This window comes from Saccostrea echinata, unplaced genomic scaffold (assembly GCF_033153115.1).
Source record: "Saccostrea echinata isolate AGI-Se365-2 ecotype Australia unplaced genomic scaffold, CSIRO_AGI_Sech_v1 ptg000002l, whole genome shotgun sequence".
NCBI lineage: Eukaryota > Metazoa > Mollusca > Bivalvia > Ostreida > Ostreidae > Saccostrea > Saccostrea echinata.
The window spans coordinates 7,639,806-7,711,894 of NW_026889751.1; the positions used below are offsets into that span (position 1 = coordinate 7,639,806).

The 72,089-nt window shown below is 32.9% G+C and overlaps 3 protein-coding genes across 7 annotated transcripts in view; all 3 read right to left on the reverse strand.

Annotated features, from left to right (window-relative positions):
• Positions 1–16,656, reverse strand: part of LOC133206388 (protein pangolin, isoforms A/H/I/S-like) — a 71,970-nt gene extending 55,314 nt beyond the window's left edge. For 3 of the 5 annotated variants that reach the window (XM_061342359.1, XM_061342341.1, XM_061342402.1), the window contains exons 1-2: positions 16,410–16,655; positions 16,213–16,279 (exon numbers count right to left, since the gene is read on the reverse strand). In XM_061342359.1, the coding sequence (XP_061198343.1) occupies positions 16,213–16,279; positions 16,410–16,559 (217 nt within the window). In that variant the 5' untranslated portion in view covers positions 16,560–16,655. Of the gene's footprint in view, positions 1–16,212; positions 16,280–16,409 lie in introns of all 5 variants that reach the window. The other 2 variants (XM_061342352.1, XM_061342394.1) reach the window with 2 other exon arrangements.
• A 17,121-nt stretch (positions 16,657–33,777) lies between these two features.
• On the reverse strand, positions 33,778–57,975 carry LOC133203923 (uncharacterized). Its single transcript, XM_061339722.1, has 15 exons — positions 57,823–57,975; positions 57,559–57,631; positions 56,679–56,780; positions 55,664–55,883; positions 55,273–55,542; positions 53,355–53,515; positions 53,009–53,211; positions 50,326–50,502; positions 45,526–45,712; positions 45,052–45,200; positions 40,432–43,862; positions 37,046–37,243; positions 35,261–35,445; positions 34,700–34,935; positions 33,778–34,005 (listed from the first exon to the last, which is right to left on the reverse strand). Exons 1-15 carry the CDS (start codon positions 57,973–57,975, stop codon positions 33,778–33,780), a joined length of 5,973 nt encoding a protein of 1,990 aa, XP_061195706.1.
• Positions 57,976–71,842: 13,867 nt separating this feature from the next.
• Positions 71,843–72,089, reverse strand: part of LOC133206427 (NACHT domain- and WD repeat-containing protein 1-like) — a 16,861-nt gene continuing 16,614 nt past the window's right edge. Inside the window, exon 9 of the mRNA XM_061342413.1 lies at positions 71,843–72,089. This exon is cut by the window's right edge and continues 1,053 nt beyond it. The gene's annotated coding sequence lies outside the window, so the exon portion shown is untranslated.

A 72,089-nucleotide genomic window follows, 5' to 3' on the forward strand; every position in this document is an offset into this window, starting at 1 on the left:
ATCACTGAATTATAATGTTTTCTACACCAATTGATCTAACTCTGAGGTTTAAGTTTTCTTTCTTAGAAATAACTACTTGTGGTTTGGGCCACTTCTTGCAGAGGAGAGTCTACTCTACTGAACTAATAGTCGTGTATGTTCATTTATAAGACAACTCATGCAAATATTAAAAATTCAACTTTTTTAAGCCCCAAAGCTTTGGAACATACGATCATAATAAAAATTTATGATTGATTGAAAAATTTTTTGCAGTTTTACATCTTTTACAAGAATATTTCACACCAGATAACGGCGAGGGTCTTTACTTGGCACTAAGGGTCAATAACCATTGAGGGTTCTTGCCAATGCCCACTATGACACCACTACTCAACCAGAAGACCCACAACTTTCACTAAAATATGCTGAGTGCTTGGTAAAGGAATAGTCACTACTAGGGATGTAATGATATAGCTAAAGCATATTATGATATATATACACAGGGACTGTATCATAATACATTTCATGATATTTCACCTTTCACAATTAAAGTGCTAAGCATAGCTGCTGCATTTTTTTTTTTTTTGGACACAGGATTTCTGCTCACATCATGTGGATAACTGCCACCTATTGGCCTTATTATGAATATGTTTACCAAGTCATTCTTAATTTAGTCTTTATATAATGCAGCATATCTTACTCTGATTGTCTGATATTGCAAGAACAATTATAACAGCAATGCAATATATATTTTATGGTGAAGAAAATGGAGATGAATATAATATTGAATGATAACTGGTCACTTGAAAATCTTCGTACTGCTGAATGAGCCTGACTTACAGTACTATTAGTACTTTGATTGACTTAAAAAAAGATAATACTTCCCTAACAGAGACCATCCTAGCTTATTGCTTTTCAGTACTTTAGGGTTTTTTTTAACAATTTGTTTGTCAGATTGTGCATCCCAGTGTCCAGTTCATTTTGTGATTGGCATACTTGTCAAAACCCTCGGTCCTCTCGACAAGGCCAGTAAAAATTTGTCTGAACTGATAACTTTCAAGTCCAAATGACCGTTTGAAAAAATCTCGAGTGACGCAAATTTTAAAAAGATCAGGATCGGGATGCACAGGTAAAGGTCACAAAAAAACAGAAGAGATGGCTGCATGGTGATGATGGCTGATTAAATTTGTTACAGCAAAGACATAAAACATGTCACTTATGACTAATTAAAGACTCGATCTATCTGAAGAAAAGAAACTTGTGAGATTGAAGGCTATTGAAAATAATAAAGGGCATTTTGGTGCAGTTATTTATTTTCTTTCCTCAGCATCAAAATAAAGTACATGTATTTGGCCTGACAAACCTTCGTCTGATCTGACAGAGCATTCAACTTTGTCAGACCAAATGTCTCACAGTGCATGATTCCAAAATTATGACAAGTCTGGTTAGACAAGTCAACCTCCAGACACACTTGTCTGATTGGACAAGTTCTTTTTTTTTCATTACAGAATACTATATATATGAAAACCAAATCCCAACTTGTGTGATACTGTATTTTATATCCTAAATCAAACTTTTCAAGTTAATATTCTTTATAACTACTTCATTCTTGAATTCCCCCCCCCCCCCCCCAAAAAAAAAGTCTTAAAATTTGTTTAAAGTCGGACAAGTAAAAAAGGACTTCAAATAAAATTTGTTGGCAACCGATGAACAAGTGGGTACTTTAGTTAAAATTGAGCCCCGAGTGTACTGGAATAAGCAGTTTATTGCTTAAAATTTTCAAAATATAAGTGTAGAGAATTTCTTCAGTGTTTAGTCTGTTAAGGACATTGATTCTAAAATTTACAATTTTTTGGTTAGAACAATATTGTTCATTTAACAAAAAGAAAAGTATTTCAATTAAATTGATGCCAACTATTTTCTGATGAGCAACACAACTGTATTATTATTTATGTACAAGTTATGCACATGCAGGTGAGAGTCTGTATTAAACCAGTGATCCTAAATCAGTTCCGATCTAATTTTGTTGCCTGTTGTTGTTAATTTATGCTTAATTAGCTCCAATCACATTTAACTGGATAAGAAAATATTATATGCAAAGTTATCAATATTTTTATAATTTTGAAGTCAGACTTTCTCACACTTAATTATCAGAGTATATAAATTCTTGAGAATAAAACAATATTATTTATAATGATAGAGAAATTTGCAATCATTTCCAATCATTTAAATGATACCATATATATAGTCACACATAAGTCAGTTCAATGTATTTTATCAGCTTACTTTGGAAGATTTTGAGATTGACTCCCTTGAAAGTCAGTTGCATTTTTTGCCACAAACTGTTGTCAATTTCAGATAAATGCACCCATGTTTCAAAATCAGTTTTGGGGATAAGACATCAATATTTGAGATTTTAATAACAACATATTACATTTTAACAAAATATCTATAAAGTTAAAGGAAAGGTCAAAGGAAAGGTTAACGTCAAACTTGAAATATGTCCATAGGACATGAATGCCCCACTAAGGGTATATTACTAATGCAACATAAAAATCTGTATTAAGTGTATGAAGTTCAATGAGAATATCTTTAGTAGTTTCTTTAAAATTGAAATTGAAACCTAAAAAATTGGATATAGATGATAAATTCTCACCAAATTATGTATAAGTGCATAAGCTTACATAAAAATATCTTAAATGGTTTCTTTAAAACTAAGCAAAATGCAAATTTAAGAAAAGGTGAGGACAAGGTCAAAAGTTTTACACAGTTGAATAGCTCTCACTAATACATATCAGCATATGAAGTTTGATAAAAATATCTTGAATAGTTTATTTATAACTGAACTAAACACTAATTTCAGAAAAGGTGAGGTCAAGGTCAAAGGAAAAGTCAAGGTCAAAAAACGTTGATGCAGTTGAAAAGCTTACATTAGCATTAGCATATGAAGTTTCATAAAAATATCATGAATGGGTTCTTTTAAACTGAGCTAAACATAAATTTTAAAAAAAAAAGTGAGGTCAAGGTCAAATGAAAGGTCGAGTTCAAAAAATGTTGATGCAGTTGAATAGCTCTTATCAGTATGTATCAGCATACAAAGTTTGAATACACTATCTTAAATAGTGTATAATAGTGTATAATACCAGCACATGAAGTTTGATACCACTATCTTAAATGGTTTCTTTAAAACGGGGCTTAACACTTAGAAAAGTGAGGTCAAGGAGAAAGAAAAGGTCAAAGTCAAAAAAATGTTAATGCAATTGAATAGCTCTCATCAATATGTATCAGCTTACGAAATTTGATAAAAATGTCTTGAATAGTTTTTTGAACTGAGCTTTGAACTAAACTAAATGCAAAGCAGGCTGGAAGGACAAAGGGAAGGACAGAAGATGGACATGACAAACTCTATATGCCCCAGCCACATGAGAGGGCATAAAATACAACCAACTTATAAGCAAACCAACTAATAGGCTAGTATATGTGGTATATTAATACACCCAGAACAATACCAATATTTCTAGGACTTGCTTTTAATTCAGATACAGAGTTCAGGACAAAAATTAAATTCCCAAAAATCTGATTTAGAAGCAAGACACCAGGTACGTACGTACAATAATCATAATAGTAATATTGCCAACCCCAAGAATACCATAAAATAGGTCACTTCTGTTGCTCATTTATTTGAACTAGATCCTCTAAAGATTGCATGTGGCCACTCATTATGTCTTATACATTTTTTTTTCAATTCAATATTTTCTAAGCTATGACAAAAGTACATGACTAGGATGTTTAGTGATTGGTTGTTGATGTAACTATCTTCATGGAATGGCAAAGCCTGTGAAAATTTGTTCAACTTCAGAAATTCCATCTTATTACACACTTGAACCTCCATTGAATCATATTACTATTGAATTACAAGAATAGTTCTGACTGCCCAAGAAATGCACCAAAAATAAACAGCCAAGTTTACGGTTTCATCTGGTGTTTACCACTATATCACGAAAACACCCAATTCCATGCACATTGATATAATAACAATATAGAATCAAAGTACTGAAAGTACTGAAAGCCGGGCTTTAGTATTGTCTAATCCTAAATTAGTACATATTTGAAAATCTTTCTTTCTGACCATTGATATTTAACAGGTAGAGTTTGTGTGATTATGATTAACAATAACCCATCTACCAATAATTAAAATTTACGGCCCAGAACCCAACGTTAAGACCCCAGGATAGGACTTGGTGATATTTTTAATGAAAATACCTTTATACCTTTCTAAACATTAAGCTCACAATGGTTATGCATGGTAACAGTGCACTTTGAGTGGTTTTGCTGATTCATACAGGCACATATATAGTATCGGAGGAGCTAGGGGTGTCACCATTTTTCAAACATAAACTTTTACAATGGACAATGTACATTGAAAGGTTGATGACTCTTCGCAATCAAATTTAAATTGGAACTTTCATCTCACTCTTCGTAATATAAACCAGGTATTTATCACGAGCGACGAACAGATTTACTAAAAGCAAAATGGATAGTCTAATTTTAATTAATTTTATTGTAGGCATATTAAAAGTACAGTAATTTGGTAATGAATTAATGAAATTCGAAATGTGAAAGTAAGTTGTAGCCCACCCCTACTCCTTCTCCAACGGAAAAGGATTTTCGGGTTTGGACAATTCTCCTTTTTTCTGATAATGGTACTACATGCCTGTATTAATCAGAAAAGAAATATTCTTTATTTTTGGTCCTCTAGGAAACCAGCTGCACGAAAATTATAATTATCTAATCTTTATGACATGAATATGAGTCTAGTTCTAGTTCCAGGTTCGGCCATAATGGTCATTGCCTGAGAAAATCATGATGTATTCAGGTCTTTATGGCTTGTACATAGATGGCTCTTCATTCTGAACAGGAAGTTTTGAAGCAAAGACTAACCAACTTTTTCTGAAAAAATATAATGTGTTGTACTTAGATAAAGACTAATGAACATTTTTATATGTTGTTTTCTTTTAATTATATATTAACATAAACGATTTTTATTTCCCAGCACCCTTGAGAGCTTGCATGTGTTAAGACCTTTTTTTTTTGGAATGCGCGCGCACGCTCAATATACTGTAAAGCGCTTTGGGAGCACATGCGAGATGAATCCAAGGTGAGAAGTCTCGAACAAAATTTTCACATTCAAAACATACCATTGACTTTTCACTAAAAATTTGATCTGAATTTGTAAGCATAAAAATTTTCAACGCTAAATTGATTGTTAAATGGGTATAAATAATTTATAAATTATACATAAACATATTCACATGAAATTTCTATCTTAAAGTTTACATTTTTATTTATTTATATTCCATGCTTCACAGAATATAAATCTTTATCCCAGTCATTTAAATTAATACTATTAAATTAAAATATTAACCAAATGGAATCGCATTGTTTATTTCATATTATGAAAGAAAACAAATAGTTTTGAACTTCATTTACATCACCTTTACACAAGATCTTAGTCGCTCGCGTGGCGCAGTGGTAAGAGCGTCTGCTCTAGAGTGGCGAAGTAAGGAGTTAATCCTTACGTCGCGGGTTCGAATCCCACTGTGGGACGTGGAGACCGGTCCTTCCGTTGAGACCGTATAAACCGAGGTCCCGTGTCGCAATAGGTGCTTGCACGAAAAAGATCCCTCACTGCTCAATGGCCGTAAGTGCCGAGTATAGGACAAAATTTGGAGCTCTCCACCGGCAAGTGGTAGTGTCCCCATATGAGTGAAAAAATTCTCGAGAGGGACATTAAACAACATACAAACAAACAAACACAAGATCTTAACCATCATAAGGATTTTTGTTCGAAATTATTTATTAGAAAGGAGAAAGTTATTTTAATTGCATTCAGGGTTAACGAAGTAATACCGTATTTTCAAACCCTTTTCTTTAAACGCATTCAAATTTTAACTTTTTTATTTGAGTAGTAATATATTGAAAACATTACAGCATTACCAGTATTACCACTGTAAGATTAATCTTGAAGTTCATGAATATTTAAATACATACATCATTAGGCTAAAAAAAAATTGTTTGTTTCCGGTTATACCCGACTGATCTCCTACACATTTTTTTTCCCAGAAAATTACGAGTATCCGTAACTGTCTCTTTGTTTTACGAATTCGTAATGGCGGCGCACTTGTTTGCTGCAAGTAGTCGGTGTTCGCTGTTATTTTATGCCGGCGTTAATATAATCATAAAATCATCATCTTTTTGCAATTATTTTGAAAGGAAAAATTTAATAAATTGTCTCCTGTTAAGCCGTTTTCACAAGATCAACCCTGAAAATATCAGCAGGAATTAACACGGTATCGTACCAAATTACATCTGATAAACATGATAAATGACCACCGATGTTTTTAAAATTCATTATTACATTAAATTTCTTGCCATTCAAGACACCTTAATGCTATACTGATCTTAAAAAAACAATTACAGATATCACGACATTGTCAGTGAGCTTACTGTTTATACATGCATCACGGACGTAAATTCAGACTAATTATGCTATAATATCAGTAAACGAACAAAAAATGTCATACAATTTTTTTTAATTCTACCAATAACATATGGCTAGTGAGGAGAATATATAAGTCATTTGTTTTATTTAATGTCACTAATTTAAACATTTAAGGTCACTAATTTAAACTTTTAAGAAAACAATTAATTTTTTACAAAAAATGTTTGTCTGTCAATTGCCAAACTTTTTTTTAAAAAGAATGTTGAACCATATGGTTTGCTGATTTTTCTTTAGATATATTTGAATTAGAATTTAATTTTTTAAAAAAATTATATTCATATTGGTTTAATAATTTATGTAATTCATAGTTAAAGAAATGCACATATTTTTAGAGATATTCCGGCTTAAAGTTTCAAACAAACAGTACTTTTATCGCCGACTAGATACACCAAATACACCATGTACAATTGTCAGGCGACCTAATTCAGGCATAACGCACATTAATTAATTCTTTAAACTCCAATTTACTTATCTATTTCTTTGCTGAAAGACAAAACAGAGAATACAAGAAAACATTGATGTAACCATCAATTGTCGCCCGGGAAATAAATAAAGTAAACAATGGAAATGAGTCTTGATCATCAAACCGCTTCGATATGTGTGAAAAAGGCATGCGTCTAAATGATGGAGACGATAGTCGAGAATATTTTGAAAACTTATAGTCGGATGAAAATCGAACAAAAACGATACCCTTTTAAACTTTATCAATTCCTCAAGTAAATGTTGGCTGCATAAAGTATAATTTGAAACCAGACACATGCATCACCTATTTTTCAAAAATGTCTTTCACTTAAAGAATATAAAACACGAACTGTGTGTAAAGTACTTTTTTACGTTTTTATGCGATAAGTAAAATTCGATGTTCTAAAAAAAGGGACCTGTCGTATTTTCGATAGTAAATGATAAGCAACTTTATATATTAAATATGAAAAACATATATATTTTTACAGATTCACTTTATGGAAGTAAATATATTGTGTATCTCGTAATTTATAAAGGGAAAGAACATTCTGATTAACAATCTTTTTAATGTTTAGAAAACCTTTAATTCTGAATAACTTCTCCCACCTCAATCCCCATATACCAACACTTAAACTTATATGTATAGAGCAGCCCGGTCCTCGGGCTGCAATAACCACTCACATAACATCGACGAAAACGAAATGAAATATAGGCAACCTGTCGAAAAGCCCGCGCTTATTGAAAATAGTTCGCTTACAATATGCATTCAATAGCGTATGTGCACAAATTGTTATATCACGATTAACCTAATAAAGTAAATATTTAATTTCTCTTTCAATTTAATTCTCAAACAAAAATATTGATCAATTAACAATTCCGTAGATTGAGATGTAAAAAATATTTGTTTAAGTATCGTCTTTCAATGTGACTATTTTGTTTATCGGAAGCGTCTGCTTTGACGCTGTTAGGCTTTTTGTTTACTTTTCTGAACATGTGCTATTTATAGTAAGGCAGTCGATCACGATGCCTACAGCCAGGGCTTTGCTTTCAGCAAAGCCCGGCTAAAAATACAAATATGAAATAAAATGCAGGTATGGTATTCTGATAACCCTTTTATGTACCTAAACAATTGCAATTGCACCTATTAACACCATGCATTGCCTATGCCCACTCCTTCTCTAAGGCTGGGAGTATTGGTGATCAAAGAACAGCACTGCACCATAAACAGAAAAACAAAGCAAAAAATTTGGAATCAAGATATTTCCAAAGTCATTATCCAACTTATTTTATAAAATTCTTTGCAATGAACTAAGTTGCTTGTTATTTAAGAACCATAATAAATTTAGAGTGTGACTCAGTGTTCGAAATTAGCGTCGGCCCGTCGGTCCTGCGCCGACGTACAAACTGAAGGTCTCACGAATAGTATGACTAAATGGGTCCTTAAAATAATTTTGGGCCGACGATGATTTGCCGGGATATAAGTTAAAAGTCAATCACATCTTCTCAGACCTTTCCGGCGAGCTTGGAAAAATACACCGTTGTTTTTCTTTACCCCTTGTTGGAGATTTTTAAGAAGTTGCGATTAGAGTTAAGGTATATTGGTTTATGTATTTACATTAAATTTTATATCTTTCCTGCATTTTAACGTTTAATTGTATATATTAAACAAATTAACCAATGAGCGTCTAATGGATCTTTAAACCAAATTGGACTTATGATGGGTAAAACTTGTTATTTTTATCAAGTTCGTATAAATTCTTCTTTTCATGTGTATCTTAAATAAATACTGAAGATTTGATTTTTTCTGTATGGAATAAAGTTACGTTATATGTATGCTGTTACATTTTATCAACATATTGTGGCAATCTATGAAACCTGCATAATTTTTTACCCACTGATTTTAAAACAGAAATTATAATTCTGAGGAAAAGTATGTTTACAGTAATATAAACACGTTAAACTCATTGTTATATATGACCAAGTAAGACAGTGTGACAATTAATATCTTACCATTTCAAATTGTTAATACTTGCGAATTGTAGATACCCTTTATTAATTTGACATATTTCATATGAAGCGATAAACTTACCAAGATCATTGATACGTAAAAGTTTATTTTCCCAAAATATTTAATGGTATTATTTTTGGGCCTACGCTGCCCTGAAAGGACTCATGTAGTCCCTTTATCTGTGGGTCCTTTGGACCCATAGAAAATAATCCTGAATTTAGAACACTGGTGTGACTTACTGATGGTATTCATTCAGTTACAACTACATTAACCCACTCTTCTAACAATCTTGTCAGAAATTTAATAAACTGTCTTAAAAAATTTGTACCAAAATTTTAAACTTTTGGCCTAGGTCTAAATACAGGACAAAACAACATTGCCAAGGTGCTAGGGGTGTGCAATATTATCGGTATATCAGTATATTGCAATATTAAACCGAATGATAATATATCGCAATATTTTTTTTCTTCAAAATTGGTATTTACGATATGTTAATCGGAAGTATTACATGAACGCTAAATAAATATGGACATAATAAATAAATATAGACATTGCTACAGTGTTCAAAAATATAGAATGGAATCAGAAGGATTAATATATATTAACAGGATAACATTGTAAATTTAGAATGGAATCAGAAGGATTAATATATATTAACAGGATAACATTGTAAATTTAATTCAACAACAGTTTTATTATATTTTTTCTACAATACTTACTCTAAACAATTTACGATTTTGTACTTTTGTTTATCAAAATGGAAAACGAAAAACATTGTGAATGATCTTTTTGATTGTGATGCTTTAATTCTGAGTCCTAGTCTGAGTATACACATGTACGTTAAAAAAATAAAAGAAAAGCTGAGATATGCAAGTGAAATAATCTGGCAGTATCTCAAATTTTTACACAGATATCATATTGTAAGTAAGAAACTGTCAATTGTCTTTGCAAAAATTGCATGTAAACACGTTGATCTCCGACAAAAATGACTATGACTACCAATTTGCAGGGAACTATGTAACCAATGGACAGCAAACATTCTCTAACGTTAAATGAGCAGAACCAAGAGAGAGTATTTTGGTTAATTGGACTGAATAAAATGCACATCTATTATAAAAGGTTCACTTCAAACTTTTAGAAAAATAGAGAGCAATGCAATATATCATATTACCGGTATTTATCTCAATTTGCCATTAAATATTGCAATATATTGCAATATAATTTTTCTGGCAATACCCACACGTACAAGGTGCTTACAGTACTCTAATTCCACTGATATTAAAAAAACTTCCATCATCTTAACTTCTTATTGGAGAAAAAAACAAAAAAATTGATATGAATATAAAATTATGTTTTAAAAAAATACCAGCATATATATCGGTAAAGACTTGTTCACCATTTCAATGTCTGTATTTCCTTCTATCTGAAGATGACAGACGGTCTTAATTACTTCACACCTTCACTAAGTGTAAAAATTTATTGCATATGACATTCTTGCTTACCTCCAGCACCATATAATGTACATAAAACAATTCCTGTACATGCTAATTGCATCTATTTGAAAAATTAAATGCCACAAAATTCATGATGTAAGGGAAAGGCATTCACATTTTATTTAAATGCACACAATTTTTTTGAAAGTTTTTTTTTTCTCCCAACTCCTCAGTACCAGTATATTTTGAATCTCCACAAAATCCATCAAAAATGAAAACAAAATATAGACAGCTATAACAGGAAATTGGAATGACTTTTTCCCATCTTAAACATTACTTGCCTATACTTTACAGGATCTGTTGTTTCAAAGTGATTGTGAAAGTCTACACTGTAAATATATATTCAATTTTGGAACCAATATTGACCTTGCATTAGGCACTCTTTTCTTTCAGAGAATTTATTTATATCATCAAGACTAAACTCAGCAACCAAGAAAGACTCTGGAATCTCGATCGAGCCACTTTTTTTAACCAAAGACAATTAAGATAATTCAATCTGTGAAAAAATTCCTGATCAATCTCTTTATTTGTGCGCAATATTTTGTGGAATGTGTCAGATTATGTACATGTATACCCTAGTCTCAAGACTGTGCTTGGATTCTTGAATCTCATATATATACCAATGATAGTCAAGTACTTAAGTAGTAACTAGTAACATGTCAAATAAAAAGTAATTCCATACATGTTATACTTTCATGTAAATAACTTGAATTTGGTTCATTGATTGGAGAACATTTGTTAAAAAACACTTTTACTCTCTGAATGATGAAAGCACACCCTCCTGTACGATAGAACTTAGCAACAGTCATAATTGCTTGACAACTCATGATATTCAAAAAAATATTGATGGTGCGGAATCTAGCATGTGTTTTACCCTTAAATTGTATTTGTATAAAACATTCAGTATTATTAAATATTGCATGTGGTTGAGTGTAAAATTGAAAATTTTCACCCCAAGAAAACCATTGTCAACAGAGGTGCAGCCGAGGTTGACAATGGTTTTCGAGGGGTGAAAATTTTCAATGTTACACTCAACTACATGCAATATTTATTATATTATACTGAATGTTTTATGCTAATACATATAACAGTGAACCTTGCACGCATAAATTCTGCGCAGTCACTATTTTTTGGAATATCACCCGTCATAAAGCAATGTTGACTATTGCTACGCTGCAGAGTGTGGCTTCATCAATCAGCAGGCAATAGCGTTTTTTAACAAATATTTCTTGACAAATCAGATTCAACTAATTTACATGAAAGTATAATATAATATAATAAATACTGCATGTAGTTGAGGGTAATATTGAAAATTTTTGCCCCAAGAAAACTATGGCATTGTCAACCGACTCAAACCGAGGTGCAATTTTACCCTAAACTACATGCAGTATTTATAAATATAATATTTGATGATTTCATTCTTATGGTAGACAGGGTCTGTTTAACAAATTGATGATTCCTTCTTGGTATATGTTTCCGTCAACTCAAGTCAAGAATATTTAACTTCTGACCATCCACACATCCTGTGATTCAATCAGTGTGTGCAGCCTTCTAGAAAACTTTCATCTAGGAGGTTTCTGATCACAATTTGACATGGCATTCTTTTGATAAGGAAAACAATGTCACAAACATGTGCATGAAGATTGGAATCTACATCATACACTTTACACTGAGACCATTTCATTCTGCATTTTCCCCATACTTTTCATTTCTCATTTTTCGAATTTTCATTTGAAATCAAAAATTTTCTATTGTCATTGAATAATCAGATTATTAAATTATGGCTGCATATTTGAATACCACTACAGCAATCACAATTAAGGATATTAAGGATACTCAATAAATTTTGTTACAGAAATTTGTAAAACATTAATATCACCTTTATTAATGCTAAAACACATTTATCTCCAAATTTTCCCATCAAACAAACCTTATTTTTTTTCATTCTCCTTGATACTTATCATGTCTATGCTGAAATTCATTGCAAAAATATGAAATCCCCCAAATATAAAATTAAGCTTAGTTTTACCCTATTTTACCATGTCACAAATTAATTTGAATGTAAAAACAAAAGAATTTCAACAACCTATGATAAGTATCTCACTTTCTCTGGATTTTGGGTATCCTATGTCCAAATCATGAGTAAGGACATTTAATAGATTTTTCATCTACCTCTTGCCTTTATAAAGCATGTTCATATAATCCTGTACCTCCACTGGGTTTCCATTTGAATTTTTTGCCTTGATATTACCAAAAGTCAATTTTTCATGAGCAATCTTTCCAGTATTAGACCCCTCTGATAATAACAACACCCACAACTTGCATGATGAGACACCATTGTTTTTCCTGTCAAATATTTTATTGTTATCTCTTGAACAGCAACTTTCAGTACACATGACCTTGAAAGCAAAATACCATATGATAGACAATATTTTTTACACACAGTTTGTGACAATTCACATGCATACACAGTGATTCATGTGCATATGCCAGTACATCGTTATTTATTTATTTTATTTTACAAAATAAAATTAAATATAAATAAAGAATTTATATTTACTATTAACACTGTAGTATTTGCAAGATTTTACATACAAAGGTCCTCGCTAAGCCTATACACCATCTCATTGCAATATTAGCAATCAAAGAGTTGATGTCTATGCCTATCGTCCAAACACCTTATTTTGAAAAGAAAAAAAATATGCATAATTCAACAATTTAAAAGAAAATACTTGAACTTTATTAGCATGATTTTATTATGACTTTAATCTGATAAAAGAGTTTCAAATGTAGATATAATACATGGGTAGTTAAAATGTGTGAACTTTCCTTTCCTGTCCAAGACTTTTTTTATAAACAAAATTCTTGCAAATTTGGCTATCACATTTCCAAAACCATACTAATCCCATTAAAATAGGTATACGTACTTTCACAGTGGTGAGAACTGATGTATCCTGAAATGTGTACCTCAATATTTTTATGAATGATATATATGCCAATATAATAAATGGAGCATGCATAGAGCTAACAGAGGTGTCGATATTTACATTTTTTTCCATTATTGGAAATGAAAAAGTTTCCAGTAAATTGTAAGAACAATACAATATCATTGCTGCATTATATATTTTCACTTTTTGTCAGAAAAAAATGTGACGAACTTTCATTGAAAAACATAAAACTCGCAAACATGTAAATACTATGTAATTAGATATTTCTGAGAATGGAACCTTCTCTAAATGAAACAAGATAAAACTTAATTTGTAATGCAACCTTGTTCCAGAACTAGGTGAAACATTACAGAAATGAAAGTGCTAGTTGATGAAGCTCAGAGCATTCTTTGTATCTGATCAGCTACCGGCAACAGGAAGGTTCCTTTTTTTAAACTGTCGAGGCATTAATACAAAGTGTGACTGTTTTATTCAATATTTTAAAAAAAACTGTATTCATATGTCTTTTTAACAACCTCTTTCTTCTGTGCCCATCCTAAAATGTGTTTCCAAGAATTTTTTTTATACCCCCTTCAATATAAGTAAAGGTTTAATATCTAGGAGAGAATACTCAAACATAAAATTTTAATAATAAGTTGTGTACTAAATTACAAAGGAATTTCTTTAAAATATCAACAGTATTCTAAATTTGTTTACATGTTGTTTAAGTATATTAAACAAAAATATGTGTATTACATTAGAGTTATTTGATTAATTTCTCTTATCAGTATTATTTAACTTCATCTACCTTATACCTTTAAAATTGGATACATAGTATAAATTAAAATTTAACATGATTTTTTTTTATTTTGTTCTACTTTGTATCTTTCCATGTTCATTTTTTTTTAAAAGGCCCAGAAGAAAATAATACAAAAAAAAAAGAATATTTCTTGACTGTCTTGTCTTTTCTGTCAGTATTAACAAATAAAAACAAATAAAAGTTTTTCAAGTTCTTTTAAATTATTGCAGCAACTTCACGCAACATAAAGATTATTAATCAGATGATTCATTCTCGCTGGAAAGTTTGTCAGGTTATATCAAGGGAAGAGAAAACAATCTATTTAGACCCCATACTTTTTGTTCCAGGCCTTGTGTGGAACATGTCACCATGATTTCAATTAGAATATACTGCTTGATGTCAATGATATTAAATCTGATTCAGGCATGATTTACGATTCTACAGGTGTCTAATTATAATTTCCATTTTTCATACAGGTACGACTATCACTTATGGCTCCTAAAAAATTTCTGTCAATCTTTTATGCCCTATCATTCTGTGATCTTATCTTTCACAATACAATCGCCTCAATTTCTTCTTTTTATAATGAGATGCTGCTTTGACATCCTACCCTGCAACAAGTTGATCATGTGCCTTTGTTATGATTAATCCTCTTATTAAATGAAATTTTATGAAGATCAGATGAAATAGACATTCCACAAGAGTTTCAAATTTTAGTGAACAATATTTTGGGGCACTTGTTTACACTTTAAAGGTGAAAAAAATATATATTGAGAAAGAAAATACAAGTTTAATCCTTCTCCTGACCCAAACAAAAACAAACTATGCTTAATATTATTATATTCATTTATACAAAAAAAAACATGAGAAAGGATGTCCACATGATTTGCTCTGCCATGTGGAACTAATTCATAAGCCACAGAAAAAAAACATTCTACAATTCAGCATCCGGAGAACACATGTCCAAGCCTCTATCATGTAAAAACAATAAAGATATTAAACCGAATATGTCTTCTTTAAAAGCTTGTCATATTCTAATTAATTATATGACTAACTGTGTCTAATACTCTTCTAGGCTCTTTGTTCTTTCTTATTTTACTTTCTTTTCTTTTTTTGACATGAAAACTTACTGTACAAAAAACTATTTTTCGAACTCAATTCCAATAATCTTGTATCTTGATTTATGGGTATCCTGTCTTTGTTCCATACTCAGGTTTATTTTCAGTATATTATTGATTCAAGGATTTTATTAAGCTTCCTCTGCATTTTTCCCCACTAATAGCTTTGCAATATGATTCAGTTTGCTGGAGAACTTCCCTCCGAACATTTTCCCTAAGGCATAAATTATTTTCCAATTCCATTTTCTGTGTTCTTTGCATTATTATCTTTGATAGTTTAATAGAATAGCTCTTAATACATTTCTGTAATTAACAATTTTCTTGTCAATTAAAAATTGTAATGGCCATTATGCATGTCATGTGTGCAGTTTATTTTTGTGCTGTTTTCCATTTGTTCACTTCATATTGGTTAGTGTTCCTCAATTAGCCTGACCAAAGGTCATTTTTCATTGGTCAGTAGAACCTTATGTTCAAACTTCAAAAGATAAGCAGGTCAACTCTCACATCCACAAACCAATCCAAATATCTATTTACACCTCTTCCATTTCATATAAACTGGTATTAAAATGATTTACAATTCATCGAGTGGTGTCAAGTTGTGCAAAATCATTTCACCATGAAATATATAAAAAGCAGTGTATATTTACAACAAAAGAATGTCGAACAAAAGGTTAAAATTCTGGTAGTGTAAACGGGGATAATGTTTCTGTAGTGAGTTATGTATGTGCAGTAACAGAAAGGTTTACTTTTCCTGAATGAAAACCCTGTGTCTCTATATAATTATGGAAGATTTATCTGAGTTTGTAAGACGCCATGGTCAAGCGCTTTTGAAACGGACAGGCCCTCGACACAAACAAAAAAACCTACCGTCGTCTCTCGGTCCATCTGATTTTTCATTTCCACTAAACGACCCTCCTAATCCATTCGTTTTCCCCTGAAAATATATAAACAATGCATTTTGCAGCCCTTCAGAGCCGATTCGAAGCGAAATCCATCTTGAAAACGCACTATAAATAAATTCCCTTTGATGTTGAAAGGCGAACAAATATCAAAGGATAGGTTACCTCTTCCGTCTCGGTCACCAATCCAAGTTTATCCTCGGACAAATTTTCAGACGATCGCTGCTCCTCTTCGCCTTCATCTTTATACACTTTCACTTCATCGTTTGAAAAGAAGTCCTCGGAGCCGCCTGAATTGACATGCGGCATTGTCATTAAATTAAAAACAATCCAAAATCGGGGTTTTAGAGGCACAGTTCATAACACGTTTTGATTCCGCCATGAATATAGTCTGTAAAGATATTTCTTACGGGAAGCGCCCAATTGGCAGTCAGCACATATAACTGCGACCAATCAGAATAGCGCTTACAACTGCCGTTCGGAACCTACTAGGTTCACCTTAGGGCACCTGTTTTTAATTAATACGCTTTAATTCGATTTATTTACTTAGATAGACACAAAGGACTAACATTGTCGAGGTTTATCTAATATATACATTTTTTATCACTTACAAATTAAATAATATTCCAATCATATAGCAACGTGATCGTGTAAAATCCGTTGTTTGCAATCTCTATTTACATTCCATTGACCGGGAAAATATCACAGGACTAAACCCTTAGGAACCCCTCCTTTGATGTTAAAAAACAACATCTGAAGGAGTTAAATGCGTGCAGTTGAACGGTAGAGGGGATGTGGTCATATTACATTTTTCGTAATTTGATAAGATTAAAAATAATGTTTATCATTTTGAAAACAGCTATTATAAAGCAGAAAAGTTCGAGATGAACGGCCGAGTAAGATATCATTGCAGGCGATAATTAAGAGAAAAGGGAAGAGAAATGCAATACACTGTTAATCGATTTTTCAATACAAAAACGATGAATAATGAATCTTTTTTTTTCATTAAATATGAAATACGTTTATTAAGGAATTTCTTTACTCCTCTTCGCTGAATATTATAAAATGAACTGAGAAGTCTCAAGAGTTTGAATGTTCACTCTAAATTGCTTTTGATCTTTTTCCTATCTTCAAAAAAATCTAAGCGATGCGAAATTCAACACCAAACAAGGGGTTAATTATCGGTTGGCACGACTGTGGTAGAAAACATATTTAATCTTTTTCTTTCATTTTACTATTGACATCATTTTCCGACATCGTCTAACATGTTAGAGAGGGAAAACATAGTTATTTTCACTATCTATACTCCTTGCTCTGATTTCAGATATATATATACAATATAGAAAGTGCATTTCAAGCCTGTGTATTCCAGGTGGATTTCAATCTTCTTTGAACTATGTCGGCAAGCCTTTGTGTTAATGCATACAGGTAGACCCGAATGTCTGTTTGATATTCGCTTTGTTTACACTCTATTTCCTTTGTGTATTACTCCTCGAGGGATTGCGACCTCACATTTTCAAGGGTCTCACTACTTTGGGTCTGCTTTGGACAGGAAACCATTACCTGACAATAAATATTTGTAGATTATCTTATTTTCTGTAATGTGGCCCTTTTATCACAGCAGTTTCACAAATTTATGTGAGCACATATTTTCTATAAACAAGCCCAATTATGTTGCATCGCATATGTTAAATAGTATAGAGTGATATCATAAAGGTTAAAACTATGATTGAATTAATGACACATGTATTCTCAAAATACACATTAAAAAACTGAGAAAAGCGATTAATAACTATTGATATCATCGCTATATAAAGTTTTTTTAATTATTTATTTATTGCTTACGACATACATTTTATATCAATTTGAACAACATTAGACAGAGAGAAACAGACTTCGCATCATCTATATATCTTTATTGTTTTCCTATGTTGTATTTAGTATAGATAAAAATCGTACAATATATCAGATAGATTAAGTGCATGGTTATGATAAGCGAGAGAGAGAAAATATATCTTACTAAAAATTAAAATGGATTATATTTATCAAATTAGTTTTAAGTCTTATTGATTTATGCAGCTTATTAGTATCTGTGTTCTGTTTTATATATCATTAACTTTACAAATTTCAGCAAGTCAGAAACCCCTTCCACATATTGATATAATTTCGCGTCAGGATATATCATTTCATATCTTGTTTATTTTGTTTTTAACATATTTTATCGTATAGTTAATACAAAAAGATTGGTTACAAGTCCCTACAACTTAGTAAAACCTTCCCCTGTAATATATACAATTATTATAATGACCGTCGAACGAAATAATGTACAGTATTTTGCTTCTTACTTTTATTTAATATGTAGTATTTCATAAAAGCAAATTAGAAAAAATAAATTGTACATATTGAAATGGGTATTTTATATAGATACTTTCATAGAAATATTTATATATATTAAAAAAAATTAATTTCAATTTTAAACAACAAACCATGGAATTTATATCAGTGAGAGACTAATTATTATAGCACATATGTGAGTTCACATTATGAGTGTTCAATGCTTCGAGGTTACATAGCAGGTTTTGTATGTATATTGTATTATTATAATATTATCTTGCTGACGCATGAATGCTTTGACTGTCCTTTACGAAAATAAGACATAAAAGTCATAAATGTGTTTGTTCTTCCATGCAACATATGGAGAATATCATGTAAATTGTAACAATTAAAAGTAATTTATTTGTTTTGTTATTAATGAAGGCTGGGTGAAATTTGTCAACGCATCCAGATTAATTTATTCTCTGGTATTTCAGTTTATTTTACAAACCTTTCTTTTCATGTAATTAAAAAATATAAGAATGTTATACCTTCGTTATTATTGTTTTTTACCATATAATTAACCGTTACTCATTTAACAAATTTAAATGCAATACTGCTAATAAACAAGAATTTCAAAAAATACACTTTTTTCATAATTGTTCTTTTTTTTTTTAATTTTTATTTATTTTATTCTTTTTATTTCATATTGGAAATAATATTTCAAATTGACCCAATTATTCCCAAATAATCATGCTTCTTTTTTATGAAACAGAAGAAAGTTAACACAAATGGGTCTTTCTTTTATGTAAATAAATATTGTTTCATGAAATTTAACATTTTTGCGTTGGGGGATTAATTCAATTTAAAGCTAGATCCATGACGACCTCAATATGCGTCGCTTTTCTAGTCCACGTGTTATAATTTCACCGCGGGACAAAAGGTATATAAGTCAAATCTGACCAAGCCAACAACGAATATAAATAAAAGTTATGTTTTCATCAGTTGTTTTCCATTTACGAGATAGATAGCCTGGAGTGTAAAACAGCTTTGGTGTATGGACAACTTTTCGCGCGAAAACCAAGTCGTTTTTGATAAAAACTGCCGACGGTCCTGTGTCTGTTCTGCTTCCGTAGGTTTCAATGCACTCCTATCGTTAGGATTGACAATTCATTAGGTAGACTCTAATGATGAAGAGGCTCCCAAGAAAATAGGAACATAACATTAAAAAGAAACATGGTGACCTGTTTTGAATAGAAAATACATGCATACATAAAAGTGTGTTTTTTAGTACAATTAACATAAAAAAGAAATGCATTAATCGTGTTTGAGATCTATTATGTAACTAATAATAGAAGACAATTGTATAATTATATTTATGCGCCTTTTTTGATTATACATTCTTTCCTATTTCAAAATTTATTTTCAATTATTACATTTTTGACATTTCAATGGATACATATACACCATCTGTTTCTTGATCATTAAAAGAAAAAAAAGAAGAAAATACCAAATTAATGATTTTTAAATTGGACACAGCCGAAGGGGACATTTTGTCCATGGGCGCAAATCGAACAATTCTTTTTGATATCAAACTCCCAAATCAAATAGTACGAAATCGAAAGCTTTGTGACAAAGATCATTATGATTGTTAATTGTTCACTTAATTAAATATGGGGTTTGTCCGTTCTTTCGTCGTTATATAATATAAAGACGTTGAGACTTTGCATATGATGGGGGACTCGATAAATCGCGTCCCGTCAATTTGGCACCTTCAAATTACTAAATCAAACGATGCTGTTAATAAAATACAGAGTTAAAAGAAACACAAAACGTAAATCAAAAGAAATTTGGGCTACATTGCTCTTGATTTTGCATATGCTTTTATTAATGATAACGTCTAACGACTTCTTATCATGAGATTTTTCAATCCGGTTTTGATCTTTTTTTACCGAGATTTTAACATACATGTTACTTTCCGGATGTATAGTAATATAGCATAGAAAGGAGAGAGAGAAGGAGAGAGGAGAGAGAGATTCGTTTTTTAAAAAGGAATTTACGTCATTCAGTTTTTTTGCTACTTCTCTGTGTCTTTGATACGAGAACTAACTAAATATTTCTCGTAATGAAATTATGGATTAGCACCCCTTTCTCTATTAATTAACTCCTCAAAGGATAGACATCTTTGAGAAATGAGTGTTATTTCAGTAAATTTTATGTGCAGCATCATTCCCAAGACATTGTTTCGAAAAGAGCCAGCGATGATGAAACTAAAATTCTTTTGAAGTGTGCATTATGTTAAAAATAATGAAGCATTATATTGCGAAAAGACATGAATTTCTTAAAGAAAGGGTTATGATTTGGGAAAGATTGGCATGTATGAGAGAAATGAAGTTAAAAGAAACAGCGGTATTTTGTGAAATTTACAAAGTTACAGCAAAATATGCCAATTTATATTTCCCCATATCATATATAAGTCGGACATCAATTCATAAAATTTTAAAACACGTATTTATTCCTTTAAAATATTCATTTGGGATTTTTAAGTGCCAAAAAGACAAATAAGTTATGAATTAAAAGTTTTTACAAACAGGTACACCCCCCCCCCCCCCAAAAAAAAATAAATACAAATAATAAAATAACCATGCAATTTCAGAATTTAAAACGTCTCCTCTGAAATACTGGTGTTTAGGCGACAGAACATTTTTTAAACATGAAGCACAAATCAAATTATTCACATAGGATAAAGTATTGAGATTAATACACAAAAATGCATTTTATTTACTGTTTGAAAACTTACTTTCCTGGTTTTAATTTCTTATTAAAATTTGGAATTTCAGCTGACAGGCAAAAGCAGATTTTGAATTTTCAAATTCTGCAGTCGTAAAGGTCAATTGTTAAAATTACCATTAACACAAGATACGGAAAAAAGAGAGAAAAGGAAAAAAAAACCACTTAGCCTCCTGTGTCTTACATTCGCTGTTCACACTTGTATATGTTGAAAATCCCCTTGATACATGTATTTTTTTAAATGCTGCATGAAGTTTTTTCTTAAATCTTAATCTATTTTTGCTCATTTTCGACTGAATCAGGAGATAGAGGTAATGGAGATGCACCAAAATCCTTGTATTAATTATTGCCTCATTTAGCATCTTTAATATATCTACTTGATTATCTGTAAGCACTTGCAACTTATTTGTCAACGAGTTTCAATGATTACCACGAGCATGCTATTGAGACTGAAGTATGGTAAAAGTGGTTCCGCTCTTCCCAATTTGAAAATGCACTCGCCTCTTGAAGTACTATAGCACATGCACAACCCACACAAAATCGTAATAGATCACGTACGAATTTCTCTGGTTAGTATATCAATGAAAAAGACTAACACATCCGTTTATGGAAGTACTCACAGAATTCAAATGTATTATCAAAAGGCCATGGATTCGTTTTATCCACTTTTATCTGTATTTCGTCCCTTTATGCGTGTTGGATATAGCATGTAGAGTTTGACACTTCTCACTGAACACAAAAACAAATAACAATTTCATTGTTTGTTAGTCGTAGTACTTTAACCTCTGGTGAACTTTTCGTAATCTTTTTTTATAATTAAAGATGGAGAATTTGTATTTGAGCCAAAAAAAAAAAAAAAAAAAAAAAAAAAGTTGACAACTTTTTTAACATTGGAGCATGAATGTTTAAGATCGCCTTGTGATATTTCAAACTATAGTCATCAAAGTCGTACAAAATTTACCATACGGTACATTCTTTCAATTTAAATCTTTTATATTTTAATCTGATCGAATAAAATTACATTTTACGGCACTTGATCAAAACATGACTCTTTTGTTTATTTATATATGTCTTTTGTAGGATAAATAAATAAATTTAAGATTCGCTTCTTTAACATAATTAAGTTTCTCTATGAGATATAGAACGTACGAATTAAAAGTTTTAAAAAGGAAGACAAATTCACACAATTTTACGTTCTTACAAATAAACACAAGTACATAAAGTATGACACTTTTATTTTTTATATGAAAACACGAAGGACATCCAACCAAAGAAAGGGAAAGAAATCTACAATTTATACAATATAAATTAATTAACAGAAATAATTTCAATACTAAGGCACAGTTTCCTGGTTCCTGAGGAATAAAAAAAAAGCAAATTCAAAATTACAATATGAACGCCCACAAATTAAAACTGAAATAATTTTTCCATGAAATCTTTTGTAAAATCGTAAATGTTACGAGCATTCCGGGAAAAGAAAATTGAAAATATCTCAAACAAACTGACACATATCAAATAATCGTGAAATTAGAACTGTTGATACAATAAATTTATTTTCAAGCAAATTGTATAACGTGGACAGGGAAAAAAATGATAAATTCGTAATATTGAAGTATAGAAAAAAAACTACATTAATTCATCACTTGCCCTCTAGTAAATGTTGTATTTTTTTAAATCCAGTTAATTCACATTACATGTACTGTATTGTAGATTTAAAGATAAATAACACAAAAATATTTAACTTCTTTGATTTCGAATATTGATGTGAAATATATGATGAAATATATGCAAAATATGTTAAAATAAGAACAAAACAAACTGAATGTTGTCAAGTTGAGCAAAGTTGAGTGATGGCTAATTGTTTTCAGTGCCTTTTTCGCTGTGAAGAGAATTTCGGTAATCCCTTGAACTCATTTGAAACATTAATTAAAAATGCTCTGGAACACCATGTGGTTAAATAGGTATTATTGGATACGCTATTCTATGGAAGTTTCAAAAAAGTTCTAAATTTGTCAAAATAAGTAAAAACGGAACTTTTCAAAAGAATTAAGGTACAATTTTTTTTTTTCATACGGCAACATAGGCTGCATTTTCATGTCATATTTGTTGTTGTAAAAATGAAATTACTATTTCAATGACAATAATGAAAGAAAGATTTATTATAATTTCTGTTATTCATATTTTCGTTGGAAAAGCTTTTTAGAAGCTCTGATTGAAGCAGATTTTTCATTATTGTCGGCCTGAACAAAAAAATAGATATTTGTGATTTCCTTATACTATATGCATTTCCTATACAGAACAGAAATGTTATGAACAAAAATTGAACGATTACTTTCAGTCTTGTTAATCATAAAGGGTTTAAACATTTTTACAGCAAATTAAAATATTCAAAAACACAGCTCATATATGTAGTATATTGCTTAAATAAAAATATTCAACTACGATGTTGTAGGAATTTCAGTGATGGTTATATAATGTTAATTCCAATGCCCCGACAAATGTGAGATTATACACAACCATATCAGCAAGATTTGTGGATATTGTGACAGGGTTCAACTCTCAGAAAAGCTATACATGTATAGGCATAACACTAAAAATAAATGCAAGTAAGTCCAAGCCAATAAATTAATATTAAAACATGGAAAACAAGACCATCATTTAGTGTTCACAAGGATGAACTAGTTCACAGGCCTGACAAAATATCTTCTCTTGTTCTGTTTCTCTGTAGACAATGTTGTGTGAGAAAAGAAAGGGACTAAAAGGGAATTTTCTTTTTGTTTTTAAGATTAAATAGAGATAAGTACCAAGAAGACCAGACAAAAAAATACGTTGGGGAAAAATGCACCTTATATCATGAAATTGTGATAATAATAAAATGTAGTTCAGATAATCATTTCACTAGGGAATATATTTAATAGAATTTCAAATAAACACGGATTTTCAGATCTTCATTTGTTTTGATTCGATATATAAATAGATCCTAGGCTCTGGTCTTGTTTTCAATGGTGGTGTATCGTCGGTTCTGAGGAAACGTTCGTCAGTTTGGATACCAGAGTGTACTTGCATGACTGTCCCTCATAACCTTTCTCTTTATTTTCCTTTGGAACTATGATACATCAACTATACTATCAGAGAAACAGAGAGAGAGATAGAGAGAGAGAAAGAAAGAAAGAGTTGATGACCTTGGAATGGTTTTTTTTTATCTCTAAACTACCCGACTACAGAATCAAAGATTATATATATATAAACGTTTGCCTGGTGAAATCCTTACATGCACAGAAAATGTACACACATACGTTCGCCTGGTGAAATCCTAAAAGGCAGATAGTAATTTTATCACATATTGACACGCTACTCTGTTTGATGAATTGTGTATTTGTTTATAAAATAATGTTGAAACAGTCTCTAAATGCCAACTTATTATCTTATTAAATTTCGATGAGGCAAAGTTTCGTCTTCCTGCATTTTCTTTTATCTACCAACATACCATGCCTAAATTCGTTTGAAGTAAAACAATAAAAAGAGAAGCGATGCTTCAACAACCGGTATATCCACACAATATCATATTCATACATTTCTCTTTGATTCTGGAAGGACATCGCCATTGAAGGCTCCCATGGAAACCGTCTAGACAAATCAAGTCAGTTTACTAGTTACGGTTTTCATCACAAAAATCGCAACATGTAAGCTGTCGGTCTTACATGGAATACACATAAAATCCTCATAAAATATTATTTATTCAACACTGGAGTAAAATTTGACATCTGGTCACTGGATGTTGTCGCCATACGACATGCTATTTTAACCCCTTTTATTGGTCATCAAAGGGGCCTGGTCAGTAAGCATGGCAATTATTAGTTTGATTTCTGCCAGTGACAGTCTTTGTTGCTCTTATATACTTTTTTTGATTTATTTAAAAAATGACATGGCATAAATCATGTCTATCACAAACTAAGGCTGTTGTGTTGGCGGGATGGACAGAGGGGTGTGACCCCAACGTAAATATGAATATTATATAACTCAACATCATATAAAACCAGTACACTTAGCATTATGTAGCGAAAAATGAGGAAAAGATTTATTGAAAATGTGGATTTAACAACAGTAAATCTGTTTCCCTTTTTTCGCTTAATCAAACAGTATAGAAGCACTGATAACATTTTCTGCGTATGCGGAAAGAGGAATATAAACAATTTATACGATAATATATATCCGCATAGAATTTATTTTCAATCTTCAAATTGAATGAAAATGTAGATTTTAACATCAATTAATCTGCTTCCCTTCTCTTAAGTACAAAAAAGTACTGATAAAGCAGTAGAAGTACTGATAAAAATATTTCTGCATATACGGAAAGAGGAATATAAACAATATGTACGATATATTTAAATCCGCATATCTTAGAAATTATTTTCAGTTTTCAAATTGACTGAAAATGTAGATTTTAAAATCAATTAATCTGCTTCCCTTCTCTTAAGTACCCAAAAGTACTGATAAATCAGTAGGAGTACTGATAAAAACATTTCTGCGTATGCGGAAAGAGGAATATAAACAATATGTACGATATATTTTAATCCGCTTATCTTGGAAATTATTTTCGGTTTTCAAATTGACTGAAAATGTGGATTTTAAAATCAATTAATCTGCTTCCCTTTTTTTAATTAAGCACCGATAAAAATGTGCGGAAAGAGGAACAGGACTTTGAACAGGGTCAAGGGACACTGAAGATATACAATATATTTCAGTCTCAAGTTGAGGTGTATCCAACATATATGTACATATGTTTAGTTTTACAAAATATATATTATATTATATTATATTATATTATATTATATTATATTATATTATATTATATATATAAAATAGTGAACGTTTATAAAACCCCTCTCTATCATATTCTAGGTCTGTATCTCTACATATTATTGCTGTCTCTAAGTATAAGGTGTAAACTATATATATATATATATATATATATATATATATATATATATATATATATATATATATATATATATATATATATATATATATATATTAGTCGAATAAATCCATGTGTATGCCACGAGACTTATACAAGCCATAAAACACTGTACATTATATTATTTGTAACAATATTATAGCTTATGCACGGGTCATGATTTAAAAAGAAAGTTGAACATTTGAGTTTTTCTTGCATGGAAATACTTTTTTGTAAATGCTGGAATTAACGGTTGCAACTTTTCTACCAAAATAATCCAAAACAAAACATAACCCACGTAAGCGCCATTTAATTTTTTTCTGCAATGGCTGTCAGGTTGATAGTGATATTGCATACAAATTTGACTGGAGGATGCACTGTGGTTCTTAAGACCAAAAAAAAAAAAATGCATTTTCCTTATAAATATATCTCTATGCAAAATTTTTGCCTATAGTAAGTCCAAATAGCTCAACACCTTAGGCAGAGATTTGAACGAACTTGAATCTTACAGTTCTTAAGTACTAATTTAAATGTGACCATGTTATCTCCCCTCCCCCCCCCCCCCCCCCCCGATTTTTACGAGATTCCTATACATTTCCATGCAACACTTTCCCCCACCTAAATGGAAATAAATTTCAGCAAAATCGAACATACAGCAAGACACATCTGTATTTATTCTCTGAATTATCAATAAGAAAATTTCCTATAAAATTGGCCCAGTGGTTCTTCAGAATTTCAATGAAATATGAATATATCAAATAGTAATCAGACAATTCAGTGTGAAAATAATTAATGGCCTAACATTTTTTATGAAAAACGTTATTTGCTGACTGGGTCGTTGTATCGACCATAGAATTTGAGAAATGTTGACTTTTAAACGAGACTGTTGATATTCTTATTTCATCAACTTATTTGTCAATAGCTTGCCTCGTTTTAAAAATTGTTTTTGCATATCGAATCAACTGGGAGACATTAACTCTATATGCAGATGATAATGGCATATTGCTTCATAAATAAGAGAAGTTGACGATAGAAAAGTTGGAGTCATCACCGTTTATCATAGTTTTGTTTTTAGGTTATCATTAACGTCTTTTTGTAGTAAAATATCTAAATATGAATCAGATGTGTCAGATTCTGTGGTATCTTTTATTTCGAGTTCGAATCAACGTAGGAATGAAAATAAATATTGTTAATTAATAAAATGTCGTCGATTTATCTAAATGTTGAATTGAAGACTACACTAAGAGACTTCTTCTTTTCATGTAGAAGTTTTTGAATAAATTGTACAAATGAGTACAAAAATATGAATCAAATGAATAAAATATAGGTATACTAATAACGGGGCGCAATTAATACCCATGGGAATTCCGATAGATTGTTGGAAGACTTGATCTCCAAAAACTACATAAATATTCACAATCAGAAGCTCAAGCATCTGTTTAATATCAATTTCGGATAAGTTGTGTGTACAATCAGAATTTTTTAATATAAATAATTTTGCAAATGACCAATGACAATAACTCTCAAAAACAATTTATGAATTATATTCCCTTAGTATAGGACCTGGCCCGACATTAACTCAAATTTAGATTTTATTTAACAAATATGTTTAAAAAGTCGCAAGTTTGTATAATATTCAAATACAACATAAGACGAAAATGATATTTTTAAGTTATACTACATGTATTTTGAAATTTTGACGTATATAATAAAATATTTTATATATATATATATATTTGTCATATATTGTAACGAACTTTTCTCATTGGTTCGTTTGATATCACGTGTCAAAGTATAGAAAAAACTTCGATAGACCTGAAAACCTATTTGTAATTGTGACGTCAAAATAGGTATGACTTAATAATGCTTAAAGCTACAGTGTATATAATTTAATTCTGGTTGTAACGCTGTATTTGATTGGATAAAAAATTTACTTTATATCGTATAAAATGGGTTGCCTACGTCACAATGACTTGTATCAAAAACATATCGATCCGCCTGACGTTACATTCAAATTTTGTACAAATTGAAGTCATTTTTTTTAAGGACAATCATCTTTTTTTCTTACACCAAATGAATGAAAATTAAATTATAAGGAATGAATTTCATAGCTACCCATTTTATACGGTATAAACTGGGTTGGAACAGTTTACGCTTTTTTATAAACCGCTTCGCGGTTTATAAAGCGTAAACTGCCCCAACCCAGTTTATACCGTATAAAATGGGTAGCTATTAAATTCATTCCTTAAATATGGCGTATCTTAGCTTAAAAATGAAAATACGATACTGAGTGTATATAAACATGATATATGTTATTTACGTTCAAATCAAAAATTTTCACCGATTTTGAACCTGAATAACCTCATGTTTCCATAGTTAAATTGACCTTAAACTGTGTCTGTTATTTAAATGCCGAGTCGGTAAATAAATCGGTTATTGTTTTAAATTTCTAATATCTTTGAAACATGATTGATTTAAATTGTGTAATTTACAGTAAAGTCCTATCTTTATATAAAGTAATAAAACAAATAGAAAGATTTTTTTAATTTTAGTTAGTCTGAACTTATAAAAAATACGCCATGTATGACTTTATTAGACTTGGACTTTCTAATGATAAACATTAAAAAAATCGGATAGACCGGGACTTTCTAAAAACAGATCTCTATACATCAACTCCAATTTGTTATTGTGACGTCATAATTGGTATGACGTAACAATGCCTCGAGTATGGATCTACTCTATATTGAAACACATAGATCTTTAATTTATAAAGCATAAAAATCGATTAAAATAAATAAATAAATTAATTTAAAAAAAAACAAACAAATTTAGCATTTTTATTTGATAGTTCCAGAATATTATTCCCTCAGTATAAAAGGAAATCAAACGAAGTCATTTGAAAACAGCTGACATGAATTGTCTGTCTTGTCTAGAACCTTGTTCCCATTGTTTTGACTAAAAATTCAATACCTTTAGAAAATAATAGTATAGCAAATGTAGCCCTTTCAAACGTCAATCCATAGATATATAAACTTCACAGACAAGCATATCGACCTCGCACTTCGTGCTCGGTCGATATGCTTTTCTGTGAAGTCTATATATCTAAAGATCGACCTCATGAAAGGGTGAAACCGGAGGGGGACTATAGGTTTCCTCCTCGTCTGTCCGTCCGTCTGTCCCTCCGTCTATCTGTCATTCTGTCCCACTTGGTTTTCCGCACTTTTTTTTCTAAACGCTTGCAGATATTGAGCTGATTTTTGGTATGTGAGTGTATCTTGATAAGATACAGATCAGGTTTGGGTTTCGTTCCGCTTCAATGGTTTTTAAGGGAAGTACAACTTTATATTAATTTTAAGGGTTTTCTTTAAACCTTTTCTCTAGATGCTTGCAGATAAATATTGGACTGATTTTTGGTATGTGAGTCTACCTTCACTGTCCTTGATGAGTTATACATGTAGATCAAGTTTACATTATATGTTTCGCTTCAATGATTTTTTGATGGAATTTAAAGCATTTTCACTTTCAATGGGAACCAGATTACACTTGCCGGTAGGGGACTAGTATTGCTAATGCAATACTCTCAGAATGCTTGTTGTATAAAATTTGGATCTACTCTAAGTTCTACTCTACATTGTTAACGTAGACGTTTAATATATCAAGCATAAATTGATACAAAAATCATAAAACAAATATAGTATTTTTATTATATACATTCTCGAAATTATTCCTTTAGTATAAAGGTAACACAATGACATCAAAACAGGTTACTTTATTTAGATGTTTAGAAACTGGTAATCTCATGCACACTGGTATAACAACTAGTGATTTTTACTTTTTGACATTAGAAAAAAAGGGGGTGCTCGTTGTCACAACACATGTTGAGTTCGCGCTAGCATTAAGAAATTATATATGACAGATTTCAACACAGAACAGATTATATATCTGTGCAGTAAAGTATTTATATAGTCTAACATCACTTCTCTAATTTTATATAAACTTTAGAGAATATCATTTACAATAAATAATTCCGATATCAGAGTGTTTTCAGTGATTATCTATAGAGTACACTGAAGCAAAGCAGAGTTTTTTCAGATGAGTATACTGCCAAATAAAGTAAAATAACACTGTACACTCCATATATTCTCTTCACAAGAAAAGTATATAACCCTATATGGATGCTATTTTGCATTGTATATATTAAATAATTTTTGAATCTCTATTTATTTTTCCTGTCCATGGATATCTTAAGCAAAAATGACCTTTACAGATGCAATTTAATCTCAAGACCTCTATACTCGTGTGGTAAAATACAAGATACGTATCATTACTATTTTATATGTCCAAAATATATATAAAGAGAAAAAAAATATTTTGATAATTTTTTTACTGTTTTGATAAAATTCAATTTTAGATACAAATATTATATTATGGAAGATAGATTCATTCAACAAGTGCTGCAAAGAATGAATGTTTTGTTGTTGTTTTTTTCCTATTGCTCATTTATCAAACATTCTGGCAGATACACATGTTAGTTTTAGTATTAATCAGATATATGACTATACAAAATTATATGTATATTTCTTTAAAATGCATTGATTTGTAAATTCTGCAAATATTGTATACTTTAAATTTGCAAATTGACTTAATAATGTAAACTTGTAATTTCTATTTAGGGAGAGGGAGTAATATAACTTTTTAGAACTTGTGCCCAATCCTTTTGTTATTAAAAATTACAATAAATTATATTGAAACCAATCAATTTTACAGTTTTATTGAGAGGTTAATCTTGGTTTAAGGATGTTATTGACAATGTCAATGAGTGACATCAGCAACAAAAACCACAGAAACGAAGTTAAAACATTAATACAGTCCGTGGCCAGGTGTTATAAAGTACAGTAATAGGTTTGATTAAGATAATATATGCATTCCTCTTACATAACAGTACTGTGATAATCATCGTAAAGACGAATGTTAAGCTTCAACTGCAGAATAAAAATAAATTTTAAAATTCATTAGAAAGTTTGAAGATATGAACGAGTTCCGAGTAGAAAAAACCTAGCAACACCTAGTAAAAAACTTCTTGGGATGCCTTACAGAGAATTAAGATAAAAAAAATTGCTCTTATCACAACATGTCCTTAAACACCTGTCAATACTAAGTCCTTTAGCAAACAGATTTGTAATTAAAATCATGTTATACCACTTAACAGCCCAGTTCAATCTACCTTACACAAACACTTCATAGTGAAAATTGATTCTTAATCTATCACATGTGTTTTTGGCAATTTCACTGTATATTTCACACAGACATGTTGATTTCTTGTGCCATTTTCTTATCAGTTTACAATCTGTTTCTTAATTAAATACATATTTCTTTCACTTTAAATTGACAATCAATTAATAGTTTCTTTTTATCATGTTGTCAGGATAAACTCTTTCATTGGGCTATCCAGATTTTCTAGTGAGAAACTAATAGAAATTAATTATCCATTTCTTGATAAATATGACTCCTGCATGTGTTTCATATTATAAGATTCATGAATTCACACAGTGTAAATTTGTTCAACTGTGTTTACAAGAAAAAACAATTAAAATAAAAAAGAATTTACAGAAAAGGTAGATTTTTTTTTTTGCACAGCAATAAATCACCAAATTTACATAACAATGCTGTGTAATAGTTATGAATTGCCTCATTTCCATAAAAAATACCCACTCCTTAATCCATTCATTTCAGTGAATAGAATAAGTAAGTAGTAAATATTCAGTTTATAACAATCAAATATAAAAATAGTTATTCCTTAACCGATGCACTAAACAGGTGCAGTATGCTAATACAAAATGATGTTCAAGATGAATTAATTGTTAATATATTTATAGTCTAAAATTAAACGAATATCTAAATGCATGTATTGCGTTGAAAAAAAAAATCTTAGAAATATTCATCAAAAGCCTGAATGCTAGACCTGTTTTTAACCACAAGTCAAGAATTCTAATATTTTCATTGTTTTTGCTCTTATCGTGTTTTATTTGTTTGTTTGTTTGATTTTGGGGTGGGATGGGGGTGATATGTTTGTACTTTTCAAAGTATCATCATAATATTTTTTCTATTGCGCAAAATTTCATTGATTTGGTATTTTACAAATTCCAGCATTTTTTTTTCTGACAAATCAAATGAGATGGAACTTTTTTAAGTTGTAAGAACTTTTGTTTGAACCCACATATATATAAAACACAATATTTTCAAATCAATAGAAATAATTATAATTAAAGAGATTGAAATGAAATCATTTAAAAAGAACAGAAAGCTTAATTAATTTGATTCTTAACTAACATGTACATGTCTCGAAGAACAAAAAAAGTAGAAGAAATTAGATCATGCATTAAATTAAAGTCAGCGATGTTCAAATTAATTTTATAAAATTATTGACATAATCAATCTTATTATACAAAAAGTATAATCCTATGAACTTTCTGAATTTAGGATAAAGCTCGTACAGCTCGTACAGTTTACTATGTTCATGTTATTTTATCATTCTATTTTTAATATATTTCCAATGGTCCTGCCATTGTGTACACACCCTAATTATAAAACTGACAGTATCACATGTTTTTTTTTTAAATAAACTAAATATATAGATATCTATTACATGTTCTAAGTTTGATCCCTCAATTAAGGGATAAATGCTATGTTTGATTATATATACCTAAATATTATATCAATAAGAGAGAAAGAAAAATCACAGCGTAAGTACATAATGAAAAACGGTATTCATAAAGTATAAATTCATAGAAACAAAAACACCATGGGAAAAATGTCCTAAAAAAAAACAACAAAAAAAAAAACCCCACCCATCCATCTATATATATATATATATATATATATATATATATATATATATATATATATATATATAACATATATACCAGACTAAAGTATTGCTTGATACTCTAGCTGCGTTGATTGGCATAAGGGGCATAACTCTTTTAATGTAAAATAATAATAAAAAAAAAGCTAGATAATTTTAAAAGAAAATAAAACAAAATTGACAAACAATTTATGCAATTATAAGCAAATGTAAAAACGCTTTATATAGATTCGAGATCAGTGGCGGATCCAGAAATATTAGAACGGGGGTGGGGTGTCAAGGATCAAAATCATTAATTCAAACTTACAAAAAAAAAATTGCTTATGAATTGTGTAGGCCTACCTTTTCAAAAGAAAATCAAACAACACCTGAAAAAACTGATGGCCATTTTTTAACAAGATACAAAAGTCTGCTGTTCAGAAATCTTAGGAGAGACAACTCTAATTAAAACATCATCCTACAGTACTGATCATGTCCTCAACACCTCCAGAATAGTATATGCAATAGAGTTGTTATCATTGTGCTGGGTAAACAATGATGATTTCCTTATATTGTTTTTTTTTTTTTCAAACAGGAAGAAAAGGTGTACAAGCCTGGTCCTGATGTGTTTATTTCTTTCCTGTATGTAATCTGTAGATCAGCACCCGTGTAAAGTTTGTCCCAGTAAGGACTACCAGATACTGGGATTTGGCGGAGAAGTTCATCTGTTGGACTTCAGCATCTACCCGTGTACTGAAGACCTCCTTACCCGAGGAGACGTCCCAGAGCTTGATAGTGTTGTTCTGACAGGCAGATGCTACCCACTGACAGTCCGGGGAGAATGCAACCTTTATCACCTAGGAAAGCAGGTAAGATCAAAATATACCAAGTTATACTCAAACAGCTAAGTTTATAAATACTGTTTAAGTGTCTTTTTTGTAAAGTTAATGCATTCTTCGCTCAAGTGCTGTGGTGTTTGTACAATAAAACACGGTTACAGAGAACATGCTTAATATGAATACATGCATGCTTACAGCAAAGTGATTTTCATTCCAGGGATGGTTGTTTTAAAAAATATATATATATATATATATATATATATATATATATATATATATATATATATATATATATATTGTGAACTTATTGGATATAACAAATTACGCTTATAACGAATCAAAATGGATCATCCCCTGACACTTCATATACTCATGTTGTATGTATACATATACAAGAAAATGCCAATGTAAAGGTATAGTATATACCTAACCATCTCTACAGATTGATATGTACTTTATATATCTGGAGTATTCCGCTGGGTGATAAATTTTGCTGATATTACTTAACTAGAATGAAAAGGTATTTCAATCAAATAACACAGTGTTTAAACTTTTGTTGAACGTATATAACTTTGGTTTTCAAATTCTGCAATCATTATTATTTATTTAATTTATTTATTTATGCTGTCTTGAATCTTCTGCCAAAATTAACATTCTGTCAAAATAACCCACTTTAAAGCATACTTTGATAGTAGTGCTGTAATATACTAACTGAGGCAGAGTGTTTAGTGGACGGTAGTTTCTCTCCAATGGGATACCCTGAGTCTATGCTGTAGATACACAAGTAGCCATCTTCCGAACCCAATGCCAGGAACTTGCCATCTTTGCTCCGAACCATCGCTTTTGTGGTTCCTTTACAATCTTCAGGGTTGTTGAACCAAGACGGCCTGTACATCATGAAATATTTCTTGTTCTTGCAAGTCCTTTGATTACACGTACCTGAATCAACTATATTATAAAAAAAATTTCAGGTCAGAAAAAAAAAAAACAAATAAAAAAAAATCATTTAAGTTTTTTTTTTCTGTTTAATATTTTATTTTGATATATCATATCAGTCATATAAATCTTTCTTAAGGGTAATAAATAGGATAAAATCTTTATAACTATACCTGATATATCAGCGTTAATTTCGAGAAAACTGAATTAAAATGTTATTTTAATAATTTAAAAAAAAATATTTGTAACAAAGAAAGACTATGATGATTCAACAATATTGTTTAAACATTTCGCAATAATGTTTTCAGACTTCCAACTAAAATTTAACCTCATTTACCTTTGGAAATATTCCAGAAAACGACAGATCTCATAGTGGTTATAATCATTTCGTTTTCCACATTGGCACATATTTCTTCCCCAAGAGTTGGTACGTTAGTAAAGTCAGCGATGCAGGTATTTAGCGCCTCGTAATGAAGAGTTTTAAGATGTGGCTCACCATTTACAAAATCCGTTGTCATCCAACTAGAACAAAACATTTTAAAAATAATTTTTTGCTTTTTTTAAATGTTTTAAAATATTTTAAAACATATAATGAGAACATTTTACTCGAATGTTACGAAGATTGAAAATTGAACTCTAGGCTAATATGCACAAAGCACACGATTCTGTTCTACTTCTCAGAAGTCATATTAAAAAAATACATCCCCTGAATATATTAACACTAAATAAGTTTTCCTTCTCATATGAAATTTTGTAGAAAAATGGATAAAAAGGATTACCATACATGTTTAAATTATTTGTAACAGTTTTTTTTTTCAGTTTTCATTTTGAACCAGTTATACCGATCCACAATCATTAGATTACGCTGAGCTTTGGACTCTAGAACAGGTTAGAGACATAGGCACTTGGTTTCAGGATGGTGTATTTTGTGTATTGTGTGTTTTCCTATGTCCCTCTAAATACACTCATTAAAATAAAAATCAAAAATCGCTGAAATTTGCATTCTTAAAAAAACTTAATATATTTCTGTATATAAAAAGACACGTGTTCTGTTCATTGTTTTTCTTTAATGCGACACAGTGACGCAAAAAGGGGGGGGGGATTGACAAGAAAATTTTTGTACGACACACGCACATTTTGTTCAATTCTTGAACGTATTAGGTTTTAGAAAATTACAGATTTCGTTCGTTTGTTTGTCGTTTAACGTCCCTCTCGAGAATTTTTTCACGCATATGGAGACGCCACCACTTGCCGGTGGAGGGCTACAAATTTTGACCTATACTCGGCACTCAGTGCCATTGAACAGTGAGGGATCTTTTTCGTGCCAGCACCTACTGCGACACGGGACCTCGTTTATACGGTCTCATCAGAAGGACCGGTCTCCACGTCCCGCAGTGGGATTCGAACCCGCAACGTAAGGATCAACTCCTTAATCGTGACTAGCAGACGCTCTAAACACTGCGCCACGCGGGCGACTACAGATTTCGTAACATAAAAAATTTAATATAAAAATTCCATTTTATGGAGAAAAAAAAATTTTGTCTGCCCAAGACAAAAATATTGCTTCACTTCTTCCTCCTCATTGCGCAGAAAAGTTGAACAAGTTACCATGGTCTCAAGTCCCAAGAAATGAATGTCGGTAGACTTAGGACTTTGAAACAGTCTTCAAAAAAGATTATCAGAACGTGTTCTTCACCTTTGAATGCTCCATTTCAATGTTGTTTACAAGTTTTACGCTACAAATAAAAATCGCGTGAACTAGACAAGGACGCTAACAACGATACGGTACCTTTGTTTTTCCGCCACTCATATTTTGCAGTCTTTCTTGCTTTACAGTTCCGTTGAGTTTGTCAAAACTTCTCTATAATTTTCATAAATTTTTCCCTTTTGATACGAATATCAAACTTTAAATGTTTGAAATATTGAGCTCCCTATATAGAGTACATTCTTTACTTTGATTTTTTTTAAAAATATCACAATAATATCAACATATATGTTAGGATGATTCATTTAAGACAATGTCTTTAATTTGTCGAAATTTTGTGACATTCAGCCTTATAACCTTAAGTGTAATCAAAACGGAATAAGTTTTACTTTTTTAAAAAATATAATGAAACCTTACGAAAATGCATGCTTCAAATCCACAGCCATAAACTTATAGAGGTTAACCTGGTCAAGTTGAACACCCTTCTTCTTCCAAGATGCTTCAATTGCTTTGTACTCAGATGGGAGAATCTTGCTGCGTACACACAGGTATCTTTCACTGGCACTCAGACACAAATGAAGAGTTTCAAACTTCAGAGGACCTTTGTAAATCATACTAAAATATACACAATTAACTATTATTTCATAATATCATGACATCACAATGTTTGTTAGATGTACCGAAGTACAGAAGACTAAAAATGTTCCAGCTTTTTTACTTCAGAAATGTATTCAGTTCATGTGTACATGAACTATGATGTTTCACGTCGACATACTTATGAAGCGCACTAGAGTTTCTTGACAAATAAGCTGGTGTTCAGATAAAATGTAGGAATTTTCAAAAATAAAAATCATTTGTTGACTATGTTGTGATTATTGAACAGAAATTAGTGGTCGTTTGTTGTTTGTTTATTGTTTAACGTCCCTCTCGAGAATATTCACTAATATGGAGACGCCACCACTTGCCGGTGGAGAGCTACAAATTTTGACCTATACTTGGCACTCAGGGCCATTGAGCAGTGAGGGATTTTTTTCGTGCCAGTACCTACTGCGACACGGGACCTCGGTTTATACTGTCTCATCTGAAGGACCGGTCTCCACGTCCCACAGTGGGATTGAAACCGCGACGTAAGGATCAACTCCTTATTCCGAGACTCTCGAGCGAACGCTCTAACCACTGCGCCATGCGGGCGACCAATTAGTGGTCGTTAGAATCGGTTGATCATCAATTTTTATCAGCTGATAAAGTAATGTTTTTTGTTGTTATACTACGCATGGTACGTGACAAATGATCCATGATTGTAATTAAAAAGGCGAAGATAACGAACAGAGTTCGATTTAAGAAAAAACAACCTACAAACAATACAAATCTGTGAACAGGGCTGGACCCCTGAAAATTGCAGAAGTGGGATCAGGTGCCCAGGAGGAGTAAGACTCCCCTGTCAACTAGTAACACCCGCCGTGATCAGGTAGACAGAATAATCTGTATTCCAACAGATTGTTGGAAGACCTAGTCTCCAAAGATAACATAGTTGTTGTTAATGAGGAAATCCAGCATCTTTTAATATCAATCCCAGAGTACTTAGGTATAGAATCAGTGTTTTTTAACAAAGTAATTTTGCAGATGACAAGTCACAAAATAAGAAAATTTCTAAGGTACATTTTTATTGAAGAAGCAGTTGTCTATGATACCAAAAAGCTTTTAATTTATCGCGAGGAACGGTATAAATTGTAGAGTTGTATAAATTGTAGAAAAGGCACATTTTGATGTTATTACTTTTTGAAAAAAAATGGTGATTTTAAATTTTCTAAAAGTTCTTTGGAGTTTTTAAGAATCCACATTTGATTAACACAACTTCTCGAATATGCTGTAGCACAGTACGTCTGAAGCTTTTCCTTAACAGCAGTAAATATTTTTGTGAGGAGTAATGATAGGGGCTTGATAGAGCAGTTAGTGGACCCGATAATGTATCTTTTTAAGGATTTTAAGGTGTTTGCTCTAGAGTCGCGGGATAAGGAGTTGATCCTTACGTCGCGGGTTCGATTTTCACTGCGGGACGTGGACACCGGTCCTTCGGATGAGACAGTATATGCCGAGGTCCCATGTCGCAATAGATTCTGGCACGAAAAAGATCCCTTACTGTTCAAAGGCCTTAAGTCCTAGTACAGGACTTGAAGTTAGTGAAGGATTTATCAACTAATAAATTCGTCTTTGCAAAGGAACAGGACATACTAGTATCCGATTCATAATAGTGAAGTACTTTTAAAACAGCTTTAAAAATCGCATTACTGAAAAAGGAATAACCATGGATTGGAAATTCATCCAAAAGGGAGTACCTTTGCAAGAAGATGTCGAGAGTAAAGAATTGGTGTAAGTAACAACACTAAAGAAGGTGCTTGGAAAAGCTCTCGTCTTTTGTGAAGTGATTCTGGAAACAATCCTTCGAAAAAGCTGAAGCATTAATAAATCACTACCCGTCGACATACATTTCATTTAGATATTTTATGTAAATAACAATGTCAGATTTTCTAATGACATTTAGCAAATGCAAATTAAGAAATACATGAAAAGGCATCATATAAGTCTTTTAAAAAAAATGTGAAAGAGAACTGCTCAACCAAGGCAACCAAATTTCCAGTCAATGACATTCATTGACATAAATTCCATTAAGTATCAATGATAAAAAACAGTGAACACTTTTGCTTTCATTAATTTTCATTGAGCAGTGAGGGTTCTTTATCATGCCAACGCCTACCGTGACATGGGACCTCGGTTTTTAAGGTCTCATCCGAAAGACCCGTGACTTTCACTTCTAGTACCAGGCGCTTGAATTGGCGAAGGAACAGTCACGACCTATGTTTACGTCTTAGGTTTGACACGGCGCGGCGAACGAGAATCGAACCCGAGGCTCCCGATCATGAAGCGAGTGCCCCACCACTAGGCTACTGTGACCGGTTTGAACTGACTAAAAAAGCTTACTGGACGCGGTAGCATAGTGATCGTAAGCGCCATGCATAGGTCAAAGAAGATGGGCGGACAAGGAGAGCAAAATGCCTATTGTGCGACAAATAAGGCAGTAAAAAAAATTTTTTTTTTGTGGTATTTTATTTAACATTAATGTATACTTTATGTAAAATCTCCATAAATTGCAACAATATCACAAAGATTGAAATTATTTGTCTGTGAAATAGCATACATACAACAAAAAAGATAAATTCTTTCTACGAAAACAATTTTTCCATATGAGCTCCACTTATTTTGAAAGATTATATTCAAACATATACATTTAACAAAACATGGAACAAAGACTAACTGTACATTTTAAAAAAATACACCGGTATGACACCGCAACTTTCCAAGACATATTTGAAGTCTATTTAGTTAAGGGTTAGATCGCAAACACGTTTTAAACATGTATTTGTTATGAGCGGTATAGCGTAGTGGTAAGCATGTTAGTTTCAAAAGGGAAATTAATACTCAGGATATTTATTGCTTGGGTTCGAACCCCAAGGAATATAGCATTTTTATTTTTAAATCATAGAATGATTTTTGCTGAATATAATTTCCTCAGAAAAGTTTTGTTTGTCATAATTTTATACTTTTCAATGACAAGAACATTATTCTAAATTCAAAATTCACAAACTCAACATGAATTTCATAAATTTGAAGCTAAAGGCATTTTGCACGCCTTGTTCGGCCATCTCCTTTGTGGCACTTCAACTAAAGCAGGTGACGCCTTTTTGTGAACGAAAAAAATTCTCGAATGAGACGTTAAACAACATACAATCAATCTATATACTTACTTCTCAAAACAGCCATCAAGAGTAAAAGAATCTTTGGTATTTCCCTGTTCTAGCTCCAAAACAGTGACAATCAAGGCTTTTTCTTTTTGTCCAATTGTATAAACAGTAACGCCATCTTTTCCAACAGTAAAATCAATAACGTGACTTGGCAAATCTATAGCTACATCATGGGTTTTGTTTAAACTGACAACTTTCAGTTCCCCTTTGTTGTCCAGAAGACAACATTTGTCATCTGCACAGATGACTACCTTTTGAGCTTCCATACCAATGTCAAACTCCTTTATAAATTTTGCATCATTCAATAACCAAACCCGTAGCATGTGATCTCTTGAAACTGTCACTAGCTCCATTCCATTTGGATGTATATCAAAACTGCACACTGTATTCAGAGCCAAAAGCTCCATATTTTTCTTCATTGACTCTGTGATGTCCTCCAGCAGTTCAGTCAAAGACCATACCTTCATTTCATTTCGACCCTGAGTAATCAAATAATCTTCAAACACATACATTTTCTCTACAGCCCCTGTATATGCTTGGAAACTTCCACATTTCACTCCTGTCTTGGAACTGTACAGTGTGACAATCCCTTCATTATCACCAAGGAGCACGGAAGAGCATGTATCTCTAATTGCAAAGATTGTGACTGGTTTTTCAGTCCCCACGTGGAATAAGACCTCACTCTTTTGTAAATCAACAGCAGACACTTTACCTGTGCTCATTAAGACATAAGCAAAAGCATTAGATTTTGAAAATTCTATCTGTTCTATGCTCTCTTCAATATCTATTTTAGACATTTCTTTTGCATGGATTATATCAACAGTCAAAATCTTTGATGAGATTCCATCTTTTGCAACAGCAGTAAAGTAGGAATCCTTGTTGGACAGTCCAAGAAAACCATTACACAACGGATAATTAAAAAGATAATGTTTTGGTTCCATTTCTCCAGCTTTATACAGCCGAAGCTCACTTTTTTTAGAACCACCAGACTCTGAATTAACAGCCACAAGCATCCGTAGATTGTCACTTTTTGTACATAGAATTCCCATAACATCCCCCACTTCTTCTTTCAAAGTCCATCTATCAACCAGCATCAGACTGTCACTCTCCAGTAATAAAACGTCTCCGTCATCTAACAAAACAGCTACATGACGAGTGTCTGTGCTCATCACCTTGGAAACCATCTGGTTTTTAGATGAATCATTGGTAATATCTCTAAAGATTTTGGTGACACGGTTCCCACTAACAAGGTGAAACAGAGTGATGGAATCGTGTGAGGTATAGATGACATTTTCCCCTGCTTTGTCTAGGATTGGATAATGCTTTGTCTGTTTGATGTCTGGAATATTTACTTGCTGGAGGATTTGGGTGCCAATGTGGAACATTTTATGTGGGAAATCTTGTACCTTTGCATTTCCTCTCCTGTAAGTTTTCACCAAAAGTGAGCTTTCACTGCGGCTTATTACTTCCTCTATTCCATCGTATGAATGCACAAAAGATGAAGAAAGATCTTTCTTAGGTGCCAGTCCAGGATAAACTGGTATCAATCCAGGGTTGTCAGGATTTTCTAAGTACCTGGTTGCTTGCTCTTTCAACTTCTTAAGACAAGATTCATTAACATCAGAATTAATATAAGAAAGTATATTGCTTGCAAGTCTGCTCGAATTTGATACCTCACTCTTGGTCAAGCAGAAAAAATTTCTGAGTTTCTTGATTTCTTCATCTTTTTTGTTTTCCAGGTATTCAAACAAATCATCCACTATTACATCAACACCGCTAGAAAATAATTTACTGCTCAGGAATTTGAAATTACAAAAACAGTTTTCTTTAGCTAACACTTCAGACAGGGCTTTTCCAGCATGGGTGATGTGGTACGGAAGACATTGCAACATTCGTTTGTTTTTGCACGTAAGTGGTTGTGGAGTTATTTGTCTGTCTGCATTCGGGACTGTCAACTTTCTCCTGGAAAGAGTGATGTCTCTTTTAACTCCATCTTCATTCATGAAAATTTCTACCAAATTTCGGTTTAGCTTTTCCCCAAGTGATCCTGAAGCATACCTTTTTTTGGCTGTTTCAATAAATTGTCTGTGGTACCAGTTCATAGTATACTTGTCGGAAGATATTCTCTCTACGATGTAGTCCTTAATGTCATATCTTATCCTAGCAGCCAGAACAGGGGGTATTCTAACAATGCCCTCTACTGGTGGGTTGTGGTAACGATAAACATCATCTAAAGCTTCATCATCACATGACAACACATCCTCCAGCTCATTCTCAGAGATACCGTCTCTTGCTATGGTGATGTAACCTAGAGCGTGGCTTGTTATGACCTTTCCAAATTTAATCTCAAGATTGTCAAAGAGTTTATTAATGGCTCCTTGGACTGTCTTCTCTAGTTCTACTAGATGAGGCGAAGTAAAAGACCTCCATTTGAGTGCCTCATCCAGAATAAGTTTAAGGAACAAAGGTCCAGGACATTTTTTAAAGGTGTTTATCAAAACCTTTTCTTGACTCTCTGTTATTTTTTTGTTTTGCTTTGACAGATATTTGTTAATAATGGCAATCCCAGTTTCCAAGGGAAGCTCTGGAATCTCCACATAACACTTCTCATCTGGCAGCAAAGCTCTCAAGTTATCAAGTATCCCATGTTCCTTGGGAAGAGTGGATACCACAAGCTTAATGTTCTGTGGCAGTGTAGTCGGCAACCATTGTAGTCCATAAGCATGGTGTAAAGGTGACAACTGATCAAGAGAATCCAGAAGAATAACAATTGGCTTTTTCAGAAAATTTGCGATCTTTCGCCAAAACCTTGGCATGTATTCTTGGATATTCTTCATACTTTTGTATCCTACAGGTTCCATGATCTGCTGTGCAACATCAGCAAGCTGTCCACACACACTAAGCAGCACATCATAAATATTCAGAGTCAGAGCAGAAGTGCCTAAGAAGCGGATAATTCCAACGTGCGGTTTATTCTTGAACCACTCAGGCAGACTCTGCATGATCATGGCCATTACAGATGTCTTTCCATTTCCAGAGGGAGCATAGATGACAAAAGGCTTTCTCACTGCACCATCCAAAATGTACTTTTTAACACTGTCCATGATGTTTTCCTGTCCACAGAATGTCTGGCATTTGGTGTCACAAAAATGCAAATGATGAAGCACCTCATTGAAATCACTGTAATACCCAGCTTTGCGATTAGGACGGAAATCTCTCTCATTATCAGCAGCTTCTATCTGGCTTTTTAAATCATTATAAAAGTACTCACAGAAATTGTCGAGGTATTGTTTATGTTCTTCGGATGCTTTTGGGTCAATGCCAGTTGGAAGCCACCGCACAGTGAAATCATGGAAATACTTTGATTCAATCCTTTGCTTTACTTTTTCCTCCAATTTTCCCTGAAGATACTTGATTTCTTGGTCAGGAACAGCCTAAAAGTATATTAAAATAGGAGTTATTGAAAGTAAAGATCTATGAAGTGATTCATGGTGGTTTTATTTTCTTTTACGTCTATACTTACATCATACAAAAAATTCCAAGACGTCACACTAAAACAAATACAAACATTAAAGCAAAATTATGTTTGAAACATATTTTTCTTACAACAGGGTGTGGATTGATCCACTATGATTGACATCTATAAATCCGAATCTGCTGGCATTAATTCTTACTAATATAAGTACCTTTCTATTACTTCCTAACACAAAATATTCATGAGGATAAGCAAAATTAGCTACGATTATCATTTTTCATAGGCGGCGGAACGAGGGGGGGGGGGCTAGGGGAGGCTAACTTTTTTGCAAAGATAGATATAATATATGCATTGACAATTGGGGCTTAGTCCCCAAACGTTTTTTTGTTGCATTAGCACTCCCCCCACTTTCAATTAGCCCCCCCCCCCCCACACACACACTTTCAATTTGCTTCCGACGGCTATGTTTTTAACACATTTAAAATTGCGGAACAGCTTTTTAAAAACTCCACTTTTTATTTGTTTTGGACAAATTATCCTGAATAGTTTATATCTTTAAATATCAATTTTCTTTTGTTTCACATTAGTCAAAATCATCAGAATTCTTTAGGGTCAATTATTTATGGATTTCTCTCTCACTCTCTCTCCCAACAAGAAAAAATCGGTGAATAAAAAATATATAGATAGACATGGATTACTATAGTAATGAATTTACATCCCCAAATTTGATAGAATTTTTGTGAATTTTTAAATTTAACAAGGATGTATAAATTTTCAATTTTCAGTTACCTACTATTTTTGGTATTTTGACCGTGATTCAAGAGTTACTTTAATGCCGAGTCATCTTGATGCTTTTTGTAACTTATTTTTCATCCATAAAAATATAAAATGTCAAAGTTGTTATCAGAAATGTTTCAATTATTTTAGCAAAAAATTCGCACCCCTTAGCTTTAATTCCTTCTCTTAAAAAATCGCATGTGGATCCTTTGGCCCTTTTCTGAAAGAACTTATGACTAAGACCAAAGTATGTTTTTGCATATAATTTTCTTCCTTTAATTAAATTGATGAAGGTATATAATCTTATTTTTTAAGACTCGGGGAAAGTGTTTCGTTATTCCTTGTGTAAGACGAACGCAAGATTCAGTTACCTTTCCATTCTCTACAGTGGTGTCAATGTGTCGTTTTGTCATTCTGTCTTCGTAGTTCGTAAAACACTGGATTTCTCGATGGAACACAACAACACTTTGGCCTGGAGATTTTGCATCTAAAATTCCATTTTCAATCTCTTTCTCCGTCACTATAAATTAAAAATTGATTATTTTACTTTCATTTTAAAAGCATTTAAAAGTATTTCATTAAAAATCTTATAAAATCTTACACTAGTAATCTATCCAATGTTTGAGTTGAAAAAAAACGTGGATTGATATGTTTTTCACTGGCAAATATGTTACAAGATTAACAATGTCATTCTTTTTCAACAAGTACTTATACATGTTAAAATTATAATTACCTCCCATCTTTATGGCTAGAGAATATATTATCGAAGAAAGAGCAAAAATTAAAATTTGAGTTTATGAAGAAAACTTTCTAATAATTTATCTACAAATCTAATTATTATATACCTGACATGTAGAATTCATGCAATTGTTTGTCTGTTAGTTTGTTTGCTTGATGTGAAGACAATGCAGCACTTTTGAGAATATCCCTCAAATCTGCAAATGTTTTCTCCCACTCTTGAGTATGTTGAGCTCGAGATTCATCACATCCCGGTGAGTAGTCCCCAAAGAATGGAAACTGGGATCTGACTGGCTGAAAACAATTTTAAAGTTCTAAATACATGTATTTGATGATTGATTGATTGTATATTGTTTTACGTCTCATTCGACAATTTTTCACTGATAGAGAGACGTCCCCATGTACCGGTGAAGGGCTTCAAATTTAGACCTATAGTCGGCACTCAGGTTTATTGAGCAATGAGGGTTCTTTATCGTGCCAACCTGCCGTGTCACGGGGCCTCGGTTTTTAAGGTCTCATCCGAAAGACCTGTGACTTTCACTTTTAGTACCAGGCGCTTGGCGAAGGAAGTCACCACCTATGTTTACGTCTTTGGTTTGAAGCGGCGAGGCGAACGAGAATCGGACCCGGGCCTCCCGATCACGAAGCGAACGCCCTACCATGTAGATGAACTACTGTGAAAACATCATCAATTTATTAAATGTATACTGAAGGGGAAAACGCAGGGTAACATTATTTAAGTTAATTAACTTTTTGGCCGAAAATTATGAAACGTGGTCATCAGTTTAACTTGGTCACTGTGCACCAAACGCGGTGCCGTGTATATGATTTCACATAGGAAAAGTAATAAACAGCCAAAAACACGTGCAGCATGATGATAACGAGTTCGTCAACATATCAAGTCCTATCATTTGATACTTTTGAGGTATACACATCGTGTCTCGCTCTTTACAGTTGAATTTCTTGCAATCATAAAACGGCTGTGAGTGATCACAGAAGAGAGGTTGACTATTGCTTTGGTAATCAAAGACAATGAAGGTTTCTGTATAGTATGTTATGAATGTTTCTACCATAGAAGGCCCTGTCCGTCTGAGAGGAATCGGAGGATCAGCCAAGGTAACGCGACGGGGACATCTACAATTAACGATTTAATATCAAGACAGGGTTATTCACAATCGCCACGATTCCACTTAACTATCACTGAAATTAAAACAGAAGGCAATCATCGTCAAATTCGTCAAAAACTGGAAGAAAGGGATTTTGCGAGATTGTTAGCTCGTCGGTGGTTCTATCAATCGCGCACGTGCGCGTTGTTTGATTTATTCTTCAGCATGCTACATGTAACCCCCGACTCCAAATGCTAACTCCTGAATCATTGGTCATAAAGACAAGATATGTTTGGAGTCATATCCGGCCCCGCATCCAAATTATATGTATCATATTCCTCAAATTTCTATATATATATATATATATATACGCCATGGAAGAAATTTGAGGAATATGGCATAAAACACGGACCCCTGGAAATTCCAGAGGAGGGGTCAGGTGCCCAGGAGGAGTAAACATCCCCTGTTGACCGATCATACCCGCCGAGAGCTCTATGTATTGATCAGGTAGACGGAACATTCCATATTCAAATTCAGTATAAAAACAAAGACCTAAAAATATCTAATTATTTTTCAATTTCCCGCGCAACGCATTGGCACAACAAATTTGCATTGCAGGTCGCCCGAGTGGCGCAGTGGTTAGAGCATTTGTTTAAGAGTTACAGAGTAGGAGCTGATCCTTACGTCGCAGATTCGAATCCACTGTATGACAAGGAAACCGGTCCTTTGGCATCGTCGCAAGCCACGGGTTTTGTGTCCATTCTATTTCCACAAACCCGTGGCTGCCTCCTACCAAAGAATGAATCTTCATAACACTGCTTTCTCGCCCCTTTTTAAAGTGACACAGTGACGGACAAACGGGAAAATTGACAACAGTAGAATTTTTTGCATGACACATGCAAATTTTGTTCAGTTCTTGAAGATATTAGGTTTCAGAAAATTACAGGTTTCAGAACCTAAAAAATCTAATTTAATGGAGAAAAATAAAAGTAAAAAAAAATCTTTGTATAACCCATCACAAAAATATTGCTTCACTTCTTCCTTTTTATTGTACGCATGCGCTGAAAAGTTGAAGAATTTACCATGGTTTCAATTCCATAGATATAAATGTCGGATGACTGAGAATTCTGATACAATCTTCAAAAAAGATTATCATAACTTATTCCTTACTTCTTCTTGCCCCAATTCAATGTTGTTTACAAGTTTCACGCTAAAAATAATGGACGCATGACCTTGACATTGTGACATTGACGATAAAAACAAAGCAATAGATACAACATTTGTTTTTCCGGCACTTATATTATGCAGTTTTTTTCTTGCATTACAGTGCAGTTGAGTTGTCAAAACTTCGCTACATTCATATTTCACAGAAATCTTTTGTTTTGTGATAAAATTTTCTCAAAAGAAACACATGGTTTTGACTCATTATGCAACTTTAAATGCAGAATTTTACCTTTTCAAATCAGAACATTGTTATATTATAGCTGAAGTCTTCAAGCATAGTCTGTTTAGATACTCATAAAAGATTTTTTGGGGAAAGAGACTTTCAATATATACATTATATCGATTAAATAAAATCGTATACTTCACTGTAAAATCCCGGTTTCGCCATAACTGTTATGTAGGTCATTGTGTTATTTGAATGAGAAGGCAGAGCGTCTATCAAGCGTGCGATTAGTATGAATTCATTAGCGTGTGTTCGAGGTGTACTAAGTTTTATGATTAACTGACACTCAAAAAGCCTTTTTTCATGCTAGAGACCGACAAAATATAAGCATACATTTTATAATTTGTCTGGATTAACTTAAATTTTTTTCTGCTTAACGTACGATTCGTATTTGAAATGATTTACTAGAAATTTGTTAAATTATTTATACATTAAATACACAATGGAATTTGGAAACAGAGCGTATAACGAAGGACACACTATTTTTCATACTTTTAAGAAACCTTTTTTTTTTCTTTTTTTTTAAAAAAAAAGAAGAGATAATTAATCCATTTAAGCTTATTACATAATTAGAAATTTTTCATACATACATGTATATATAATTTTGCAAAATCCGAGTGCTACAACAAATACACGTAGGCGGTTGAATTATGATATAAAACTACACTCAGTGTATAAGAAATACATAGCTAAGAAAGTGAAAATTTAAACGTCAATTAAACGTCAGTTTATCATGGTGGATAAAGAAACATCCGTGTCGGTGTACTTTGTACAGTCCAAATTGCGTTGTTTCAAAAAATCCTGTTTATTCATGCCAGACAAGTTAATATGATCTTCCTCATTTAGGAATTCATTAATTGTCGAAATCCTCTCCTGTACTTTTTGATTTTAACAAACTCCCTCCCAGAATTTTAATTACCCATTTGAAGAATGATTTGACCATCGATAGCTCGCAGACACTAGACACAATGTCGCATAGGTGTGCTCAAATCGTGGAAGTGAATAGATTTGAGTCACGTGTTCAGTGCTTTGTTATTCATGAGGTCAAAGACAGGTTGAAATTTGTAAACATTGTGCCTTTACTATGGAGACAAGCACCCGTGATTTTTGCACCTTTTTGGAAAATAACAAATGAGCGCAAGACTGTTTCAATTTTTTCATGAATGTAAATGACTAGTATAACTCTTTACATTGACCGTATTTACGACAACTTGAAACATCCATGCGCTCATATGAAAAATGGGCTTGCAAAACGGGGGTGTGGCCTAAAGTCTTTGAGAAATCGATGTAAACAACATACCCCTGCTATATTAATCACATAAATACCTAATTACAGTGCAAGGAAGTAAAAATTGAAATTGAAATTAATTAACTACAATGTTTGATGGAAAGATTGAGGCAAAAATATGTAGAAAATCTTTAATTTATTTTTTTGTAAATTATCGGGGGGCCAGATTTGGACGTTTAAACGATTCATCCTTCTCTCGTTCTCGCGACTGAATCATTGAATATTTATCAAGTGACGCCAGATTTACCTTGACCAATGAAATCACTCTATAGCAATTTTTGGTATGCTTAAATGGCGGCGCCCATAATGAAATCATGTTTGCTATGCGTGGTAGATTTATTGAAAAAAATACGATAGATCATGAAGAACAGAGGTGAGTAACGTATATTCTAAAATACTTACAAGGTTTTACATTAAAATACAGGGTTTCGAATGTACACGTTGTGTGAGAACGCTGAATAGCGTTACTCGTTAAGAAAGGAAATTCGAACCGAAGTTGATGTACAGCTCGTGGTTATGGTTACATCCAAATACAATATAGACTGATCATTTTCATTGGTTCTGACTTGAAGCGTCAGATGTTATTCCATTGGTTGAATGTATGTTATTAATATTCATGAGAACGAGAGAAATTTGTAGGAGACAGCCACGGGTTTGTGGAAATAGAATGGACACAAACCCGTGGCTTGCGACGATGGTCCTTCGGATGAGACCGTAAAAACTGAGGTCCCGTATCGCAGTAGGTGCTGACAAGCAAAAAAAAAAAAAAGATCCCTCACTGTTCAATAGATTTTTCTTTACATTTTTTCAATCTTCCTTTAAAAAATAATGTAACGAATGAAGCCTTTGTAGAAACTAATATAACAAGTGAAGCACTTTCAATAGATCAATTCATAGATATATCTACTTCACAGAAGATACATCTACTTAACAGAAAAGCATATTGTTCTTGCACCTCGTGCTTAGTCGATATGCTTTTCTTTGAAGTCGAGATAACTATGGATCGACCTCATAAAAGGGCTACATTTGTATATTACATAGTGCCAAAGCTGGAAGCTGTGGATACCTGAAGTATGTACATAGGTGGCAAGCAGTTCTCATCTAATTTGTACCATGTCTCGAGAAGTTTGACAGCGTTGAGTTTTACATCATTCTTCTGGACTGCTTCTCTCAGAGTCTGAAAAACCTCCTCACTGATTTCTGTAGGAATTGGGCGGAAGCCATATCTGTCACCCATGATGGCCTAATTAGGAATTAATAAATGATTAAACATAGATTACATAAATTAATTTGAATGCATCAATTTCTTTTTATTTAACTTGACAGGATCATTTTGTAAAACCAAGTTAATTAGAAACTACATACTTTCAACTGATCTCACACGAGCAATTCCTGTTTGAATTATACAGAAATTTTATTTTTTAGCTCAAGAAATACGGGAAGGACAAAATTTAACTCCCTGACGTAGACTTGATACGCGGTAACAACTCGAGTGGATACCAGTGCGCTAGAGAATAAACTACACGGTGAAACATCTATATTTCGTATTAGATTTCATCATTAATTGATTTTGCATTTTATTGCTAATTTATTCTTATATTATGTGATCAAACTTTGCATAATTTGGCAAATTTCATGTAACCAAAGTTTTGAGGCAAAATGAGTTCTATATCCTACCTTATTCTTTCTGTGTAACATGAGTGTTGATACGTACAAATGAATTTTATTGTGCACCAATGGCTTAATACCGAGAGAACCCTTGCATGCAAGTCCGGTAAAAAGACCTTGTCCCAATTGAAGATTGACTATTTTTTCCAAAAAAAAAAAAAAAAATAAATAAATAAAATAAAAGTAAAGTAAATATTATGACAAGCAGAATGAATTTTTAGTATTTTTTAAATTAGGAATGGCAATCGAATATAGAATTGGCAACCAGTCAACTGGTTAAGAGCGATTAATCAAAACACACATTTTTTTGACAAATTCTTTTCAGGAAAGCTTTATTCATTTACATAGGACGACTGAAAAAGACGAGAGTAATACCGGTAGTTTGTTTATGCTTCATCAGGACACTATATATTTATAATTTTAATTTCAATAGGCAAAGTGAAAAGTTAAATAAAAACATGAATATCCCTGAGATATCTGTGACATTAATTATATTTTTCAGACCATATGTCACACAGGTCATGCTGATTTTCACTTTTATCAGAACTTAATGTGTACTATCCCTTAATTTAATTTACAGTTTGCTTAATGATATAATTTGATAGATAACTGAATGATAGATGGGTAGATACACATGTACCCATTAAATTCACTTTACAGTTTATATCATTAACGAAATATAGGACTGGCTTTGTAACGACCGGATATTTAAACATGTTTTAACACTTCATAAACTGACTATTCAACCCAAATCTCAATCCAGAAAGCAATAATTGTATAGATATGTGAATTCGTTATCAATTTTAAGCATATTTTAATTTTTTTTTTCCAATTTATTACAGATAAAATTTCCTAACCAATTAATATTTACATTCAGTGTAATTTTCTTTATGAAATCCATGTTTTGCAAAATGTTTATTTGCGTTATTTAACACTCCAACGTCACAAACGGCTCTTACGTCTAATAAGCACACTAGTTCTGAAAGGAGCTAAATTCATAATAAAGATTAACAAAATGAACAATTATGAAGAGAGAAAATTAGAGAATGTTAATATAAGCAATATTTACATTCAGTGTAATTTTCTTTATGAAATCCATCAGAAACCTACGACGTTCATATCTCTATAACACACGCGAAACCTTGTCACCGCGCGGTAGAATACACATAGGAACTATATGCATTTTCAATATCTAGGAACACCAAAATGTATATTGTTTTGACTCAATTTAATTTTTAAAAAATTAACTACCCTGTTGAATTTACGTAAAATACAACTGTGCGTTTAAAATTAATTGGTCTTTTTTTCTCGCAATGTTCATTTGAGTTATTTGACTTTCTAACGTCACAAACGACTCTTTCGTCTATTAAGCACACCAGTTCTGAAAGGCAATAAATTCATCATAAAGATTAACAAAATAAACAATTATGAAGAGAGAAAATTAGAGAATGTAAATATAAGCATTGAATTCTTATTTCTGGATGTCGTCGGTCCTATAACATACCTGGCTGTGCCGACAATTTGAATACCGCGCGGTATCCAAAAATAAGAATTCAATGCTTAAATATTACCATTGTTCCGACAGAGTAACCGGTTAACCGATCACGTTTGGCCTTCAGCATTTTTTAATCGACTATCTTGAATTTTAGATCCACATTAAGATGTTCATAGAAGATGTTGATGAAAATCTTCCTATTTGTAACGTTAAAGTGCAAGTGACATTAAGTAATACTCCTATTATGACGTCATCATAAGTATAACGCTATGATAACGTTACAATGCAATGCTATGTTTGAATAGGCAGTCTAGATAAACAAGTCAAAGTGTTTAAATGTGTTTTCACCTTATCTGACTCAAAGTAACTAACAACTATACAATCTCGACAGAGGATAAGCCGATATTCTAACTGTCTTTGTTGTACAGTAAAACATAATTTGTAATCAAACAATTCCCAAGTTTAAGCAGTTTAAAATTCTCAGTTGAAAGAGTACTGTCCCTGTACCAGAAAGGGTCATTAAGCCATAGGTGGCACATGTATATGATGCAGGAACTTAAGAAAAATATGATGTATGAACATATACCACAAAGTTAGGTCCTAGTGACAACTTTTGGCAATTCGCTACTTCCTGAAGACAGATTTTATCCACACTGTGGTCATTCTGGCAATCTTCTGTAACACCCCACCTCATGTCCACCACCTGAAAATCTAGATCCTTGGACAAACATAGCTGTTTTAGCTTTGGAAAAACCTCATGGGATAGGATGTTCCTCTCTGCCCTCATGTCTAAAGATCACAGGATATGAGATAAAAAAAACAAAAACAAAAAACAATGAAAGTGCATGAGTTATAGATTTTTTAAAACACAATTTTTATCTTTTTTAAGAATACATATGAATATAAATTTATACATTAATTTTTTTTCTCACCTGAAAACGTTGAGCTGATAAATATTCTGACAACTGATCTTGGAAGATGAGGAAGATTATCAATCTTCCCTTGAAGCATCTTGTCAAATATGGCCTCTTTCTCCTTGGAATGATTTTGATCCTGTTTTCTATCATCTATGATTATGAAATAGTTTAAAATCCTTCATTTATCAGACTGATTAACTAGGTGATACTCAACTAATTTTTTTTTTTTAGACATTACCAGAAATTTATCTAATGCTTCTTATATTGGCACTAAAAAATCTTTAATCACTTTTTAACTAGAAAACTATTTTTGAATTGTACAGTTTATGTTTATTGGCATTAATGACTTTCAAATAGGTAAAATGGAAACTATCGCATAACGGGTATTTCTGCAGTTGTAAATTTTTGCGAGTTGACCCCTGAATGTAGCAAATTAATTTTTGCGTTTTCATTTTCTGTGGTTGCATCATAACGCTAATATGAATTTCCGGATACAACTACATGTACTTTTTGTTAAAGGTTTTTAACCACGTTTCTAAATTTCTTGAAATTTAAAAACATAATAGTGTACTTATTACATATTATTTTACCATTTAAAGGGGCGTGGACACAGCTACCTTGTTTACAATTTTAAATGTCTATTTTTTAAATAAAAATAACTTCAGTTAAATGATTTGAACTTGCATGAATATTCTAAGAATTCAATGACAACGAGATTCTTCATAATATCACGTCACACACCTGTGTTTGTAAACCGGGCACGGGCTCTGTTACTGTTAGTCTTCATGTTTTACCGGGTGTGTTCAATTTGGTTAGTCTGCTCACATCATTGAGCACGGACTGACAATAATGGTATTTGTTTTGCTTTTCTCGCATTTCTACTCTGAACTTTCTGGATTATAGTGTTCATATTTTTCATTGATACACAACAAAATTTATGCTTTAATTAAGTATTATGGAAAACGTTACTTTGTGAAAGTGCAAGAATATGTGTTAATCAAACGCGTCTCAGAATTCGTAGTTTTAATGATTTCCAGATAAAGGAAGTTTCTAAACACGATTTTATTTTATTTTAATGTGAAATGCTCTAGCAACATGTAAGTCATGATATAATTTGCTCTAGCAACATGTTAGTCATGATATAATTTAGAAATTTTTTTAAAAGAAAATATGAGCTTCAAATTTGTGTCCCAGCCCCTTTAATTAAATTTAATTGAATTAATTATCTCTGATGAATTCCATCATTCTCCCAGTGCTTTACCATTGGATAGGATGTTATCAGCCTTTTTGAACTATTCGATAGAGGATGGTGTATCAAGCTCCTATAATTGTATCAAGCTCCTCCTCTGATTAGTAAGATACTAGTGTCCTCAATGGCTGTGTCTGTGGCAATGCTTTCTCTGGGATATAATTCTAAGTAATGTTCTGCCTTTATTTTCTTCTGTTTGGCACGGTCGATAATAATATTGCCTGACGTGGATTTAAGGAGCAATTTTGATGGCACTAAAACCAAAAGTTTTCTCCATCCCCTGGTACATAAGACTGCAGTCCGCAGAGATTTCGATGTCAAGATATACTGTGGGATCATTTTGATTTGTGGGAGTCAATGTTCGTGGACAATTAAATTATACTTGTTCGTGCGACGTAATTTCGGCGGATACTAGTTTATAAGGTAGATTCAATGAATGAATATGTTTACAAAATAAACGTTCGTGGGGATGTAAATTCATGAGCAAACGTACCCACGAAATCTATGAACATCGGTACCCCACGAAGAATGATGATTCAACAGTAGGTTTACCCAATAGTCATTGGCACACTTTCGAGCGACTCGTTGTACTTGCTCCGTGTTACTCTGTAGTCATCATATTTCAGGAGGACAGTGCGTTTGGCAATTATTGTAAGCCCCAATTCCTGTATCCCTACATCTTACAAGTACTCATTCTTTCTCGTTCTCATCCAATAGGTTTTTGAAGCAGTCATGTATACGGCATTGATGTAATCCCAGGTGACTGTTGCATTGACTCTCGGGCAATTCATAAGGGCCTCGTCCAATGCTTTTGTGAAACGCTCCTTTAAATCTGGCATAGACATTCCAGCAGTGGTGATACGAGGACGGCCTTTTTGTTTGGATCGGTCAATACGTTTGGGTTGTATGCGTACTTTGCTGCTGAATACGGAGTGGTCAGTATCAAACCTTGGGCTGTGATATTGCGTGTGACAAGCATATTGCTGAGGAATGGTCTGCTAGTGATAACAACGTCCAGTTGGTGCAAATGGGGTGTCTGCAGGATAGTCTTTAATGTGGTTTGGTTGGGACGAACGTTTTGGTAATACGAAGGTCGTGTTGGGAGCATAGTTCAAATAGTCGCTGTTCGTTCTCATTGAACTTGCCAATATCAGAGTATCCAAAGCAACGTGGCCAAGAACTGTGTTCTGAATTCATCCGAGCATTAAAGTCCCCAAGCATGCATATTTCTTCCTTTGAATGGATCTCTTTAGACTTAGACACAAGTTTCTCGTCGAATACATCGTTTGACTCAGCTGTAGAGTATAATGTAGGGACAGAATATGTTTACAAGACCAGAGGAGGCCAAGAGTCGAAAGAAAATCAATCCCATGAAACCTGACTTCGACATGCAGCTTCGAATCCTTGCCACAAGAACGTGTAATTCTTCTTGTTCAGTTTATCTGAGGGGAGTCGTGTCTCCTAGGGTGCGTTCAAGAACGTAGCGGCTACGTAGCCTCTACGTAATGCTACGATCTTGAACGTTAAGCTAGCCTAGCTGCTACGTAGGGAGAGATAGCACAAATTTGCTAAGTATCAAATCTAAGATGGCCTCCTTAGTTACAACTTCGCAGCACACAGGATTTAAAAAAGAAGTGTTATTGCTTCTACATCTTAGCGAATCATATACATTTTCGCTTGAAATAAACTCTCTTTGTTCCAAAATTAAGTTTTTACTGATATATGTTTATCCGAAATCTAACACTTGGCGGCTAGGCTAGCTGTCCCTTTCATAGAGATACGTAGATATCTACTACCTAGCTGCTAGGTTAACTGCTACGATGTTGAACACAACCCTGGAAGAAGGCACTGCTAATGTTCGACAGTTCGCGGTCTTTGATTGCGGTTTGCCTTGCATCGTCAACTTGCTGTAGATCGTCCGAAAGGACAGGGCACATTGTTCTGACATTCCAGATGGCCAACCATGGTCCCTCCCAACGTCAGAGACAACACGTAGTGCCTAAGCATACGCCAATACGTGGAAGGCTTATCAATCGTAACTGCTGTCTCCCTTGTTGGTTCTGTCGTTGGCATAGCGGCACTAAAATTACCTTTTAAGGGCTTATGCCTGAGCAGAATATTACTGAGATCCTGGGTAACCCAGACGTCAGAATCCCCCTCTCGGCCATCCGGAAAAGATCCGACAGAGGGAACTAGAAGGGAGAGCTCCCAGTTTCACAATCAAAATGACTTTTTGCTCCAAAGATTGGAGCAAAGTGCAATACCACAGAACATGCGAGATGCCACTATAGTCATATTTTACAAAAACAAGGGCGACGGGAGTGACTGCAACTCCATTCTCAGCATGGATGGGGAAAGCCTTCACAGGTGTAGTTTTCAACAGGTGTCAGCGACTTGCAGATCGAATGTATCGAGTCACAATGCGGAGTAAGGGCTGCAAGGTCAACAAAACATGTTGTTCTCCCTCAGACAGCTATGGAAAAAATGTGAGAAACAGAGACGACTCTTATTCCTTGCTTTTGTTAACCTAACCAGAACATTCCACCTGTTCAGCAGAACCGCTATTTTCATCCTCCCACATAGGATCGGTTGTCCTCCAATGCACTTGAGAATGATCATGTCCATTCACATTACTGGCAATATGCAATATAATGGATCAAGCTCATAACCCCTCCCAATTAATAATGGTGATAACAAAGACTCGTTCTGGCACCAACACTCTTCGGCATCTTTTACTCATTGCTGCTGCAATATGCTTTCAAGAAGTCGGAAGATGTCATTTTTTTCTCCAAACTAGGAGTGATGGGAATCTCTTCAATCTGGCCCGACTCAGAGCATAAACAAATGAAAGATGCACCGAGTCCTCATCAGGGAAATGCTACATACAGACGATGCAGGCTTATATGCACACACTAGGGAAACACTGCTTATTACCCGCTTCGCCGATGCTTGTTCTGAGTTTGGACTAACCATCAGCCCAAAGACCAACATTATGAGTCAGAATGTTAGCATCACTCTCCAAATCACTGCTGGTAGCCACACACTGGAGGTTGTTAAAAATTTTGTCTATCTTGGCTCAACCATCTCGAGTAAGCAATATATTGTTGTTGAAATAAACACGTGGATAGACAAAAACGCAACTGCAATGACTTCATTTAAAAAGAGTGTTTAAGACAACACTTAGCTGACAACCAACACAGAGAAGAAAGTGTACAAAGCCTGTGTTCTGATTACCCTCCGATATGGTAGTAAATCCTGCAATCTAACTCCTGTCAAGCTAAGGATAAATGCTTCCCATATGCGCTGTCTAAGACAGCTCATTGGCATCTTCTGGAAAAACCACATCACCGACGAGAATGTTCCCTCCAAAGCAGATATGCCAAACATGTTCGCAATTGTAATACAGACAAGGATACGTTGACTAGGCCATGTCTGTTGCATGGATAATGGGTGCATTCCATAAGATGTTCTCTACGGGAAAGTTGCAACATGAGCACAGTCCACAGGTCGACCCAACCTCTGACTTAAAGACGTCTGTAAACACAATTAACTTGAAGGCCTTTAAAATTTGCCCAGAAGACCTAGAGCGATTTAAACCTGGATCTCCATCCTTACGGCTGGCATCCATCAAGCTGAGAAAAGGAGGAAGGATCAAAAGGAAGTAAAGAGAGCACACATTCTACAATGTAACCAGTGAGATCCTGTCACAATCCTTCATCAATCACACCTTCAGTAATTGTTAGAGGATGCCAAATCAGACTGTATAGTACAGCTGGCAATCCTCCAGTACAAAAGACAACTTGGCGTCGACGCTCCATTGTCCTTCGAGACAAATGAATTCCAACAATGCTTGAAAAACAGTCGTAATTAGGTGAAATAACGCCCGTAACTTAGGATCCCCGCAGAAGAATGTCCACTTATTAGATATGTCACATGGTACTGAAACTCAGAGGTATCAATTCTTCTCGAATAGCTGATCGTAAGAAAATATAATGCACCTCTAACAGAGAGAAATAACCAAGAAAATTTGCCAACAACAACTCAAGGACGTCGACTGAAAATACCACTACAAATTTTACCACTTTAACATCGGCTAAAATATCACTAGAAATTTCACATATTTCACAGCGTTCAATGGCCCCGTTATCCCATAATATAGTTTTGCGTAATTTAGCGTTCGGTACGGAACGGTTAGCTATGTAGTAAATTCTTATCAGATTGGTTCTTGACTATAATAAAAGTTCTGCTCAGATGTTTTACGTATGTTTATGTTAAACTTGTTCAAAGTGCATTAGTTCTGAAACTAAGCTTTACCATCTTAAAGTTAGTTTTCTTGAATTATTTTCAAATCACTTTGATTTCATACCTCATTAACCATACTTTATTAATAGTATACAGTAAACACTTTAGATATAAATTAAGAAATACTAGTAAAAATTAATCAGGCGGATTGACAACCGCATCACTTTCCATGTTTGGAAATAAAAGATGATGCACTTTTAAGAGTACTTTGCGATTGTGATTTTTGCGGATTTGTCCCACAAAAGCAGTACAAAATACAAGTTATACGGTAACTGATCCTGTGGTCAAGGAAACCTGTAGACTTACTTTGTGATCTGCAATAGAGAATGGAAAAAAATTTTAAACTTAAAAATTGCATTGAGATCGAGGAAAAACAAATAGTTTAATCATATATCATAAATGCGTTTAAAGAAATAGTCCACAAGAAGAGTTTTTCCCTAAATGGTTGACACTTTGACACTTAATTAATCTGTATTGTCATCACAAAGGTCGACAAGTCGACAGTTGACTCCTAATTAATGAAAAAAAAAACTTTGTGTGAAGTTTGCTTACATAAGTCCGATTCCCCTTTTAAGTTTTTCCAATAGCATGAAAGAAAGAAATCTTTACTTTTTTAATGATAATTCATGTTAATTTAAGAACTGAATATGAAACTGATATCAAAGAAACATACGTATTGCTTTTTCCTTTCTGCAAAACTGCACTTCCCGATGCAAAGGACTTATTCCCTATTCTCTGTAATAATCAATAAGATGTGTCAATTTGACATGAATGAACCAGCCAACATTCAAAATATGAATATTTGAATTTCCAAGGAAGCATGCAGTGAAAATAAGAATGGGTGAAATGTTACAAAATGGAATTTAAGGGCTGTGTTCATGTTCTTAGTGGTTACATAAGTTTACGTTGAGTTTGAAGATGTGCTAGCTTAGCCGCTACGCAGGATAATATGCATTAATCCGTACAGTACCATCAATAAACCTAGGAGCAAGCCCAGTTGATAGGCTAGATTCACTGCTTTGTTATCTAAAATCAGTTGTTGACATCATGAAATACTTTAGCTGTGTAAAATTGGTCTTGCGATATTGTTCATTTGGTAACCTTGTACACATTAAAAGAAAGGATCATTTGATAATCCTTTATTACGGTGCTACCATTAATCAGTATAATCCATTGTTGGATTCTCTTTGAAACAGAGACCCGTACCTCTTTATGTCCAGGCTATCGAATGATTTATGATATTTCAAGACATCAGACTCTGCGTTTTTAATCACAATTTTTATGGTTCCATATTACTTTGTGCAAATTGATGGAAAAAAAATTACAATAATTTGATTCATTATCGAGCATTTATTAATACATTTGTATCTACAGGGTAAAAATTAAGTACTTTGAAATTTTGACAAAAGGGATACTCAGTAACTCCGGTGAAAGAAGATCAAAATATATGTAAGTGAAACTTGATCTGTGAGTTATATTTTTATACAGATACACACTAAAAAGCGCTTTATAATCAACAAGCACATCAGAAAAAAAATTGAAACAAACAGTGAATAATGAGAAATTTTCAAATTCTTAGGGCCAGTTCTTGGTGAGAATGTGTCCATCACCATTAAACTAGAATTTGATCTGTAAGTCACCAATATTAGTGTACAGACTACAATTAGATAAGCTGATCATCCACTGATCTAGGCTGAGATTCAGCTTGGATGGATATTTTGGACTGATGCCTTCACCATATCTCGTCGCAGTCCTTATTCACAGTTCACGGAAATTCACACTCGACTTCCGCCGGCTGTAGCTATTATCCTGCGCCTAACGACACTGACATTTGCTTCAAATAAGTGAATGTTTATCTGTATATATGAATTATATGTTATATGGGTATATATGTTAATTTAGTGCCTGTAACCTCACCTCAACAAAATGGAGATGAACTTATGCATCGGCGTTGGTGTCCCAGTTTTAGTGTAAAGAGCTAGTCCATTCACAAGTAACAAAAAGCCCTACCTTGACCAAACTTGCATGGATACACACTATCAAATTTGCTTCGGGTGCTGGATCTGATCTAAACTCTCTGAACGAGTGATCAGATTAAAGTTTATGAAGCAGGTCCATTCACATTAAGAATAGGCTCAATTGTGACCAAACTTGCATGGATGATGCATCTAGGGATGCATTCTACCATACATACTTTAGATGCTAAATCGAATATAATATATTTTTTGGATAAGTGACAAGGTTAAAGGTCCATTCCCAAGTACCTATAAGTCTTAGTGACCTAACTTGCAATGATGATGCACCTAGCGATGCATCCTACAATGTTTACTAAAGATGCTGTATCTGACATACATTTTTGAGATGATTCAACACGTAGTTATTGGACCAGATCTATAAGCCCTTTGCTGTCCAAACTTGCATGGGTGATGCATCAAAGGATGTTAAAAACCAAGCTAGATGTGACCTACATTTCCTGACCAGATGAGTGATCAAATTAAAGTTTTTGGAGCAGGATCATTCCAAAGTAAATATACAGCCTTTTTGGACTAAACTTGCATGGGTGATTTATTTAGAGATGTATATTTACTAGACATGTTAAGAGGGAGGACTTGACCTATGTGGATTATCTATCCTACATTTTTCAGGTAATTGAAACAAAGATTATTAGCAGGTCCATTCCAAAGAAACTATAATTCCTACCAAGACAAAACTTGCATGGATGTGCATCTAGGGATGCTCATTACCAGAGCATTCACGTGATTTAAGACTTTGCTTTCCTTTATAGATTACATTCGTTGAGGGGAGCTTTTAAATCTCTGATAACCTTTATTTTTAATTTAGGGTTTCCTTTTTTATGCAGGAAGCAATAGAATATTAATAGTAAAAGAGATCGACATTAACCTTCAAATCACTTATTTGAAGCGAACAGCAGTTTAACCTAGGTGCACAACAAATATATATTATTGTAACAGTAACTTGATCCGAAGAGCCGTATCATGTCGAGTTGACAGGCGTCGACCATCAGATCAAACGAAGCGTCAAGTTTGATCTAATGATCTGTGTCTGTCAACGTGATACGGCTCTTCGGATCAAGTTACTGTTACAGTGATAAATCTATAATATATACCCCTGTAAAATTCGTAAAATATAATAAAAAAAATTTTGGGATCAATTATAGAACTTTCATCCATTTAACAAAACATATCTCATGGAACTTTTTAATACGCAAGAAAAAAACGTCATACATACTGTGTACTACGTCATCAGTTTCAAGAGGTGTGATATGAATTCAGAACACTAAAGTGTAGTAATCCGGAAAGTCGGATTACACTGTATTGTGATTGCGTGAAATCAACAGTAAAATTGTCGGTACATAGTTGGGTACCTATACTAATAGGTAAAACTAACTGAAATTGAGAGTGAATTTCCATGCACAAGTGTCCAGACATGAATATTGTCCCAATATTGGTGAAAGCTAGGATTAACAGCCAAGAAAAATCAACTACATTCACAGCAAAAAAGAGAGAATAAGAAATTTACAAGGTCTGAGAGAAATAACTTTAATGAAAAAGCGTCATTCAACATGAAACACAAACTTGTCCTGTATATGAAAGAGACGTACCAAAACTCAGCTTATTATCTACAAGCACAAAAAAGTCTGAAAATCTAACTATGAGGGAATGACAGAATGATTGAATGATGGAATGACAGATGGAAAGATGTCATACTTTATCCCAAAACCATTTCATGGCCAAGGGCTATGGAAAAAAAATCAACAAAAAAAATCTAATTTTAGTAACAATGGCAAGACTGTTTTTACTAATTTTACTATTTTAAATATCATAGCAACAACATCTATCAAAATCAAATACTGATGAAGTTAACTAAATGCAATCTTTTTTTATATTAATTTATCAAGTTCTTTTGGACCAAAGCTGTAGAATAAGTAACATTTTGTTCACAGATGTGGCGGTCAGACGGGTTCGATCGCCGGTGGCCAGAAAACACCTGACTGGAGATTCAGGGGGCCCGGGTTCGAATCCTGGTCTGGTCCGTCGCATTTTTCTCCTCTTCTGTTACATTTGGTGCCGTTGACTACCCCTGGACTTGCAGGTGAAAGTCCTGCGAGGGGCTAATAAGAACTTGGGTCGTGTCTTCGAGTGCGATGACAATTTAAGGAGGAAGGAATGTAATGGTTTGGGAAGTGGATATCGGCCTGGATAGCTCAGTCGGTAGAGCACCTGACTAGTGATGCAGGGGTCCCGGGTTCGATTCCCGGTCCAACCATACATTTTCTCCTTTCCTGTTACAGAATTGGTGTCGTGACCAGGATGTGACAGGTGAAAGACCTGACAGGAAAGAGCCTAAATTGGTGTCTTCGGCGGCCGAAGACCTTAAAGGAGGAAGGAATGTGGCGGTCAGATGGGTTCGATCGCCGGTGGCCAGATAGCTCAGTTGGTAGAGTACCTGATTGGAGATTTAAATGGACCGGGTTCGAATCCCGGTCTGGTCCGTCGCATTTTTTACCTCTCCAGTTACATTTGGTGAAGTTGACAACCCCTGGACTTGCAGGTTAAAGACCTGTCAAAGGCTAATAAGAACTTGGGTTGTGTCTTCGAGGGCGAAGGCAATTTAAGGAGGGAGGAATGTAGAGGTTTGGGACGTGAATGTCGGCCTGGGTAGGTCAGTTGGTAGAGCACCTGACTAGTGATGCAGGAGTCCCGGGTTCGATTCCCGGTCCAGCCATACATTAATTTTCTCCTTTCCTGTTACACAGACAAACAGATAGACAAACCAAAAACACCTCAACATTGCATAAAAGTTTGATTGATCTTTTTTTGTCTACAGAATATACATATAATGATATCTGTGTACATGTAACAGTATACATTATAAATTACATGTATAACAATCAAAATATTTTTAACGTATCTGTTGTGTGTTTTTGGTCCATGGCAAAAAGTTTTTAAAAGGGAGTCTTTTGTAATCAACATAAACATTTTTGAAAAGGAATTTGCTTAAAAGATGTCATGTTTGAGGAAAACCCCCATTTTATGCAGTTTCTATTGTAGTAGAACAGGTACACTTTTAAATTCATTTTGAATTAAATATATGTACTCACGTGTGTAAAAGACGACTGTCTTGTGGGTCTTGGTTTGCTAAAGGCTTTCGCTTTCAAATAAGAAGTAATATAACATAATTAAAGTGGCATAATTTAATAGGTTATCAAACAATTAAAATAGACAAATAACATTGAATACTTATTTACCAAATTATAATAATAATTTTTATGATATAATTTTAAGAAATAATACCAATTTAAGTCCATCCAAAAAAAATAGCACCCCCTCAAAGAACAAAAACAAAACATGAACCATATTGCTCACCTGAGTCATTTTGGCCCTGCTATTCTCCAGACTTTAAAAGACCCCCCCCCCTTCTTTATAACGATTAAAAGTTTGAACGACAGACTGTGTCTCTAACCTTACTTCGAGGGGAAATGATTTAACTGGACTTGAAGCAACACAACTTGGGATGCTTCAGTATGACTAATTGGCACAGTGGCTCTGGATATATCAATAGATAATGTAAATACATATGTTAACAGTATGGATGGATGAGAGATAATGACTTTAACAGTTGTTGGGAAAGATCGGTTCTAGATCAAATCTTACCTCCTTTTTGTGACATTATGCAGAATTAATGTTGCCTACAAAAGTCAACACACATGAATAACATTTTCAGAATCACTGACTTGTAAATGAAACATGCATGTATATTTTATCACAAGCAAGAATTTGAGTCAGAAAAGGGCAATATAAGTATTACAAAATGCATATTATTTTAAAAAATTATACTGTCTTGCATGTTTTACTGTAAGAAAATACCAAGTTTTTGAAACCATAAATTGTTAATATAAAAATGGCATTTTTATATCAAGCGTGTATGCATGTCAGTCAATTAAACATTTTACAATTAATCTTAACAAAAGATTATCATGTAATACTGTCGCATGCATGAATAGTCTAATATTAGCATAGTTTGATTCTGATTGAATCCAGGAGAGGGTCTCATCCTGTTTTGTTAACGTATTTAGATTCAAGTTATTCTGCAATTTTTTTTTCAAGTTTTATGTAACAAAAATCAGTTTTAAACGATTGCAAGTTGATAATTTAATAAACACACAAAAAAATCCAAATTTGTTATTGTTTTGTTTTTGCTAGAATTAGAATATAAACTGAAATTGTCAAAAAATAAACTTATTTTTGCCCCCCCCCCCCCCGAAAAAAGTTTTCTTAGAGACAAGTTGTTTACGTTGTTTGCTTCTAAAAAGAAACTGTGTAAGATTTTTTAATGGGTGTGGACCCTCGATCTGAACATGCGGCTCATCAAAGGTCTCCCCTAACAAAAAAATACTATACATGTAGTTAACTATAGTTTACTATAGTTAACTATAGTAAATCAAAGTGTCAAAGTTATCACTACAGTAAATCACAGTTTTCAAAGGGATCACTATAGTGCCATAGTGATCATTATAGCGAATCAAAGTTTTCAAAGTGATCACTACAGTGCCATAGTGATCACCATAGTTAATCAAAGTTTTCAAAGTTATCACTATAGTAAATCAAAGTTTTCTATAAAGTTACTATAATGATCACTCGAAAGGCTTTTGTTCGGCACTCGGGGTCATTTTATTTCATTTTTGCCCAAATTGGGTGCGATCGCACCCAACACACTTCCCTTGACGACAGCTTTGAGATTATCGATCTTCTTGGTTTAAACACCCGAATCCATATCAATTAGGTAAATAAATCAATAAATAACTACATTCACGAAGGAGGATTTGACAATGCTACGTTAACCTGTTAACAACAAATAGAGGGAGGGGGTCCCTCACCCCTCCCTGATCATGATGACATTACGGTACTTATTCAGATGTCTACGTGTTATGTAGATCTATATATTCAATCGGTGATCAAACATGTAGATCTATATTCATTCGGTGACTCTATTTATATCTAAATGAAATATAATGTACACGTAAAACTTTTACTTACCTCTGCACATATTTAAAATGGCCTTGCAAAATTCTCGTTAATTGTTTATCCAAGAGACAGGGGACTTTTTAAAAACCTTTTAAAGGCCGCGTGATGTTCTGATTGTCATATTATGCTAAGCCCGACACCATCGATCGTAGGGAAAATATCAAACTTCGAAACTTCATTATGTAACGGAAATCACAGAACACAAGGGCGGAAGTAGAGGGGGTCGGGGGAGAGGTTCTGGAACCCCCTTGGAATTTTCAGAGATATTAAAAGTTCTATATGTAAAAGTAACAAAAAATAGACTTCCTGGGATACATGGACCCCTATAAACACGGTAAGGCGAGTTATTAGGGAAAAATTGACTTAGGAAAATCCCCCCTTAGTAGATTTGGGCAAATCGTTTAAGTGTTACTGTTGATGTGGACCTCCCTGGAAAAAAATCCTGGGTCCACTCCTGAGACACATTCCTCTTCAGAAATAAACGAAATTTCGGGCTATGCTAATAACCAATATTTATATTCGATACATAATTGTTGTTATTTATATCCTTCTTTATAAATAGAGATCAAGTATGATATTTTTACTTATAAAATGTCTATAGTTTAACTTCATTTTATATCATATTACATGACTTTTTATGGGACAGGCTGAGTATAGAGTAACTGTAGGTTAACCTCGCAAGAATAAAAGCCTCGAAATCATATTAGGCTATAATGTAGAAAATACCACAGAGGAAAACTTACCGTTTGTCATGTAATCAATTTCAATTCAGATTGAAAACACTCAGTAAAAAAAATGACATAAAGAAATTCCATCTTCCTTATTCAAGTAAAAAAGATTTGTTATTTTAAGATACTTATTACATGTTTTGTGTAATTGTACGTATACATGAATAATTGTTGTTTTAAAATCGCTAATCTACAAAAAAGTAACACGCACGAACGGTATTGAGGCATTTGCGCAAGCAATACCATCAATATTTCAAGAAACGCAAACGGTTCATAACTTCAGGCATACTAGTAACTACATGTTCACTGGATTTGAAGCCGTATTCATCACGAATGCCACTGTAAAACAAATTAACGTCATGATCATGTACTTGAGGATTGTCCCAAAAAGTCATGGACAATGTTCATAACAAATAATACTCACCAAATTTTGCATGACTATAATTAATCAATTGTACGGAAGCGTAATAGTGCCTTTTTGACAGTTTTTTTTTTTTTAAATTTCTACACTTTAATGTGTAAAATTTACACTTTGATGTGTAAAATTTACACTTTTATCGGTAAATTTTACACATTAATCTGTAAAATTTACACTTGAATCTGTAAATTTTACAGATTAAAGTGCAAATTTTACACATTAATCTGTAAATTTTACTCATTAATCTGTAAATTTTACACTTTAGTCTGAAAAACTTCTACTGAAATCTGTAATAATCGAACGGTCGTTTCATGGTGTTATACCTATGACATTTGAAAACTAGTATAAAAAACTGAGATGTCCACAAGTGTTTGCATAAAAGTTTATACATGTATATATGATAAGTAAGGATGGGCGATGTGCTCATGGGCCTCTTAATTTTCCCCAACAAAATATCTGTTTCAATCCAGAGTATATTTCTTTAGTACTATAGTAAAGAGCGACGAACAGTAAAAAATATATATCTTAAATATTTTTGTCTTTTCATTCGCATTTCAGAGTGATATTGCAAGTTTATGGGTCTATGATCATGATTTAAAATATAACATTTAAAATGACGGTCATTTTAGAACGTAACAATAAAGAAACATCACAGAAAATTACAGAATCAAAGGATATTAATTTCTATGCTGTTCCAAAATTAATATATACTCATATACTTTAATTATTTATACGTGTATATACTTTAATAATTAATACTAGTATATTAATTGGTTATTTAAAAAAAGTTTCAATTCAGTAAGTAATTCAATTGTTGCCCATAATACATGCAGAATGTAATTCAATTAATGCTATCAATATTTGAACTGCTGAGCGCATCAAATGAATTTGCGTATAATGATACTAATATCATATTCATTGGGAAGATATGTGTGTTTGATTTGCTCTTCACTTCCACTGAATTCATGATTCTTTCAAATACTCTATGAAAGTCTCAATTATATCAGTCATACTAGATTGCTTATTATTTGTTTTATATCCATCAAATAATATATGATAAGTAATTATTTTCCACATTTATTGTTAAATAAGAAATCAAAATTACATTTTATCATGCAGGATTCACGGTATGTTGGCTTTAAAGCGTGTTACTTAAGACGTATGAATTTGCCAAATTGATTACGTGAATTAAACAGATAAAAGTGTAAATTATACAGATTAAAGTGTAAATTATACAGATTAATGTGTAAATTTTACACTTTAATCTGTAAAATTTGTCGATACATTGATCTTGTCAGCAAATACAGTCTATCATTAAGTCATATGCTGACTAACGTTTTACATACTAATTGTTAGGCCATTATTTACACACTGAATTGTCGACGGATTTTTCTGTTATTTCCCGATCATGACAAGGAGCACACGGCGAGTGTGACCGGTTGGCAGGGGATGCTCACTCCTTCATAGCACCTGATCCCACCTCTGATGCTTTTGTAGGTCCGTGTTTGCTCTGCTCCCGATTTGTTTTAATGGACTTTGAGCTTGAATACTGTTCGTTATCTCCATATTTCATTTACAGATTAAAGTGTAAATTTTACACATTAAAGTATAAATTTTACAGATTGATGTGTAAAATTTACAGATTAAAGTGTAAACTGTACAGATTAATGTGTAAAATTTACAGATTCAAGTGTAAAATTTAAGGATTAATGTGTAAATTTTACAAATTATAGTGTAAAATTTACAGATTAAAATGTAAAATTTACAGATTAAAGTGTGGAAAAAGAAAAAAAAGTGTCCAAATGGCATTGATACGCTTATGTACAAATGCTCATTAAAATAGTAAATTTTTAAAAGAAAATCTTTCATAGTAATAATATCATGACAATTTATAAGAAGGACGATATGGTCCCTGCAGGGATCTAGAGGGGGTCGGGGATGGGTGGGTCCAAGACCCCCCCCCCCTAGAATTTACAGAGTTATTAAAAAATATACTGAAGCATTTAAAAAAAATACTTTGAATCCCCCTCCCAAGAAGACGTGGACCCCATTATTACCACCATGAAATAGGTTTTTTTTCGCGTTTGGGAATGGATTTTACGTGGGTTTTTTTTTTTTTTTTGCTTTTCTTTTTTTTTTCTTTTTTTTTCTTTTTTTTTCTTTTTTTTTTTTTTTTTTTTGGCTTGTCAAGAACTTTTCAGAGTTTAATTAATACGTTTGGGAAGGAATTTAGGTTTTTTTTCTGCTTGTCAAGAAATTTCTGAGTTGAAATTTTTTTTACTGGGGTGGACCCCCTGGAAAAACCCCCTGGAAAAAATCCTGGAGCGCCTGTGGTCTGCCGGCGCATGTTCAGAATCCGGGATAATTTACATATGTTAGCTATGCAGTTACATTTGTTTTTTCTGATAATATGTATGTATACTAAGAAAACAGAAAGCAAACCTGCATAATATAGAAAGTTTTTATGTAAATGGCATCGGAGACAAAGTAGCGGTGACGCAATTTTCAAAGCCTACTCTGAATCGAGTTTGCCAAAGCACCAAAATTCAGAAAATATGGCCAAGGTTTAAGTTTTCCAAAAGTCGGTCACATTCTAAGGTCAAGGTCATGAGGTCAAAAATATTGGTACCAAAGGAAAGATTATGTCATACGGAATAAATAAGTGAAATATGAAAGCCCTATCACCAACCATTTAAAAGATATGGGCAAGGTTAAAATGTTGGGACCCAAAGAAAGATCTTGTCACAATGAGTATACAAGTGATACATGAAAGCAACAGCACTACCATTCAAAAGTTATAGGCAAGGTTTTTGCGGACAAACAGACAGAGCAAAAACTATTTGCTCCCGAATCTTCGATTACGGGGACAATAAAAAAAAATCCCCTAAAATCTACACTGTTAAAAATCTACAACTTTATAATGGTTCCATAGCTCGCTGGTGTTAAAAAGAAAATGACAACCAGCAAAAGAACAACAGATCCGGCAATTGATAATGTGTATAGATGTATTTATTGCACACAAAAATGTGCGCACGTTTTTTTTTTTATTTATTCTCAAACTTTTACATCGTATACTCAATATTACTAATCATGTGTTCCTAACATATTTTTTCCTACTTTTCCCCCCAAGATTTTTTTTTACTTCTCTTGAACACCTTTTTTAGGTAGAAAAAAGAATGAGGAAATCCCAGTCTTAAATCCTTCTGTATTACAAAAACTTTTTGGCAGATTTAAAAAAAAATAAAATAAAAGAACTGATATATACATGTATATCTAAACAGTTTAGTATTTTACCTACCATCACCTCATTCTCAAATTGCAAAATTTTTTTCAGGATAACATTATTAAGAGAATTCAATATCATTTATTATCTTCAAACTTTCTTCAGAGTGAATTTTAAAATTATTGTTTTAAACTGCAGTTTAGGCTTAGGGAAAAAAGTGATCTTTAGTTTCTCCGGCAAAATATTTCAAAATTCAATGCAGCAGGTTGTGTGTGTGGCAGGTATCAGTTTTTCCTTATCCGGTAAACAAAATGATGATGTCAGCTGATTCCTACTTTTTGTACTCTTATTTTAGATATAATTATAAGGATGATTTCAAAATGTAGAATAAAAAAACCTTGAGCAAAACATATCCAAAATTTCATCAATGTTGTTCTTAAATAAAATAAGTCCTTTCGCAAACAGATTTGTTATGAAATATGGAGAGAACGAACAGTAATTCGGCTCAAAAGTCCATTGAAACAATGCAAATCGGGAGCAGAGCAAATACGGACCTCTAAAATACATCAGAGGTAGGATCTGGTGCCATAACTAAAATCGTGATACACCATACGTTAACACATGGTGATCTCCAGTTTAATATCTCTTATACCTACGAAACTGATTCTTTATAATGCCATATTTTCAGCAATCTGTAAAATGCAGTTACAGTGAATACGCAGTAAAGTCCACTGCATATGTCATTCAGACATGTTGATTTCTTGTCAGAAAACAAATTGTATTAAATTGAATATATATTTCTAATTTCTTTCATTTTTACGACCCTCTATACAGTTAAGCAAAATGTTTTATTTAAGATATTAAGAAAATTATATTGAAAGGGTGTAGATAATGAGCTTATCCATCTGATTTTCAACAAAGGGGACGTACACGTACATTCCATTAACCCCCAGGAAAAATGTTTAAAGACAATGAAGTATTGATGAACAGAATTCACTATTGTTCACTTATGTAGGGAAAATACATGCCAATAGTGTTCCATTAATTTATCTTGGCCCTTTAAAATGTTAAGAATGCTTGAATTCATAAAAAATAGAGTAAAATATTGTGGATTTCAACTTTTTTTATTTTAGTTCTAGTGAAAGATTACTCTAACTGCATAGAAAAATACAACAGAATCAGATATCTCAGAGTGCAGTATACAGAGGGTTCTTAAATGACAATCAATTAATAGTTTCTTTTTATAAATTTAATTGCCACAGCAAGATCTTTCAGGGCTTTACATATTTTTTAAAGGAAAAACTAAATAGTAATTAATCATTTATTAAGAAAGAAATTAATAAAAGAGCATACTTTTTTCCTTCTCATCAAGAATTGAATACATATATATCACAATGCAATATGGATATCATAAAATCTAGATATACCTAAATCTCTTACATGTTCCAAATATGATTTCCTAATTACTGGATGCATTAATTTTTGAATACAGTCTATGAATAAGTATAAAAAAAATATCTGAATATTAATTAGGACTTGTTTGTATCATATAAATTCATAGAAAAAATAACAGAAAAAAAATTCTACAGAAAATTTAACAGACATGAAATTACAATATAAAATGTTTAGCAGTATAAACTGAACAAAATACAACATTTATATAATCTTCCTGTATAATCTTGTGTATATATACACATATACTCAGCATATACTTAAGTCTATTATTTATAATAAACGCAATGCGTAATATCACAGTATTCTTATTGAATGTTATATCGTTAAAA

What these genes read in the sequence shown, in the direction of transcription:
- LOC133203923 (XM_061339722.1), bottom strand. Translation starts at nt 57,975, where the DNA reads ATGTTTGGCATATCTGCTTTGGAGGGAACATTCTCGTCGGTGATGTGG. An exon ending in CACTAGGACCTAACTTTGTG is followed by an intron (nt 50,503 to 53,008) that starts GTATATGTTCAT and finishes ATTCCTAATTAG; the next exon opens with GCCATCATGGGTGACAGATA. An exon ending in CACCTATGTACATACTTCAG is followed by an intron (nt 45,713 to 50,325) that starts GTATCCACAGCT and finishes AATTGTTTTCAG; the next exon opens with CCAGTCAGATCCCAGTTTCC.